The sequence below is a fragment of the Staurois parvus genome, unplaced genomic scaffold, assembly GCF_062004578.1.
Source record: "Staurois parvus isolate SC_StPar_1 unplaced genomic scaffold, SC_StPar_1.0 ptg000715l, whole genome shotgun sequence".
Lineage (NCBI taxonomy): Eukaryota > Metazoa > Chordata > Amphibia > Anura > Ranidae > Staurois > Staurois parvus.
The window spans coordinates 3898593-3970681 of NW_028318511.1; the positions used below are offsets into that span (position 1 = coordinate 3898593).

At 38.6% G+C, this 72089-nt stretch overlaps 1 protein-coding gene across 1 annotated transcript; it reads right to left on the minus strand.

The window, feature by feature from the left end:
- Positions 1-1553: 1553 nt before the first annotated feature.
- Positions 1554-59280, minus strand: MUC5AC (mucin 5AC, oligomeric mucus/gel-forming). Its single transcript, XM_089653540.1, has 57 exons — positions 59188-59280; positions 55889-56029; positions 55002-55052; positions 53652-53913; positions 53290-53404; positions 53112-53202; positions 52479-52585; positions 52170-52383; positions 51902-52027; positions 51678-51795; positions 48866-49004; positions 48516-48626; positions 48210-48279; positions 47967-48104; positions 47719-47883; positions 47317-47411; positions 46845-46971; positions 46410-46665; positions 46027-46073; positions 44821-44921; positions 44549-44700; positions 44321-44459; positions 42289-42399; positions 42007-42186; positions 40343-40582; positions 38650-38806; positions 38385-38513; positions 37272-37416; positions 36457-36500; positions 35889-36080; positions 28621-33285; positions 28224-28501; positions 26531-26705; positions 24661-24911; positions 23193-23376; positions 22879-23077; positions 22201-22379; positions 21982-22051; positions 21493-21593; positions 21286-21317; positions 20107-20284; positions 19906-20010; positions 18233-18273; positions 15674-15802; positions 15494-15592; positions 15048-15176; positions 14864-14962; positions 12691-12810; positions 10796-10894; positions 10250-10369; positions 9502-9600; positions 8961-9080; positions 7282-7380; positions 6954-7073; positions 5161-5206; positions 4468-4585; positions 1554-2656 (listed from the first exon to the last, which is right to left on the minus strand). The coding sequence occupies exons 1-57, from the start codon at positions 59246-59248 to the stop codon at positions 2404-2406; spliced, it is 12132 nt and encodes a 4043-aa protein (XP_089509666.1). The 5' UTR covers positions 59249-59280; the 3' UTR covers positions 1554-2403.
- Between the last annotated feature and the right edge of the window lie 12809 nt (positions 59281-72089).

Consider the following 72089-nt stretch of genomic DNA (forward strand, 5'->3'; position numbering starts at 1 on the left):
TCTACTCCATTGTGATAGAGAGAGTGCTACCTGTCTTTCATCCACTTTCATCCAGCAGACAGGAGGGTCCATCAGGGAACAGAGTACTGACCTGAGAACACTGAAATGACATCTAAGTTGTGAGAGCTGTTTACTGACACCAGCAGAGCTCTTCCCATCTGCATCACCATTTTTCATCTTCTGAATTTTTACAATACTTTGGGAGCAATTCTCAAACTCCATAATTTCAAATACCCTTGTTTGGAGTGTAAGTGCTGAAACACATACCAAAGGCCCCGCTTTGTGCAAACTTTGTACTTATTACCACACTGGTCAATGGTTAGACAGGGCCTAAAGCCTAGATCACACGATGAGAAAATCGGACGAAAAATACAACTTTCGGAGTGATCGTCTGATAATCTGATTGTTATTACACAGCATTCGAGAGCTGATCACAACAGTTCCTTCACTATTAAGTTTCCGTGTACGATAGCAGAACAAGCAATTTTTGTATAATCAGTACATTATTGTACTGTAAAAAATCACATGCTCGGAAACTAAAGAATACATTACAACACAATACAATACATTACATCATCGTGGGAGTTGTATTTTGTCTTACTAGAGTTTTCATAATTCTAGTAACCTATTTGTTTTCAATATGAGACTAGCATGCAAAAAAAAAACCTGACGATCATTCGTCCAATATTCCCATCCTGTGTATAAGGCTAGGCCACACTGTTAATTGCATTCTTTTATATTCACCTTAAAGGATATCTACTACTGTGGTTTTTCATTTGCTAGTGCATTCTGGCAAGGTCATTCACAGGGGATAAAATAAAAAAGCATTCCTTGTTGTTACTTTGTTTCTGTAGTAAAGGAGTATGTAGACTATCCTTATCATTGTTAAAACTGTTTAACCATTAGTTCTCTGGCAGGGCTTACTCCTGCTTTAATCAGTCTATTGTATCACTACTGGTATGTTTATGAGTTGTTATGGCTGTTTAAGGGCAGGTTTCTGCTGGGAATTGCGGACCAGACAATACAACAGTCTGTTTAAGGGCAGGTTTCTGCTGGAAATTGCGGACCAGACAATACAACAATGCCATTGCTACAGTATTATAAATAATTGTTCAATTGTGCTTAGCAATGTTTTTTTCGTCAATTTATTTATTTGTTTCTAAATGTGTTTAAAACAATACAGATAATCATGCTACAATCAGTGTGTGACTTTTTTCGTGTTTTTAGTAGGCTGTAATATTTTATAGCTTCATAATCAGAACCAATCTATGATTTTAAATGGTTCAAGTATCATTAATTTGTTAACTAATATTTTATACTGTATTTTGGTATGCAATTAACAAATCAGATTAAGCTCCAGTTTCCCTTGGTACTGTGGATATCTCTGCTCATCAGATTTTGTACTCTGTTCATTTACATTTGTAAATGCGAATATGTTTGAACACATTTCTTACTAAAAATGTTGTATCCAGTTATAAACACTAGAATGTATACATGTTTGGGGGTAGAAAAAGAATTTGGAGGAATAAAGGATATAAAGAAACCCAACAAGATTATAAAATGCTTAAAAGATTGTTTTATTGAAATCAAATTCTATACTCTGGAGACAAACGCATTTTCCAATGACCCACAAGAAAGATTATAGATACCTATCACAATTTTCCACTCAAACAAATAAATACAGCAAAGTTCCCATCCTTAGAAAATAAAAGTTTAAGAATGAAAATTTAAACAAAAAATAGAAAGTACAATCTTTATGTTCACCCATTAGTGAAATCCAGTTTAGCTAACTAGATTTATCTAAATATATTTACGTTGTAAACAGAATCTCATTTTCTAAAAGTGACAGTATAGTTGCCTTCATTTAACGAAATGCAAAAATGGACCTGAGGTTATGTTACCTAACTGTGTTTAGCAGGGCTTTAGACTACATAACATATTGTATATAAAATGCTTTGTATGCTAAATCTACAAATCTAAGTATTATTCTCTACATTTGCTTTAAGTTATGAAAATAATAATAATAATATTAAAAATATATTCTCTCTATAGAAGAGCTGCTCAACAACTTTTTATAATGGGAAAATAGACATTGAAATAATAATTTACCACAGACTCTGTATGCAAGGACGAAGGGATGCTTACTGTGTTATAGCTTATGATAGGAAGTAACATTAGGAAACACAATTTATATAAAGCAAAGTTTAGAGAAAAGCCCAGCAATAATTAGAAGTCCCATGTCATGGAAGCGCAGTTGGAAACTTCAATGAAGAGATGTTGGCAGTGAGGAAGCAAAGCAGGGCCCAGTGGTAGAGGGTATTCTCCAAAGTATGTAGACGTTGGTTAATATTTGGTTATAGTTCATAGTTCATTCATCAGTATATGTGTATCTCAGGTCATCGTTCAGTTGATTTTTTGCTGCTTTTGTTCATGGCTGCCATGTTCATGGCTGCCATGTTCCTGTTCTTGCTGTGATATGGAGGTTTGAGTGTCCTTATCACATTCTGTGGTGGCACAACCACACTCTTCAGCATAGAGGTAGGTGTAGACAGTACTGGTTCCATCCAGACATTTCAGATTCACTTTCTTCTTGCTTGTTTTTACTTCTTGACAACAGCTGCACTTGTGCTCCATTTTGTTAGCATCAACAGAGTACCTGAAAATACCACATTGTGAGATTGTGAGCACAAAAACAATGATCTTTCCAATGACCATGTTCAGATTAACACATTTCAAAGAGAACATATCGTAGCTTGTCATATTATGGGTAGAAAAATTAACAACTACTAGTAGGCATAAGGCTAAAGCCTTAAGTCTTAGAGGTCATGCCCTTTTCTCATCTTTTGGCAGCAGCATTGCAAGTCCAACTAAAAAGCCTGTCTACCATGGTCCTTCTGTGAAGTGCTATTGTGTCGAAATGTATTGCCATGCCATGTAACAGTTTATGCTGTTTATAGAGCCAGTTAATCATGACAGTGAAGATGAATGCATGATGTCAATGATTATTGATTATGGGAAGACAACAGACCCTGCATTGACTCCACCATTCAATTTTTATAAGTTATAGTGTATCTTAAACCAAGGGTAAAAGTGTAAAATTAAAAAGGAGAAGTACAGCCAAAGCTCTTTTGGCTGTACTTCTCCTATGGATCACAGGAGTACAGTTTGTTCTGCACTCCTGTGACTCATTTTCAGCTGGTAGCAGGCTTAAGCCCACTGTCAGCTGATGTCATAGAATTTGTGACTGCATTCGTTTTATTTGTTAAGCTTTTTGTCACCTGGTGATCCTGCCAGTAAAACTGTTTTTGACCTTTCCTTTGAAAACTCACTCACTTACTGTACTGTATCTATAATGGTCCAATGTTATCACCCTAGGGCAGTACTACAAAATACCCCCTACCCTTTTCTCTTCTCCATAACATTGAGGGTATTTTGAAGTCCACAGAGAAAGCTGCGGACAATGATAGCACAAACAGAGAGCACAGGGCATTATTAGCTCACAAGATTTCTTGCAGGGTCAATAGGTAATTTTTCAGTTACATAGTTAGTAAGGTTGAAAAAAGTCGCAAGTTCGTCTAATTCAACCAATAGTAAATGAAAAAATTAAAATCCTGCACGTGCAGTTGATCCAGAGGAAGGCAAAAAAATCCTTACAAAGAATGGTCCAATATGCTCCAATGCAGAATACATTCCTTCTTGATCTCCCAAGGTAATAGGATATTACCTGGAACAATAATCTGTAACAGTGTTTCTCAACTAGGGTTCCATGGAACTCTAAGGTCCCTTCAGAGATTGTTAAGGGTTCCTTAAGCAATGAGCAATTTCTGTCTCTCAAATAAGATCCTCCTGACACCACTGATCTTTTTCGCTATCTAAAAGGGAGTAATTCTTCCCAGTGATCACATGTGTAAGGAGCATTCTTCACACTGACCATCACACGAATGTATCATGAGTTGTAGATATAGTCATTTTTAGCAGGGGTTCCCTGGGACCAGAAAGTGTTTTCAAGGGTTCCTTTGTGTTGAGAAGGGTGAGAAAGGCTGATCTATCATGGTATTACTCATTATCTCTTTAGGGAAGCCTATCCTGCCTTCCGTTAATAACCAAATCTTCTATTTTGCTACCAGTTTATCCCCCATAGTTATTACCTTTTGTACCACCAGTCCCTCCCTCTTAGATTGTAAATTCCAAGGCGCAGGGCCCTCCTAACCCTCTTGTATTGAACTGTATCATTGCTGTATTGTCTCCATTTATATTTTAAAGTGCTCCTGTATAATAATAATAATTTTACCAGCCAAAGAAGTCCAGTTTTACTCTGAATGGAAGCATAATTACTATAAATGCAACAGTAACAGCACAGCCAATTGGTCTGGTTTATCCCGCTTGAGGAGTAGTTTTAGATCAATGTCCAACGAAGCTATTATACATTACTGATTGCAAATTAGTATCAAAACTACAATATCTTACATGGATGATGTCATACAGCCTCCTCCACAGTATGAAATTTCTACAACTTGATCTGATTCACAAGTTCCAGACTTGATTTGACGGGATTGTTTATGAACCTGGCATCCTTTCAGACCGTCTGCAAAGAAAATGACCAGGAATGTTACTTGTACTGAAATTATTGCAGCAGTCAAGAAATGTATCTTAGGATAAACAACACCTTGAACACAGCAAATCAATTAATATTAGCCATATGAATATCACATTTTTTTAAAAAAAAGAAAGTCATCTTTGATGGGAGGTAAAACATGGCTTATATGGCCTGTATCACAGCAATTGCCATTCATAAACATTGTTTGAACAAATTCTTAAGGTATCCATTGACATTATGCAACTTTTTTACTGCTAGAGATTTTGAAATGATCATCTGATAACTAAGTATATGTTGACTATAAAGCATCACAAAGGTTAAGTTACCAAAACTGAACAAAATTGTAATTGTACACACTATTGTACTATTACACAACAGATGGGCAAGAGTAAGCCTTGATTTCTGGTTCACAACCTACAGCTTAAAGGGAAGGCATGTATTGGGTGTAGTAATATTTCCATTGTCTGATTGGTTCCTGAACTACATCTGTCATCTTCTTACCGTTTACATTTAGAAGTTTCTAATCCCATCTCAACAAGTATTATTTAAAAAAAGATATTTACCTTCACAAGTCTTGCAGCAACCATCTTCTGTGCTCCTGATTGTACCCTGCAGGTTAAAAACATAGAGGAAAAATAACTATTGTGTCACTTAGAAAGTTTTGAATTTCATGTACAGCCCCAGATAAGCAATCTAGGCAAATCAAGTATTTGTAGACTGAAATGAGAAAAGAAAAGCTGTCCAAAAGATCAACTCTTCAGTAATTTTTTGTGTGGACAATAGCAAACTATACCCTACATAAAGTCTCTTAACATGATCAATACATGTTCATGTAGGAGGTGAATATGAGCCATTACCAATACCCAAGGACATGCAATGTGCAGAGTGGCATAAAACTACCTGTTTCATAATAGTACGTGATGCTTTTCTTTTTTATCTTGAGCAATACACTGCTTATAGTTCTATAGCAAAGTGGTCAGGTACTGTATAAGCAATGTCTTACAAAGAAATTTGTTTAAACCCACAGAAGGGTCCCTACCACAAATGTCATTAACTAAAAATACCTGATTACATGCTGGGAACTGAACATTGTTTATCTTTACAGGTGATTCTCTTGAATCTCACAGTTTAGATGTAGACTGTAGCCATTAAGAAAATGCAATGCCATGACATATACAATTCCTTTCCAAGAAATGACTGTAGACAAACTGTCCAGCCAATAATGGTAATACAGGCACTGATCTGGGAGTGGGCATACACTATGTCTATGCTCCACCCACTCAGTAACATATACTACGTGGGAAGGGAAGTGGGTGTGCCAGTGACTGTACTGTTCTATCTCACAGGGACTTCTGCACACAGTGGTCACAGACATCCCTTGCTTCCCTGCCTTGATTGTCCCTAGAGAAAACTGCAAAGTGATTTCAATACATACATTGACAGGTTTCCAAGGTATTTCACCACATAATTGTATTTCAGGAATATAAATACAATTTTACAATTTTACAGGCCAATTTTACAGATCAGCTCTAAAAAGTGAAATGTTGTATCCTTGGGGCGAATTTTATTATGGCTGAAATTCCAAAATAATTTGAGGTGTACTAGTTTAGACTGAAGTAACGTTAGTGCATTTCTTCAGAAATATTGGTTTCTTTTTCTTACAGGAAATGTAAGAACTCTTTGTTAAAACATCATATTGCACCTGCAAAGGCATGTATTTCAGCTTTTTAGAAAAACCAGGATCCGCCAGCCAAGTCTCATTGGCTGGCAAGAATAACGGAAATCCAAATAATGGAATATTTAACTATGGCTAAGAGAGAACAGAGTGAGCTATGCTGGAATATATAGTCCCCTTACCTTTTATGCAAAGAACAAACAGGTTTGGAAAATCAGTGAGGCATTCAGTGAGATAAAGACTCACCCAAGAGGTGGGAACTCACCACACGTGGGGGGGGGCTATGTAGGGGAGAGTTGGGGAGGTTTGAGTGCAGGGTTAGTGGAATTTTTTTTTTGTTTGCTTTGTTTTGTTATGGGTAGAAAGGGAAAAGAATAATGATCCTGTTAAAAGATAGAAGGTTCTTTGGATAGCACATGAATTGTTATATTTTTTTCATACACATGTAACTAGGTAAGAGGCCCACAAGTGGTAAAAGTCTATGGATATGGCACTGTAGTGGATCTGTTACAGTTGGTATTTGTGGGTTTCACTGGGATTAAATAAGATGTATGTTCATTAATTTAGCAGATATATAAATAAAGAATTTATTAAAAAAGAAATATTGGTTTCACATTGGTATACATATTTAGTGATAATATTATTATGGTAAATCGTTAAAAATTGTACGTAAATACTGACCTCCAAACAATTTGTAGGATTGAAAGCTGGGCAAGTTTTGGTCACTTCTTTCATTTCAAGGGAACTGGTACATTCATGTGAGACACATTTGTCTTCTGGCGAAACGTACACCTCTCCAGGCTAAAAAAAATACAAGTAACTACTGAAACATGTTCGCAAACATAATTCACAAGTTCATAATTCATAAGTTCACAAACATAGTATTTTATATATATATATCATATACCATAACACAGAAGAGTTGTAGAAGTCATTAACTTGACATTATTTTAATATACTGTGATTTTATGGCATAGGACTCATAAGGTGAGAATTGCAACACATTTACCTTCAGGATTTTAGTAGAGTCGTCTGGCAATGTCATAACACATGCAACTTTTACACAACTTCCACAGCACTTTTCTGGTGTTGTCTCATATTTGTAGCCCTGCAAAAGTAACAATACTTCAGCCTCATAGCCTCAGGTATATTGACAGAGATTTATTCAAAGTTTTTTTATGGGTACACAGCTTCATATGTTCATCCCTTATTCATGATATGTTTTCTAGGACAATGGATGTTCTGGTCAAAATATTTATCTCAAGGAGTAGATTCAATTGTCAGGCTCCTGCACAGACCTTAAGCACTTGAACTCCAGAAGGTTTTACCTCCTTTGTAAGCAGAGCATTTTTTGCTATGGAGTACTGTGCTACTTTAACTGGCAATTACGTGGTCATGCAACACTCCCCCCAAATTAAATTAATATAATTTTTTCCTCACAAATAAAACTTTCTTTTAGTGGTATTTGATAATCACTGTTTTTTTTTTATTTTTTAGTGATATAAACTTAAAAAAGACCAAACATTTAAAAAGAAAATAAACCAGTATCTTCTACTTTCTGTTTTAAAACGTATCTAATAAAAAAAAAAATCACAAAATCAAATTTGATTAGAAATTTAGGTAAAAAAAAATCTGAATAAATGTATATTAATTGGTTTGTGTGAAAGTTATAGCATCTGTGAACTGTGGTATATATACTGGAATTTACGTAGCTATGACGCTATACTGTAATGGCGGTGATCAGTGAGTTATTATGGACTGTGATTGACTGGCAGGCAATCTGTCACTAAGAGACACTATCTGGGAGGACCACTAACTGACACTGACATTGCTAGTGACACTAGTACAGTGATCAGTGATAATACTGTACACTGACATTGTACTAATGACATTGGCTGGGAATGGGTTAACATCTAGGGGCAATCAAGTTGTGTGCCTAACTATCTGTAATGTGTTCTGTTTTTACTTTACTATCTGTCTGTTTTTTCTCCCAAGAAACAGGCAGATCACTATTCCCTATACACAGAGCTCTGTGTTTTTGTAAACACAAAACTCTGTGTATGATTGGATACAACCAATCAGCTGACTTCAGCCAAAATCATTAATTTAAATGCTGCCAAACTTGTATGATGTCCAATCACAGCATGGGTCAGCAGGGGGCACACACCTGCATGCCCCAAACCAGAAGAAAGGTTGCAAAGTACCAGTAAGTCACCCAGTCTACAGCTGCCTCCCACTTGCAGTACAACTACTGTGGGCAGGCAGTAAGCGGTTAAAAATTCCTAATCTGTTATTGCTTTCCCTGTTTTCTTGGCCCCTAATTCCCTTCCATTGTAACAAACAGTAGAGAGAAATCTCATGCTGCTTTGAGTGTCGTTTGCCCTCACACAAACTTGTATGTAGAAGTAAAGCAACTTCAAACTTCCAATTGCCGCGTCTAGTGGCTTTTTTAGTAAAATCAATTTTACATCAGAATTTCTGTAGAAAGGCATCATGGAGGGTGCTCCAACATCACCAGTAGATGCTCTCCAGGATCCATGGATTACAGATAAAAGAAAGTGGCATGAACTAGCCTAGTACAGCAGTGTCTGTCTGAAATATTGAAATTACTCAGTAGAAGGGTTGTGCTACCTGTAAGAATTCAAGTTATAAATTAAAGTAGAAATTTTTTAATAGGAAAAAACCTACCAGTGGACAGTCTTCAATTGGACAAGTTCTTCTGATTTCTGTTGGGTGGAACTGGTCATCGATAATTTCACACTCATATTTGACACATGGTTGATCAGGTGGGCTCCATGTTTCACCAGGCTAGATTTTTTAAGAAAATAGCAATATGCATGTAAATAAAAAGTCGAAATCTCAGACACAAACATTACTTAAAAGTAAATGTTCAGAGTTGTAGTGCTACCAGATTGACTTATTTGGTCCCAAGGATAAAGAGTCCCACTTTAGTTTCTTTCCACACTTCAATTCACTGCAAACCACCACTAAATAGTTTAGTATTTTTGTGAATAGAATATTCACAATAAAATAACAAAATGTCACTAAATTTAAAATATATTTTGTAAGTCCACATTTGCAGGTGTTTGCACAGAACTTGAAGTCAAGGAAGGCAGAATTCCAGAACTGACATATGACATATAGCACCAGAATTGTCATTCTTGCTTAGGTGCAAGGCATGCCATGCTTATTATAATACTACTCATCAGCATTAATTCATCAGGCTTACCTGCAAAATCTTTGTAGTGTTGTCCTTCAGTTTCATCACACAAGACACCGGTACACATTTGCCACAGCATTCCCCATTAGCAGTCTCATACTTGGAACCCTGATAAAAAGGAAACATTAATTAGAATGAGCAATACACTGCATGCAAGAAAATGACATGTAATATAGCTCGGCTACCTGTTTTTCTGAAAAGCCGATCACATGTAAAATCTTTACATTTTACTGGCAGTAGTTTCTGCACAACAAAGGACCTCTAAAAAATTTTTTTTAAATGTTTGTTTCAAATATTACCAGCTTGTTATCACGTTCCCTGTTTTTTTTTGCCCCCAATGCCCTTCTATTTTTTTAAGCTTGAAAACTGATCATTAATACTAAGCTAATGAGATAAATATTAGAGAGCAATCTTGGGAAATAAGTAAAAGTCAAAAACTGCTTTGAGTTAGAGTTGAACTAGTATGGAGAAGAAAAGCAGTTCAAACTGCAAGTTAGAATCAGACTGGCAGCTGGGAAAAGCCTCTTATTCAATGCATTCATTTCACTTCAGGATTTCTGTGTGGTGAAGGGGGCATGGAAAGTACACGGTTTAATAGCACGTGCTCTCCAGGATCACCAGATTAAAGACTAACAAAAGCTGTATGGACTATTGTAGTATAGCAGAGATACAAATTGAATTACTCAGTAGCAGGTTTGTACTCAAGTGAAATGTATCAAATTAGACTAGAATTTTTACAATCGGTATATAAACCTACTGGTGGACAGTCTTCAATTGTGCAAGCTCTTCTGATTTCTGTTGGGTTGAACTGGTCGTCGATAATCTCACACTCATATTTCACACATGGTTGATCAGGTGGGCTCCATGTTTCACCAGGCTGTTTTTTGTTTTTAGAGAAAAGAAGAACATTTTTAATATAAACAAAATAAATGTAGAAACACAGATACAAAATACTAGGTTTAAAACCCAACGCTCAGAGCAAGGATACCAGTGTGGCACAGTTGGACATGAGAATAAAGAGTCCAGGTTTAGTTCCTGCTCATGTTTTATCCTACAGTATAACAAGCTTACATGCTAGATGCAGCTTAAGGCTTTTATGATTGCTATTATATCATTTGAAATACTTTTGCTTTATATTTTTAGATGTCTGCTAAGATAATGAAAATTAGGAAGTCTGCTGCATGGATGGAATCCCAGAAATGACATAAGACATATAGCAGCAGATTTGTTATCCCTGCTTAGATGCTAGAGATGCAAAGCCTATTATGATATAACTAATCTGCATTGATTAATTAAGATGTACCTGCAAAATCTTTGTAGTATTATCCTTTAGTTTCATTACGCAAGACACCTGTATACATTTGCCACAGCATTCCTCTTCAACCTTTTCATACTTGAATCCCTGACAGAAAGAAACAAAATTCAGTACAAATATATTTAAAACATCATTATTTCTGGAGTGTGACTTTCCTAATTACAAACCTGAAAAATCGTGTTATTACTTGCAGCAATTGCAGTGCTTCCCTCGGAACAATATGATCAGATTCGGCACTTTCAGGTAGTTTGGAAGCTTGCCCATCCTAGTCATCTCCCACACATAGCCATTGACTAGTGTCTAAGCTTTGCCTATTTAGAATGTCTTGACATACCCATAGCAGCAGCAGGGAAAACTCATATAGTCGTGTTCAGGCATATTTTGGTGTTTGTATTCTATAACTGCTTACAGCTTTTTGTGATGGGTTCACTTTAAAGAACCTATTTAGGCTCCATGCACATTAGCGATAAAAAATGCTGATAATAGCATTTTAGTAACGGTTTACCGTTTTATTAACAGTACATGTAGAGGAACATGTAGAGAGCTGTTAGGAGCATTTTAGTAACATTTACTAGCATTTAGGAGTATTTAGGAGCATTCGGTGTTTTTTTTCTCTGCTGCCAAATCACTCCCAAAAATGCAAAAACTGCGTTTGTTCTCTCCCTAGAAGATGAAGCTTGAAAAACGCTTCTAAATTACAATAGTGTGCATGGATAGGTAAGATAAAACTATTGCTTCTAGGGGCAGAGAAAAAAAAATGATGATTAGCTGCTAGGAGCATAAAAATAAGCTGGTGTGCATGGAGCCTTAAGCAACAAATAAAATAAATCAGTAAGCTACTAATGCTATACAGTAAATGTTGCATTAAGTCAGAAGGCACACACAGATCTATAGAGGATCAATAGGGCTGAACACTGAATATCAATACTCAGAAGCAGGTCAAATGTACTACCAGGTGCTTCTGAATTGCTTTGCTTTCCCTTTGAGCTCAAAGGGTCTTCCAATAGTTTATGGGGTGCTTCAAGTTGTCTTAAGTTGCTTTTGCATTTACAATGCTTTGTGTATTAAACAAAAGCAGCTGAGAAAACATCGAAAAAACCCTTTTCTAGTATTAATAAATTCAAATTTCCAGTGTGGACTGGTGGCTGTAAAAATGTATCTTAGTATTCTACATATTTTACATAGACATCCTGGTCAAACATTTTCCATGCTTTGTTATAAAGATTGTTATTACCTTCCCTATTTTCGTTGTTCCCTAATATCCTCCCTTAGTTACAAACCTGAAAATTGAACTTAAAGGAAAAAAAACAAAGAAACAAGCTGCTTTAAGTTGGTTGGGGTGGCTGTTGCATTCATATTGACTTGTATAAAGAAGAAAATCAGCTCCAAGTCAAAATCCTGTAGAGATGAACTCTAACTTCCATTTTCTGTTTCCTGCATTGCTAATTACATTACAACTTCCAGTGCAGGTCACAATCTGAGAGATGGCTATGAGAAACTTCTTAGTAGCAGAATGTATTTTACATCAGGCTTTTTGTGTGAGAGATGCAGCCTGGAGGGTGTTTCAGCATTACCAGCAGGTGTACTTCATGATAACCAGGTTCCAGACAAATGAAAGTATCATGGATTAGTGCAGTCCCAAAATGTTAGAATGAAAAACTACTCAGTAGGAGGGCTATTATCATTACTCTTAGATTGTAAGCTCCAAGAAGCAGGGCCCTCCTAACCCTCTTGTATTGTCTCCCATTATATTGTAAAGCGCTGAGCAAACTGTTGGCGCTATATAAATCCTAATATAATATATTAATAATAATAATATACATCCCATTGTTTATATTTTAATGCAGACTGGACTGTACCTTTCATATAAAGATAAAACTTACCACTTGGCATTCATTACTTGGACAAGATGTTGGGACTTCTGTAGGGATAAACTGGTCCTCAGTAATTTCGCACTTATATTTGGTACATGGTTCATTAGATGGGCTCCAAGTTTCACCAGGCTAATATGTTTCAAAGAAAAGAACATTATTTTAAAAACAAAAAGTAGGAACCTCAGATACAAACAACCAAATGTACAATATAACTTTCAAAGGCGTATAGTGATTAGCTTTGCAATCAGTGTGGCTCCTTTGGTCCTGAAGTTAGGCATGTAGTTGCCTACTACATTGTATTTCACTACAAGACTTCTCCCTACAGTGCATTTAGGGCTTTTATGAATTCCATGATTGATATAGAATTAAACATAAACTGGGGTTTCTTTTTACTAAAACCGGAGAGTCCTTTGCAGCTGTTGGCTTGTAGTTCTCAATAAACTACCACAACGCTGTTGAGCACTGTGTGATTCATTGATTTTACCTGTCAGTGTGAAACTGCCTTTCAGTATAATGTACAGGCACACAGATACTCTGACAGTCTGCAGGAGTCCTGCATGGCACCAGCAATCTGCTGATTACTGGTGCAATGCTTATCTGGGCTCCTAAGAAAGTTTTAAAAAATTTAAATGCAATTTTTTTACCTGCAAAAAAAATGTGCATTTGTTATTTTTTTTTTAAAGGTGAACTTCTTTAATTAAACAAGCTGTTGTTAGAAGCTACCATGCACAGCTGCACCAGATTTTGAGTGCAACAGTTTTAGTGAATCTCCTCTATTGTGTGCTGGATTATGTAAATTGATCAAGTGAAGTACATCAGTTTTATGCTATCTTACTCAACATGGGAAAACTGAGGCCTTCAGCAGGGGGACAACACAATAAAGTATTCCTTTCATGACAGGGACAGATTTGTATTGGCTATATAAATGTACCATGCAAAATGTGCTATGGTGGGTGGGCATAGTAAACAGTGGATGTTTCTAGAGGACATGTTTTATGGTGACACATCTTATCACACCTTTTCGTCACTTGGCATTCAGTCATATGATATCACAGAACCACAAAAGAAGTTGGTAGTGGGTGACTTCTTTTTCGCATCGTGATCATGGGTCTTAATGAAGATCAGGTTGTCATAAAGGGATATTTACTAATGCTGGAGAGTGCACAGTCAGGCTCACTTCTGCATAGAAACCAATCAGCTTCTAACCTCAGCTTGTTCAATTAAGCTTGGCAATAAAACCTGGAAGCTGATTGGTTTCTATGCAGAAGTGAGTCTGATTTTGCATGCTCCAGCTTTAGTAAATAAACCCCATAATATCCAACATGTGTCAATGACTTTGATTTTCACTCTGACTGATGTCTAAATGGTGATGTATCTTAAAACAGAACTTCACTCACTCATTAATGGACTGTTGTTAATCCTTACACAGCTAGCATTAGTAACTAGATAGGAAAACATATCATATTTACTTTTTTTAAAAGTTTTTTTGTACATTTCTTCAGTTACTTCCTGGTTTCCAGGACTAGCCAAATGATGGTATACAAACCCAGGAGTCTTCAGAAGGGGAGGGTTCTCAGCTCAGCCAGTGCCTGAGCTAAGGGCAGATGGATTCCAGGAAGTAAATGCTACATGAATTATCTGCCCTTACTCAAAATGGCCACTGACAGAAATGTCAGGGGTTTTTGTTATCAAAATGAATTCTGAGAAAAATAAAGCATGGAGACATGGATGGATAGGTGAATTTGCTTTGGATATTAACAATGAATTAAATAGCACTTTTGATTTTTGGTGCTCAGATGCTGTGCAGTTCCACTTTAACAAAGGTCACCAGTCCAACATATCTTTTATAATTGGTACTGAGGAAAAGCTTTCCCACCTGGTCCCATCCTGTTACTCAGTAAGGCAAAGAGCATTCACTGATCTGTCTTCTATAGGCTGAAATGTAACCGGTACCTATGGGATACTGCCATTATTTTATCCCTATTACACAATAAACTGCCTAGATATACCTGCTACTTTGTATTAAATTGTTTACCATTATCCAGTCTAAATCTTATTTATTAACACTCTCTTATGATTTACAATAGTGTTTCATGTTGTAGATGAAGTAGCACTGTAAAAGCTTCAGAATCCAAATGTGAATTTATATATCACTAATCATCATTGATTTATCAAGCTGTACCTGCACAATCTGTGTTGTACTGTCCTTCATTTTCATTACGCAAGCCACCTGCATACATTTGCCACAGCATTCCCCTTCAGCCTTCTCATATTTGTAGCCCTGGGAGAAATGAAATATTGTTTGATATTTGAACCACCAAAAATATTTTAATAAATATATTATTTTTGCGATAGGGTATTCTTACCAGAGGACAATCTTTTTCACTTGGTACAGCACATTCCTTGCTTGTGATATGAATGTCAAAATGGTCTCCATTTTGGACACATTGATGGTAAGTACAGTTGTCAGCAGAGGTGGTCCAGATCTCACCAGGCTAGAAAACAAAATGAAAACATTCTTAAAGCAATCAATATAATTCAGTTGATTAGTCTACTTGTGTTATATTTTAAATGTGCAAATAAGTACTGAATACCACACACACAGACACACACCAGCTTCGTTTAACATGTATGTGCAATTTCAATTCTACCTCTTCGTCTGAAAATGCTGGCAACATATGGTATTGCAGCATGTCCATTGTACACAATTCTAAATGACATGCAACCCAAACTCAAATTGAAGTAAGGGCCAAATACAGAAGGATAACACAATAGGGGCTTGTTCCACACCATAGAAAATAAAGGTATTTACTGGAATAGTCATGATTTCATCATTTTTCATCTTCATTATACATTCAACCTGTACACATTGACCGCAGCATTGACCCTGTACATCCATGTACCGGAAGCCCTAAAACAAAGAATTAACAGCAGTTAGAGACACTATGAGAACATTATACTGTTACAATTGTTGTTCAGGTTAAAGTCTAACCTTGTCACATTCCTTCTTGCAATAAATGGGTGTGCAATTCACTGCATGCAGTAAGGTCACGGCATCTATGTCATATGAGCACATACAATCATGACATGAATCTGGGGATTGAGGGATTTTATGTCCAGGCTACGAAAGGAAAAAAGAGGGGTTAATTTCCATATAATACTATCATTTATTTTACTTCATAAAATAAAGATTTAAGGTTGTGCTACATTAGACCCTTATTTGTATTATATACATTTGTAAGGAATTTTATAAAAACAAGACATTATGTATTAAAGTGTCTCAATGAGGACTTGTGTGTTTCAGATCTAATTGAATCACACTTAAACCCCTTAGTAACCCCTTATTAACCTTAATTAGCCTAAGTCAGCTTTATCCTCACTTTTTCCTTAGCTGTTTACTTTTTGTATGGGTGTAAGTATAAAAAATATATACTCCCATACTTGGGCCTGCTGGACTCACTTTAAAACCACTCCTACGTACCGGTCCTTTATGGACCATCCAACCAACACGCCTGATTGAATACTAACCTCCATTGTATGTTACTCCACACTTTAGAATATTCGGTAGGCGACTTCCTCACCTTCAGGGCTTTATCCCCACCTACCTGCTCCGGTTAATAGACTTATGCTCGAATCCACCCATAGAAGACCCTTGGTGTTGACGACAATACGAACCCAGTTCGCCCCCCCCCCTTCCCCCCCCCTTTTTTTTTTTTTTCTCTTCTATCTCTCTCTCTCTTTTCTTGTTCTCCTTTTCTTTCGTCTTATCTTCCTGTTACACGCCCAGTCAACCACTGGGTTCCTCTTTAGAGAACATTAGGCATGCCATTGTCATACTTATCCTATTTACATTAGCGACCCTCACGACGATCTAAGCTTACTTACAGGCACCTTCACTCTAGTAAAACAACTAGCTTCGTCCTCAACGGTTGTGCTGCATCTACACTGCCTCCTTCTGCGGCGCTCCAATGAGAATTACATACTAAGGAGGTCCGACGCGATAACATTCCCATGCACACTACTATACTGCCTGAGTATTACAGACTTCCCCGTCGTGGACTGGCACAACCATGTTCCATATGGGGTTCTTTGTAAGAATATTCCTACTTTTTCCCGGTATGCATTGCCAAATGTTGTATATGACTATCATTCGCATTTCTTTTGTATTATTATGCACTTTCTCAATAAACGTTTTTTTTTGGTAAAAAAAAAACAAAACATGAAATAAAAAAAATATATACTCACCTAGGTGGATGCAGCATTGATCTGATGCAGCATCTGTCCCCCACCAGCTCTAAGGCCAGAGCTGGGTGATCAAACACCACTGATTACTCAGCCTTTGGCTTCAGTGTGCAGAGAGCTGGTGACTGTCAATCATCGGCTCTCTGCTCTGCTCCTCAAGCACTCTCTGGAGCACTGGGCTGTGGAGGGGTTGGGAGCATCTGGAGCATTATTGAGAGGCTGAGTCAGCTGCCGGTTCAGGCATTTGGGTGGATCCCGACCATGTCGTTGGGATCTTTTCAAAATCTGGACCAGCTCTGTGATGTCAACTGACAGCAGGCTTTAGCCTGGAACTGGGTCACAGGAAAAACCAGGTTACAGAAATACAGAACGAACTGCAGTCCTGTGATCCAAGTACAGCAAAAAAAGCTTTGGCTATATGTCTCCTTTAAGTAATAATATTTAAACTTTGTATATATTTGTTTATTGGGTTCATTTATTTTTTTAGTGTTATATAAGCAAAAATATGCAAAACTGAAAAATAGATGTCACATTTATTTCACTGACAAATAATTTTGCCATGCATTGTACAAAATAAGGGGCAAATTATAGAAACAAATGTGCACTTGTATATCTACAGTAACACTTGTTGTTTTACAACTAATGGTAAAACTAGGAAAAGAGTATTGTTTTGCAGTGTTACATATTTTTCTATAGATTGAATAGAAAATATTGTTAAGACAGTATTGTCAAGATAAAATCATATTTGTAACTAGCAGTAAAAAAGCTTAAAAACAAACTATCCTTGACCTCTCTAGTTGCTTGTACTATGAAGTAATTCATTCTCAAATATCACAACAATTACATGAAAGTTAGCTTTAGTCCATTTCTAACAGCTTAGAAACATTTTCAAAAATTGATCAGGTCTATAAGGCAACTATAGATATGAGAAGTGGACCTGGTAAAGCAGATACCAGATCATCTTGTATAGTGTTATAATACATAATTAAGGTGTATCTAATGGCAAATGGTTTTGTATGGAGCGTGAAAGAATTAGAATTATCTCTCTCTGTCTCCTCACCAGAGATTTTCACCTTCCCTCTCTGTCTTGGTGACCACAGTTGTCACTGAAACATAACGTGAGGAGAAATCATTCCACAGCCCCAACTGTTTAAGTTGTAAATGTCAATACCCACGCTATCCAAAACCTCAAAAATAATTTTCCTCTATTAAAAACTTTATGTTTCCATATAAGCCATATCATTATATCACATTTTGAGCTTTGTTTCCACAGTAAAATGTAATGTTTTACTGTCCATAAGATTCTTACCTTAAAGGTTTCATCATGATAAACACAGACTGGCATTACAGCTGTGGAAAAATACAAGAACATGTTAGGATATTCTTATTGTGATGATACCATCAAATTTGTAATCTACAAAGCTATTGTGAATGTTGAATAATTACTAATTATGCACTGAAATTAAGTTTTATGTGGCAAAAAAGATTTAGAACCATGTTAATTGGTTCAGCTCAATAAAGTTATAATACTAATTGAATTTAAATGTAAGCTGTAGTGGCCTGGAGTCTATTTATTTATTGCTTTTGAACTGTAATTTTATATATGTGTTTCATATCTTTATTTTACATTAAAACAATGGATTCATGATGAAGCAATATTACAGGATTCCCATCACATGCTTTCTCTTGATATATAGAAGGCCAAACAGCATTGTGATGCAATAATAACCATAGTAGAAGTTACCAGCCAGAGGAAAGGAATCTAACTTCAGTAGTGTATAGTTTTGTCTTCATTTCTATCAAATTGTTTGGAATTTTGCAAGTCTGATCTTGATGTGCTTGGCCTTACCTAACTTGCTATGCATGTAATGTAACTAGGCAATATGGTGAAAGTAAGTTCTTATGGATTTAAAAGTTTCTTGAGGATCAAAGCTGTATAACCAATACAAAGCATGTAGGGGTGGATTTACTAAAACTGGAGAGTGCAAAATCTGGTGCAGCTCTGCAGAGAAACCAATCAGCTTCCAGTTTTTTTTTCAAAGCTTAAGGGCTCTTTCACAGGGACGTTCTGATTGGGTCTGCCTGCCCGTTTCAGGCAGACCCGATCGAAATCTCCATTCTCCTCTATGGAGCGGCGGGTGTAAACGGACATGTGTCCGTTTACACTCTCCGACATCCAATTCGCCGAAAAGGGACAGATGGGGATCCAATTTCCCTTCTGTCTGTCAGATCAGGTCGGATGAAAATGGACAGGTGGTCCGTTTTCATCCAACTGTCTATTGAGGAGAGTGAGCAGCTCTGTGTCTGCTCTTCAGCAGCGGGGCAGACACAGAGCTATCATCCTCTTCCTCAGCGGGGATCACCGGAGAGCTGAGCAAGCAAATCCACTAAACGGATCCACCCCAAGGACTCTAATTGAACAAGCTGAATGTAGAAGCTGATTGGCTTCCATGCACAACTGCACCAGATTAGACCAGGTTGAAGTCAGTACAAGTACACTTCATTCAATAAGCAAAGTGAAATTCATTTTTCAAACAGAAAATTCACTTAGCTTAGCAATTGAGGTGCAGTTTTTCTGACTTCATGCATCTAAATGAGCAAAAATCAATTTTTTTAAATATTTTGTTTGCACATGATTGGGTATTCTTTGTAAAGTGAATTTTCACATTGTTTCTTCTAAAAGGATAAGTAAAAATTCACTTTGCAAAGTGACTACTTAAAAAATGAACAGCTTTATTAAATGCAATGTGTTTCTGCTTGTGATGGTCAGATAAGTGCAATCACAAGCAGCTAAAAATTCTCTTCTCTTCTACAAGGTTATGTGCACTGGGAACTACTATCTTAAATAACTGAAACAGCTCTTAAATTATAAATTAATTATTTAAAAATTCCCAATAGAAACAACTGATGTTTCAAACAGTACCAAGTATTTTTTCAAGCATAGAGTACATCTAAGTGGAGAAATGTTAATTAGGTACTTACTGCACTCATATTTTGGACAGCAGTCATCCTCTAGAAGTACAGGAGTAATTTCAAATCCAGTTTCACACTTCTTTTCCTTGTGCAGACAGTAGGTACTGTTACATTCTATGGGCAGACAGATCAATGTCAGTAAGCCTACAGCAGTAGATGGCATGATCAGTGATTAGATTGTAAAAATATACAGATAAGATGTCCACTTACGGCATTCAGTTCGCATGCAGCATGGTTCCTCTGGGTTTGGCAGAGTCAATGGGATGAAGCCTTCCTTTTCACAGGTGATCGGTGTTAGTTTGGGGCAAGACAGTGGCTCGCACTGAACAGTAAGGGAATTTGCTTCACAGACACACTTCTTGCAGCCACTAGTCCAGGTCTCTGCAGGCTGTGAATATATAAAAGATAATTCAATTACATGTTGTTAAAAAAGACTAGAATTTACTAGAAAGCCTCAATTTTCTAATTTAGAAACTCTGTAGGAAAACGTTTTACTATTTATGCCGTAAATGTGGAAATTTTTTAAAGGGCCCTCCTAACCCTCTTGTATTGAACTGTATTGTTGCTGTATTGTCTCTCTTTATATTGTAAAACGCTGAGCAAACTGTTGCCACTATATAAATCCTGTATAATAATAATAATAATTTACCCTGTACTTGTGTAATACTAATATTTTTGTGATAACTATATAACTATACAGTATGCTTATCCAGTGGTATTATGAGCATGGGGTAAACAAAAACACAGTGAATGGATTTTATTTGGCTCAATGCACTTAAATATACTGTATATCTGGTATCAAAAGGCACAGGAAGGAGGCATGGGAAAGAGGAAATTACAACATAGTATTGAGAATCTGATGCACAGTGTGAAAAGTCTTCCAAAGGCAAAATTACTTTTGCCTCCAACTATCATTTTCAAACTTGTCATTACTTATTGCAATATATCAGATTCCAACTGTCATCTTTGAACTTTTTGTTGCTCATTGCAAGCTATCAGCTTACAACTGCCATTTTCAAACTGTTTGTTACTCATTGCAAGCTATCAGCTTACAACTGCCATTTTCAAACTTTTTGTTGCTCATTGCAAGCTATCAGCTTACAACTGCCATTTTCAGACTTGTAGCTGCTTATTGCAGTCAATCAGTTTACAACTGTTATTTTCCAGAATGACAACACTTCTTCCACAGGAGCATTGAGCATACACACAAGGGATTAGGTTTAGTTAAAGTGTTTTTAAAGTGAGCATATTTTATTTTTTAGGGACATACTAATACTCCTAATACTAAAAAATTTACAAATTAAACTATGGAAAAAAAATCCAGACTACATTGAAATGGTATTTAACAAGTATATTTAATGAGCAAAAGGTTAAATAAGTCTGACTTACAGCTTTTGGCATTCCATCAGGACCAACACAGGCTACAAGAAAGAAATAAGAAAACTCATTTTTATGACATAATTGACATTTAAGAATGAACTAGGAATTAAACAATTATAAGAATTACAGTAGATTTATACTATTTATAGTCCTCTCTGTCCTCTCAGTTGCTTATCACTAATTTCGGTGATTAGAATATAAATTTTGCATACTTACCACAGCTCTTGACACAAGTATCAGTGTAGGAATTGAAAAGGGTTGTTCCAGATGGGCAGAAGCAGCCTTCTGTTTTACCAGTGTTGACACTTTCCATGTGTCTATAACAAGAAAATGCAGTAATGTCATTTGAACTGTGGTGGAGCACAATTTGGAACTAATTATTGTGGCCCTTGTCTATACCAATATAGACACTGAGCTAATCAGCTTAAAATTCTATAGTTCAGTATATCAAGTTTAGATCAATACAGGATGGACCAGGAGAAGGTTTTACTGTAGTTATGAAAAATGTAAGCAGAGTAGGTCCCAATACAAAATAAGATTGAGTACTTTCCCCAAATTCTGTTTTTGTATAGTTACCATGTACTCCAATTAATTCAGGAGGTGCGGTTTATGAGAAGGAGAAGCTATAACCAATGAACGGGCAGGGTTTCAATAAGGAAGCGGTGTTGCAAAAAAGGAAGCTTTACATTTATTAATATATCTTACTTGTTTTCACAGGTCTTAGCATGCACTGGTCCACAGGGGTTGTACACCTTTCCAGCAGGACAGTTGTATGCTATATTTTAAAAGCAAAAAAAAAAATGTATCATGCAACACATAGATAGATAGATAGATAGATAGATAGATAGATAGATAGATAGATAGGAGTTAAAATCAACTATCCTAACATGGACATTTTAAACTAGAGTCAGCTATACTACTTACGACAATGGCCTCCTGTTTTTCCTCTCCAGTCTACACAGATTCCATTGGCATTGCACATGGAAGCATAAATCTCCAAGCTGGAACATTGCACTGAATCGTTGCTAATACGGCAGGCATCAAAGACGCAACCTTCATGGTAAGGTTTGTATGGTATAATCTTGTGGCACTCAGCGAAGATACTTTAAAGAGAAGGAGTTGAATTAAAGTGAACCTGTCATGCATCATCTGTGTAAAAACAATAGCATGCGTTATATCCGCCCTATGATTAAACCCAATCAGCGGGAAACATGTCAGAGGGGCGGACCAATGGGAGGGGAGTAAGCTGAAGCCAGAATTCTACTATTCTTTCTATGGTTGATTTTGCCAGTGTGCAGCCCCAGTCTGTTTGATTTAGGTAGGTTGGTGTAATGATGCAGCCCTATGGGGTGGCAACCTGGGCTCAGTGGAAGTGGGTTGACTGACGGTGGAGATCATCTAGTGGCCAGAAAACACTTCAGATTGAAGATGAGTATTGCAAAAAAATTTTTTTTTTTTTACTTTTCCTAGGCACTTTATTAGTAATAATTAAAAAAATGAGTTTTGCTTTAATCTTCAATTTGATCGGAACATGCTTGTAAAGTGATGAAAAAGGAACATTAATGCAAATTGCATTCATTATATAACTAGACTATAACTTACTCGCTTAAGATGATATCGCATAAACGTGAAGGTTTACAAGTTGGTGCTGGAGTTGGATTAGGTGGTGTTGGAGGAGGAGGTTTACTGCAGCCAGGTGCTGTGGTATTGACCCTCCAGTGAGGAGCCATGGAAGAACAATCTTTTACAATCTTGCCATTTGGCATTCGACAGTCTTCAGTGCTGTTGTTGGAGCAAGTGCCTTTGTGGGAAAAAGTAGCAAAATTATTTCACACAATCTTAACAGTATAATGTAGAACTTTACAGAAAACAATATCGCTAATAATTAATTCTAGTTTTAAGAGCTGTTTACATACCGCATTGTCCTTCTGTGTTGTAAGCAAATTTACTAAATGGCAGGTTAATGACAAAGATCATTCCGCTGAATGAGATGAAGGCATCTATTTCTGAAATTTCCACATTCATGTCGATACCAGCTGTAGTGATGGTAATGCCATCCTTGGTGAAACCAGGAGAGATCCAGTTATTGTTGAACCTAATCTGTAGAGTGAAGAGGATAGGATACAGTCAATCTTAAATTATGGCCATTGGAAGCAACCACTGATTCACTCTGGAATCCAATGCAAGTAATTAACTATAGCTGTGGTCCAGACCAAGACTTTTCTTTCAGGTTGGCACCTTGCCCTGAATCTTAGACTTGAATGTTCCTAACTAATGGTAACTTTTGTGGATTTCACACTGAATACCATGAACAAGGTCAATCCAGTGTCAACCTGATCCTATGTCCATCTCCAACACTTCTGAATGACCCCCAAACCAGGTCACACTATGCTTTACCACCCACCTCTTTTGAATCCCTATCCTTCTCCCACACATCATTTCCCATCTTATATCGAACATCTCCTTGCACTTGTTCCTAACACTCTCTGCAAAGGGCTTCAAAGTGGAGGAGTAGTAATTTATGAGTATCCTATCTTGCCAGGGTTCTATTAATGTTAATATTCAAGAGATGAATTGCAAGCTCAGATCCAGATGGTACTTGACCCAAGTAGTATTCTTGCCACATCTCAAAAGATCTTCCTGACACCAGCTGGAGATGTAACAATGGCACAGGCTTATACATAGTATGGCACTGCCCCAGATCCAACCATTTTGGTCTATAATCAACTGCCTAATCGCTGACATTGCTCTCCCTTTTTAACCGGATTTTACCTGCCCCATCACGTATGAACATGAAACATTACAAGCATTCCCCAGTACTTCACCTGCTGAAAGTTACAAAATCTTTAATACCACAACATTACAGATTCCCACATGCTCCTACAATTTAGGTATGGCTCCCTTGCATGGACTAGGTGTCCACTATGGAGAAAATAATTCATTTTAGCCAGGACAATGTGTCCCGACTTTTACTTACTCGGACCCATTGGCACCTTTTCAAATACAAATACAGTAAAACCTTCTGCCACCTAGTGCACCCACACACAGTTTCTACATACAGTCAAAATTAACCCACGATGATACTAGATCTTGTAACCCTCCTGAATTAGATTTGGTCCACAGTGTCAGAGAAAGGGCAGCAGGAAATCTATCCACATCTGTACCGCTCCCTGTAACCTGTTGTGGGGCATAATCTTGGTCCTTTCCTCCATGAAAACTCAACATGCCACCCCATTCCCAGAACTTTATCTCCCCCCTAGGACCCCCATTTTCCCTGCCTCCTCTCTAACACCTCTGGATATTGTTTAGTGCCATTCCAAGTCCTACTGGACTACAATACAATGGAAATACTGTTTTCATATGAAAGAAAAATGCATCTCTTACCCTGTTTTTCATCCGTCCTTGGTATAACATACGTGTTAAAACAATCTCATTGGATTTATAGTAGATCAAGATAGACTGTGGGCAGGACAAGCCATCCTCAGCATCGCAGAAATAGTTGTCAACAAGGACGCGGAAATTGTCATACTTGGGAGTGATCTGCTGAACAAGGACGTATGTGCAGTTGTCCAGGAAAGTGTAGTAGACTCCATCAAATGTTATGTAATGTGGATCACCCCATCCACTGCAGACACCTGTAAGAAGGCACACAATTTTTCTGCATTATTATCCACTTGCATCACGTAAAACAAAGGATGCTAAAGTGTATGTGTAGCTAAAACTTTATTTATTTATTTTTTTGGATGGAGTTTTTAATACTGACTATATTTAGTACATCACTGCAATACCATTGCACACTTCAATGTTTTTTTTATCTCTTTAAACATGCTGCAAGTACAGGAAAATTACAGTTTTTTTTGTTGTGCCTGAAATATACAGGGGAATTCATACAGGGTGGCATAGACACCCTTTAGAATTTCATCAGGGAGCAGTACTGAAAGTGTCTGTGCTTGATTCATGCACCTGTCACAGACAGGTACAGGAACCTGTCCATATGTACTGAAGAAGGAGTATCTGGTGTGGAAACTCTGCCCTCAGTGCAACCCCACCCTCCCTGACACTGCGCCCATCACACTGAATGGCGCATGGCCAGGGAGTTTTGTATTGGAGTGGACAGAGTCTGACAGGTAACTAAAAGACTAGTTTCCAATCAGGTTACCTTAACTTTTGATTGACAGTGCACAGCAGTGGGTGGATCCATAGACACTATTCATTCTAATAGCAGCTTTTGTATTGGTCCACTGCCATAGGCACAAATACATTCTTGAATTAGGTGCAGGTAGTTCTTAAGGGGACTATCACCAGGAATCTGCCATTAGGGATGTTTTGAATTAAATCTTGATAGTGAGACAGTGATACGACATCTACTTACTACAGTTGTCACCACTACAAGAAAAAGGTAAATCAACCAATAGAGAAATCTGTTTCATTGACAGCTATGAATGGAATACCCTTCACTTTGTAAATAATTCCTCTCGCTTCTTGTTGTGTTTCAAGGAGAGGAAGCGAACAAACTTTAAACTTAAAGCTGAGCCCTCCTATCTTTCACAGCCAAACAAGCTGCCATCTTAGCCTTAGTTCAATGTGCAGTTACCATGATGATGCACATATGATCCATTATAACACCGGCCATTTGATAGTTTAACAGTTTGGTTGAGAGTACAAGCAACTGTTGCAGTTATCATTCTTGGCATGCCTTGAATTCACCTACACATACAGTTTAAAGTGGAATTCTGGGATAGATCTAACTAATCTTAAAACTGCTCCCACCCCTTTTTTTAACACCTCTACTAACTACCTTGTGGAAGAAAGATGCATATACTTACATATTCTCAGGCCATTCCGGTCAGCTCACATAATCTCCCCTATATCAGCCAGTGGCGGCAACAGGGAAGAGGAGAGAGCGTACAAAAATGGCTGGAATGTCTGAGTGGTGATGTCACCCATGAGCATTCTATCATACTATGGGCCATTCACTTTCGGTGCTCCTTCCTCTTCCCTGAAACCACTGCGAGCTGGCACAGGGGATACAATCACTTGACTGGACTGTAGAGGCCTAAAAATAGATAAGTACAGAGATCTTTTTTTCTACAGGATGTTTAATAGATGTTAAGAGGGGGAAGGGAGTATTTCTAAGATTAGGTAAATCTACCCCAGAATTCCACTTTAAATCATATTTAATATCAAATCCAGAAATTACTAATCTAATACAAAAGCTTGCTTGGCAAGGATGTCCTTCATTTATTAAACTTACATTGGCATTCGTAGTGGTCACAGCAACCATCTGCGTTCTTTCTCTTAACTGGTGGGAATCCATTAGCACAAGTTATCTCTTTGACTTCTGGGCATGTCATTGGCTTGTGGGTAGTGATGTTGTTTCCATGGCATGTTACCTCTTCACAATGGTCATTTATCCATGTCTCATTGGTCTGTAAAATAAGAATATGTTTAATTTTATAATTATACAGCAAACACATACAGTGGAATACAGAAAGTTGTTATGAATTCTTTGGATGGGTATTACTTTTTTTTTGGTTTAAAGAGACACTGTCACCTTGCTGATGCAAAGGTAAAATGACAGTGTCTCTGGAATATGCATCCCCCGACCCCTTATATTTATTTTACCCTTACTTGCTTGTACCTCCTTACTTCTCTATAACCAGTAAGAATACCCTATACTTCTAAGAAATGGGGAGTATGTGCCCAGCTGCCCTGTGGGAGTGGATTCACACTATAGCGGTGCGGGAAATCGCATGTGATTCGGACAGGAATCACAACGCATTCCTGTTATTATTATTATTATACAGGACTTATATAGCGCCGACAGTTTGCTCAGCGCTTTACATTATGGAGGGAGACAGTACAGTAACAGTACAGTTCAATACCAGAGGGATTAGAGGGCCCTGCTCCTTGGAGCTTACAATCTAGGAGGGAGGGGATAGTGGTACAAGAGGTAATTAGCTTTGGGGATGGAGTGGTTGGGGGAGTAGGGGATTCCAGTAGTTAGCCGGGATCAGGGTAGGCTTCCCTGAAGAGATGAGTTTTCAGAGTGCGCCTAAAAGTGAGCAGGGAGGGCGATAGCCTGATAGCTTGAGGTAGGGAGTTCCAGAGGATGGGTGAAGCCCGTGAGAAATCCTGGAGATGAGCATGGGAGGAGGAGACAAGGGAGCTAGAAAGTAGGAGGTCTTGCGAGGAGCGGAGAGTACAATTTGGATGGTATTTAGAGACAAGATCGGTGATGTAATTTGGGGCTGTGTTATGAACGGCTTTGTACGTCAGTGTTAGTGTTTTTAATTTTATCCGCTGGACAATTGGAAGCCAGTGGAGGGATTGGCAGAGAGGGGTGGCAGATACAGAGCGGTTAGTAAGGTGAATGAGTCTGGCAACAGCATTCATGATGGACTGGAGTGGGGATAGCCTGCGATGAGGTAGGCCAGTGAGGAGGGAGTTACAGTAGTCAAGGCGTGATATAACAAGGGAGTGGATGAGTTGCTTAGTGGTTTCCGAGGTTACTCGTACTGCAACAAACATTTGAACAAAATGGCAAACTTGCCAAACAAGCAGTGCAATAAAGATTATTTAAATAAAAATTGCATAGTGATCAGATAATAAAGCAATGTTTTGAGAACATAAGCTCCCCTTAGGAAGATAACATTCTACCTTGAGAGATAATGAGTTTTCACTTTCAGAAAGTCCTCTTTCAAGACAATCACCCTGATTTACTAAAAGAATTGAGTGTATTTATATTGCGAAGGGAATTTTCCCTTTTCAAGGGAAATTTCACTTAGCTAACCGAATGTGGGGAAAATAAGTGAAAACTTCCATGCAAAGTGAAAACTCACCTTGCAAATTTAATATGCACAATTCCTTTAGAAAATCGGGGTCTGTAGCTTAAAAAACATATATTGATTAGGCGGTTAGTTATGTTGTATGTTTAGTTCAGTTACCTTTCTTGGTGGACAGCCTTCTACTGGTGTAGTTTTCACAACTGTGGTTATAGTAGTTGTAGTAGTAGTAGGAGTAGTTGTAGGGATAGTTGTAGACTTTTTAGATGTTGAACGCCTAGGGGTTGTTGGTGAAATTGTAGTCTCTGGTGTGGTTGTTGTGAGAGTAGTTTGGGTTGTTGTTGTACAAGGTCCTGTAAATCTTTCAGCCTCACACAAGTCACTGCAAACAGCATAGAAAGAGCACCCAGCTTCATCAGTCTTGTTGTAGATCATTTCTCCTGCAGAAGGAAATTCAATACACATATTTAGAGAAGAAAGAAAGAAAGAAAGAAAGAAAGAAAGAAAGAGAGAAAGAAAGAAAGAAAGAGAAAGAAAGAAAGAAAGAAAGAAAGCTTACCTGGCGAGAAAAATTTGTCCCCTACGCGGCAGAAGCAGCGCTTATTAGTTGTAGGTTTTGGAGTGGATGTTGCAGCTGTTGTGATCTTTGGTTTTGTTTGAGTTGTGGATGTAGTTGATTCTGTAGTTGTGGGAGCACTGGTTGTGGTAGATTCTGTAGTTGTGGTTACAGTGGTACTGGTTGTAGATTCTGTTGTTGTTGGTTTTGTAGTAGTTGTATCTACTTTGGTAGTGGTGGCAGTTGATGTAGTTGTTGTTGGCACAGGGGTAGTGCTGCAATGACTATAATCATCACAGCATAAAACTTTTATCTGGTAGTTGTAGCACTCTTTAACTTTCCCAATTTGGTCTCTATTATTACAAACCAGGCCAACAGTGATATCACATTTAACGATCTGCCCCACATCCTCAATGCTGATACCAGGGAACTCCTCAGCTCTGCACTCAATATCTTTTGGTGGGTGCTTACATATTTGTTTTCCTTTAGCCATTATATTCTCATATGTCTCCTTGTCTCCTCCATCTAAGCCAGAACTCGGAGTATCAACATCAATCCATGTTGTCCACCTACATTGTGGCTGACAGCCTGAAGAGGGAGTTGTTGTCACTACTGGAGTAGTAGTTGATTCTGTAGTTGTGGTTACAGTTGTTGGTTTTGGAGTAGTAGTTGATTCTGTGGTTGTGGTTACAGTTGTTGGTTTTGGAGTAGTAGTTGATTCTGTGGTTGTGGTTACAGTGGTAGTGGCTGTAGATTCTGTTGTTGTTGGTTTTGTAGTAGTTGGAATTACTTTGGGAGTGGTGGCAGTAGATGTTGTTGTTGTTGGCACAGGGGTAGTGCTGCAATGACTATAATCATCACAGCATAAAACTTTTATCTGGTAGTTGTAGCACTCTTTAACTTTTCCAATTTGGTCTCTATTATTGCAAACTAAGCCAACAGTGATATCACATTTAACGATCTGCCCTACATCTTCAATGCTGATACCAGGGAACTCCTCAGCTCTGCACTCAATATCTTTTGGTGGGTGCTTACATATTTGTTTGCCTCTGGCCATTATATTTTCATATGTCTCCTTGTCTCCGCCATCTAAGCCAGAACTCGGAGTATCAACATCAATCCATGTTGTCCACTTACATTGTGGCTGACAGCCCGAAGAAGGAGTTGTTGTCGGTTTTGGAGTAGTAGTTGACTCTGTAGTTGTAGTTACAGTTGTTGGTTTTGGAGTAGTAGTTGATTCTGTGGTTGTGGTTACAGTTGTTGGTTTTGGAGTAGTAGTTGATTCTGTGGTTGTGGTTACAGTGGTAGTAGCTGTAGATTCTGTTGTTGTTGGCTTTGTAGTAGTTGTATCTACTTTGGTAGTGGTTGCAGTTGATGTAGTTGTTGTTGGCACAGGGGTAGTGCTGCAATGACTATAATCATCACAGCATAAAACTTTTATCTGGTAGTTGTAGCACTCTTTACCTTTTCCAATTTGGTCTTTGTTATTACAGACCAAGCCAACAGTGATATCACATTTAACGATCTGCCCTACATCTTCAATGCTGATACCAGGGAACTCCTCAGCTCTGCACTCAATATCTTTTGGTGGGTGCTTACATATTTGTTTGCCTCTGGCCATTATATTTTCATATGTCTCCTTGTCTCCGCCATCTAATCCAGAACTCGGAGTATCAACATCAATCCATGTGGTCCACTTACATTGTGGCTGACAGCCCGAAGAAGGAGTTGTTGTCGGTTTTGGAGTAGTAGTTGATTCTGTAGTTGTAGTTACAGTTGTTGGTTTTGGAGTAGTAGTTGATTCTGTGGTTGTGGTTACAGTTGTTGGTTTTGGAGTAGTAGTTGATTTTGTAGTTGTGGTTACAGTGGTAGTGGCTGTAGATTCTGTTGTTGTTGGTTTTGTAGTAGTTGGAATTACTTTGGGAGTGGTTGCAGTTGATGTAGTTGTTGTTGGCACAGGGGTAGTGCTGCAATGACTAAAATCATCACAGCATAAAACTTTTATCTGGTAGTTGTAGCAATTTTTAACTTTTCCAATTTGGTCTTTGTTATTACAGACCAAGCCAACAGTGAGATCACATTTAACGATCTGCCCTACATCTTCAATGCTAATGCCAGGGAACTCCTCAGCTCTGCACTCAATGTTTTGAGGGTGTTTACATATTTGTTTTCCTCTGGCCATTATATTTTCATATGTCTCCTTGTCTCCTCCATCTATGCCAGAGCTTGGAGTATCAACATCAATCCATGTTGTCCACCTACATTGTGGCTGACAGCCCGAAGAGGGAGTTGTTGTCAGTTTTGGAGTAGTAGTTGATTCTGTGGTTGTGGTTACAGTTGTTGGTTTTGGAGTAGTAGTTGATTCTGTGGTTGTGGTTACAGTTGTTGGTTTTGGAGTAGTAGTTGATTCTGTGGTTGTGGTTACAGTTGTTGGTTTTGGAGTAGTAGTTGATTCTGTAGTTGTAGTTACAGTGGTAGTAGCTGTAGATTCTGTTGTTGTTGGCTTTGTAGTAGTTGTAATTACTTTGCGAGTGGTTGATGTAGTTGTTGTTGACACAGGGGTAGTGCTGCAATGGCTATAGTCATCACAGCATAAAACTTTTACCTCATAGTTGTAGCACTGTTTTACTCTTCCAGTTTGGTCTTTGTTATTACAAACCAAGCCAACAGTGATATCACATTTAACAATCTGCCCCACATTTTCAATGCTGATACCAGGGTAATCTTCAGCTCTGCACTCAATATTTTGTGGATATTTGCAGATGTGTTTGCCTTTAGCCATTATATTTTCAAATGTTTCCTTGTCTCCTCCATCTAATCCAGACGTTGGAGTAGAAACATCAATCCAAGTGGTCCATTTACACTGTGGCTGACATCCTGAACTGGGAGTTGTTGTTGGTTTCTCTTGGTGACTTGTTGAAGGTTTTGATGGTGTAGTTTTTGGAGTCGTAGGAGTTGTTTTTGGAGTTGTAGATGTTGTTGTCTCTGTTGTTGTGGGTGTTGTAGTTGTTTCTGTAGTTGTAGATGTCGTTGTCTCTGTTGTTGTGGGTGTTGTTGTTGTTTCAGTTGTTGTTGTATCAATAGCTGGTGTTGTTTCTGTTGTTGTGGGTGTTGTAGTCGTTTCAGTTGTTGTTGTAACTATAATTGGAGTTGTTGTTTGTGTAGTTGTAGATGTTGTTGTTTCTGTTGTTGTGGGTGTTGTAGTCGTTTCTGTAGTTGTAGATGTTGTCTCTGTTGTTGTGGGTGTTGTAGTTGTTTGAGTTGTTGTTTCTGTTGTTGTCTCTGTTGTTGTGGGTGTGGTAGTTGTTTCAGTTGTTGTCTCTGTTGTTGTGGGTATTGTAGTTGTTTCAGTTGTTGTAGATGTTGTTGTGGGTTTTGTAGTTGTTTCAGTTGTTGTAGATGTTGTTGTCTCTGTTGTTGTGGGTGTTGTAGTTGTTTCAGTTGTTGTAGATGTTGTTGTCTCTGTTGTTGTGGGTGTTGTAGTTGTTTCAGTTGTAGATGTTGTTGTGGGTTTTGTAGTTGTTTCAGTTGTTGTTGTAGATGTTGTTGTGGGTGTTGTAGTTGTTTCAGTTGTTGTAGATGTTGTTGTCTCTGTTGTTGTGGGTGTTGTAGTTGTTTCAGTTGTTGTAGATGTTGTTGTGGGTGTTGTAGTTGTTTCAGTTATTGTAGATGTTGTTGTCTCTGTTGTTGTTGTTGGTGTTGTAGTTGTTTCAGTTGTTGTCTCTGTTGTTGTGGGTGTGGTAGTTGTTTCTGTTGTTGTAGATGGTGTTGTCTCTGTTGTTGTGTGCACTGTAGTTGTTTCAGTTGTTGTAGAAGTTGTTGTCTGTATTGATGTTGTTGTATGTGGTTCACAATGGCTGTAATCATCACAACAAAGCACTTTAATTTGGTAATTCAAGCAAATTTCAAAATCTCCATCTTGCTCTTGATTGTGACAGACAAGACCAATAGTTACATTGCATTGAACAACTTGCCCAATTCTACCAATCGGCTTTTCTGGGAATTTTTCTGCTCTACACTGAATGCCATCTGGTTTTTTGCAAATGTTATGTCCTGCTGATTTGATGTTTTCATAAGTCTCAAAATCACCTTCATCTTTACCTACACCTGGTATATGAACATCAATCCATGGTGTCCATCTACATTTTGGCTGACAGCCTGTTGTAGATGGTACAATTGAAGTGGTTGGCTCTGTTGTTGTGGATGGAGTTGAAATGATCTCTGTGGTTGCAGATGATGTTGTTGCTGAATGCGTTGTTGTTTTTGTTGTTGGCTGTGGGGTAGAGGGTTTTGTGGTTGCAGGAGTTTCTGTAGATGTTATAGGTTGAGTTGTTTGTTCACATGGTACAAAACTACAACATTTTACTCTGATCTGATAATTGTAGCAAATAGGTGGTAGCTGTTCCTTATTCCAACAAATCAGTCCAAATGATACATTACATTGTACATTTTGCTCAAGCTCTGAAAGCGGTGTATTAGGAAACCTTTCAGCTCTGCATTCAATGTCTTGAGGATGGTTACAAATAGATAATCCTTTAGCTCTTATATTTTCATATGTGTCAAAATCGCCATTTTGCATTCCAAATTCAGGATAACTGGCATCGAACCATTTAGACCACTTGCACTCTTCTTTAACACAGATTGTGGTGCTGTGAGTTGTTGTTGTTCCTAAGTAAAAACATGATGAAAGTTGAATTATGTGGTCTGAAAAATCATAGACCATGTATACTAAAAGAGAGATCCAGCTAACAGAAAAAGCAGAAGGGCTACAGTCAAGGGTAAGAGTACAAATCTGACTTTCTGCAATTTGCCTACAGCAGTCTGTATATGGCTTGTGTTGCAGAACATTTTACATACCTATAAATGACAGACATAAACTTTGTATTAAATGTCAACATGCATCATGCATTGATTTCAATGGAAAATGCAACAAGCAAAAAACAGAAAGGTGCTCACTGTTATTGGAAATATTCAATAAAAAGTACTAGAAGCAAATGCAAACTGCAGGAAAACCATAGCAACCAAGCAGAATTCATGTTACTAATGTGTGATTAATATATAGCTGGGCACAGGGGTGTATTTACCACAATGCAAACAAGGCATTTGCCTAGGGCGGAGTTTTTCAGGGGGGGGGCAGCACTGCCCCTCAGAAGAAGGGATGGAAGAAAGGACACACGTGGCATGGGGACCTGGTGGGTTCTGAGAGAGGCTGTGAGTTTCATGATGGTGTGTGCACAGCCCAACTCTCATTTCCGGGGATGTCCGGAGCTGTGAAGATGAGTGTCTTTCTCTCTCTCGCCATAGGGGATGGTGGCTGGTGTATGGGGGGCAGTGGTAGTGGAAGGCTTGGGTGGGAGGCAGGGGTGTTGTTGGGCAATGTAAGCCTTTCCCTGTGGGGAGCGTCAATTTTTGTGTTGCCTAGGGCAGCACAAAACCTAAATACACCACTGGCTGGTCACATACAGAAGACTGTTAGCTGTGGAATTTTGAAAATTGCACATCCATACTATTTCATGTATTTGCAACAATAAATGATAAATGAATTAAAATGATTTCAACAAACAGTTTTTTGCAAAAAATATGTAAACACAATCTTGTTTCCTGCTATTGGGCAGGTTATAGTTCAGCACTCTTATTGGTATGGTTTCAGTATCTTGATGAAGGTTATACTGATGCTGAACAATATTTTCTATATTTTTAAAAGGATGCGTTTCCCAAACAGTGGCCTTTCAGTGCAGCTATGCCCAGGACTATGAACATTGAACTACTTATATATTCTTACCATATAGTATAATAGCTTTAAAACAAGCCAACCTTGACTTCTTTAGCTGCTTGGTCATGGGTCATCAACTAAAGGCTCTTTAACATACAGCCATTCTGCTCTGTTCAGCAGCAGATATATGAGTGGATCCTTTGCTGAATCAGGGCTGAACAGGAAGAATGTCAGAGTTTTGACATCCATTCCAGTTCAGTGTGTGTCTGCATTTTGACAAAGGACACAGACAGACCCATGATGGCTCTATGATTGGCCGGATGGAAATGGATTTGTGTCCATTTACATCAGGCTAACTCTGATCCATCACATTTAGGTCCAGACAAACGGAAGAATATGCAGTCCTTTCCGATTTTTATTTTCGAGACCTGAACAGACTCATAAGTACGTGCGTAAATGGACATAATCCGCTTCTCCATAGAGCTGCATGGACTGCCTGATTGGGTCAACCTGAAAAACTGACAGGTGGTCCTGATCAGAATGTCCATGTGAAAGGGCCCAAAGACCTTAAAGTGCCGTTTCAGCCATTTTTTTAGCAGCTTAGAAACACCTACTGTGTGTTTACATTAGAGGGCTAGCAGTCTGCTAAGACATGCTCCCGTACATTTTGCTACAACTATTAATTGATTCCTCCCATTGAAAGCAGCAATGATTGCTCACTGTTACTTGATTTGAAACATATTCTTATGTCACTTGATTAATTAAAGTGTTACTAAACCAATGACCCTGCATTCACTACTGTATATCTGTTCTCTCACAATACACAGAACATGGAAATGCAATTATTTTAGTAAATGTAAACTGCTAAATTCCTTTTCTCATCAGCAGTATCTAGTAGTCTTGTGACTTCTATTAGTGTCCAACAGAGCATTGGTTAAAGCTTGTAGGAGGAGTTTTCATTCTCCCGATTGTCCTATGAGGCTGCAGGATCCTTGACCCTCTGTCTGGACAGTGCTGATTGGCCCTGTGCTGATCACATGCATTCTCCCAAGAAAAAAAAACTCTTTAGCAAAATCGACCAAACTGAGCATGTGCAGCTTGCCCCCAAGGCTCTGTTCTATCAGTAGATGGATTGAGGACCCGTGGAAGAAGGGGAGGATCAGAAAAGACAGGATCAAACTTCCTTTTTACACAATGTGGAGGATTAACCCTTTCTGTTCCATAGTGAGTGTAACAAGCATGCTTTACTGCATATACAGACTGATTTTACTTTTGTGGGTTTAGTAATACTTTAACTAAAATTGCATCCATTGCCTGTCATGTGTTCCAGTGAAGGTATTTGATTGCTCCCGCAATCAATTACCTAAATTTCCCCCCTTTGGGCCCAGCCCATGACTGATTCTCAATGACTACAATTAATACTGCACCTCTCAGCTTTAATTTTTTCCTGCCCTTATTTATTGAATACGACTCTCTATGTTGGATTTTGCATTCACTTTTCATATACAGCAGTTAGTAGCTGGGGGTATGTATGCATTACCAACAGACTGTAACCTACCTGAAGTAGTAGTTGGATGTGTTGTGGTAAAGGTAAATGGAGTTGGTGTTGTACCACACCCAGCAATAATGTCTCTGTATATTGTGCCATTTTCTTTGCAGATAGCAGTGATGCAGCCTCCAATTCCATCCGTAGTGTTATAAATCACATCATTGTAATGGTACATTTTGCCCTGGTACTCACAGTGGCATGCTGTTTAGATATAAAACAATACAAAAAATATAGATATACACTTAAAACTAGCATTCATGCACCTGAGCATAGTGTGGTAACTGCTTTATAGATACATTACAAAATAAAATGAATTTGTTTGAGGGTCTATTCAAGCTTATGTACTAGCAATGGGCATGTGGCAGAGTGGTCCCAATGAATTTGAATAGCACCCAAAACACTAGTACAGTTGCAGGTAATGTACACAGACTGCATTTTTCATCAACACATATATCGTGTGTTTTGGGGTGCTGTGGTAAAATGTTATAATTTATGTGCTGCTTTAATGTAATGCATGTTAATGTGCAATATAGCGCGTTAGCATACAAAAAGTCCCCAAAAAATGTATTGTATTTACCTTCTTTCTGGTATTTACACTGCACTCCAGACAAGCTGCATACACTGAAAAAGTAAAATATAAGATTAAAGTACATCTATAGGTAGGGACCATGAAGTGCATATTTGAAATAGTAAGCCTATATTTTTATAAAGGCAATTGTTAACTAACACCAGCGATTTGCCTCTTGGAGTATTCTGAAAGACACTAACTCGCTAACGTGCGCAATTGTCTGAGCTATTCTGCAGGTTTAGATAACGCCTCAATGTTTGCTGCTGGTTGCTTACACAATATATGGACAAAAGTATGTGAATGTCCATCAATTTATTGAGTTCTGGTGTTTCCAGTGAAATGTACTGCTAATGCTACAGCATATAAATATGCATAATAATATACTGCAAATAAATATGCACTTTATACCTCATGGCAACAGTTTGGGGAAGGTCCTTTCTTGTTCTATCATGACTGAGGTCCTGTGATCAAAGCCAGCCACATAAAGTTTGTGTTTTGTTTGGTTTGTTGGTTTGTGGGGGAACTCTTTTGAGCTCAGCCCTACTGACCACCTTTGGGATGAATTGGAATATTGATTAGGAGTCTTGATGTTGTGTTCGACATCAGTATCAAACGGGGTGTGCAATTCCATGTTAATGTATTTAGTTTTGGAACGGGATGTCCAGCAATCTCATATAAGTTTGATGATCAGATATCCACAAATATTTGGCCATCAAATGTAGATATACATTGGTTTTTGACAAAGTTTACATTTTTTTAAAAATTACTACGCGCTAATTAGCAACAAGTATTGTTATGTCTGATGCACCTTGTTGAATGCTTACCATGTCTGGCAGTTTTCAGTAGAGGGTACAGTTTGCCCAACTCTGAAATGATTTCCTTCGTTATCATAGCAACCGCACTGAGCTACACATTCCATGTCATCTTCATCAAAGAATGGTTTAGCAGCTGGACAGCTAGGGTAACATCCTGATTGGGGTTAAAATAAAAAGTTATCTTTTGGCAGACATACAAATGTGATTATATTGTAACAAGACACTAAACTGAAAGCCATGGGCCTCAACCTTGATTTTCTATAAATGCTTTAAAAACAATAAACAATAAAATGGAGTAGGGTAGGAGGTAGTTCAACAGTAAAACGTCTGGCATGACCTCTTACCCCAGCCATCCCCCTGTATTAGTACCCTGTTATGCTATATAAATTGTAATTTACCCTCTACATTAAGCCTATATCACCCATTTTTTCCACAAAATGGTCTCTTGATATCACTTACTGGGAATCTTATTGTATTGCAACTTATTGTTGCCTTTATGTAGAAAGGATCTCATTAAGAGTGTAGACTTTAGTTGGACAACAATGCAAGCTTCCTACTCAACAAAACATTAATTCAAATATGGGGCACTTTATACTGATGAAATATGACTGCTTATTTTTATTTCCAAAGTGAACACACATGTCAAACATAAGGAATATGTGCTCTGTCCTTTTTTCTTAACATTTTTGTTGTTCGTGGACATTGTTTGAAATAATTTCTTTCTTGAAAATCACAACTAAGAATGCATAAATAATAAAATGGGATCTTATATGCAGTGGTCGTGATTTTAAAATAATTATCCTGTGCCTTTGAGTTTCTGGAGACCTATCACATCTATGGATAGTCACTGACACATATTAACTACTGCACTTTATGCAAAAACATTGCATGGCTAAACTGAAAATATCCGCTTTTGTACTGCTCTTCTAAGAGCTGGTATTCTTCTTATATGTCAACACAGGTATCCATTATTCTAAGTCTGATAACAAGCAATAAAAAAGCATTAATGAGATAAGTATATAAGAGTTCATGAAGTTCATTGTGTTAAATGATAAAACAAAAAAAATACGATAACAAGAGATGGTAACAATAACATGGAAATGAATGGCATGATGGCCTTACCTTCCAAGCCTGCAAGCTCATGTAAACACTTTCCACTGGGGTTCCTGCAGGTCTTTAAGCAAGGTACTCCACAGGGTTTGTAGTGCCACTCACATTCTCCTTCAGGGTTGTAGTAATCACAGAAGAGAGCTGGAAATAGAAAGGAAATTATTTCATTTAGAGAAATATAATACAGTTTTACTATGAAAAGTATTATTTACACAGTGAATGCAACATAAGATGGATAGGAGACCTCATAAAACTATGGGATTTATAGGATACTTACGGCAGATGCTGGGTGTTCTCCAAGAAACGCAGATTCCAGTTTCTCCACAGGCCTGAGCGTAAGCAGCAACGGCAGTACAGAAGCACTCACAGTCCCCACCAGAGTCACATGCACAAGCATCAGCCACACAAGCATCATAGTACTTGGCTGGATCCACCTGTCAAAATGAAGTATAGACATGTTTTCTAGTTATTATGCTTAGCTAACTTTAGGAACCTGTGCACACAGGCTTTTGCTCACATCACAACTGCTTCCCTCCCTTCTAAAGTCAATAGGAAAACAAAAGCAGCCTAAAACAGGTTGATGCAGTTAAGAAGCAGGTCAAACATAGGTAAGAAGGAAGTAAACTGCAGGTCAGATGCACTTGTGAAGGACCTCTCAATGATCTCAGATGCATCTCAAACTGATCTCAAATTCAAGCTGAATGCAACTGAATGTTTGCTGCTTTTGCCCATTAGTGCCAACCCCCAAAGCTGATTTGAATCACTCCATGCTTCTGAATAAGAACAACACCTTTGTGTATTGTCTCAAAAGACAATCCTTACATACCACAAAAATATCCCGTAGTTAATTTTCAGATGCATGTTTAATGTAGTCAAACCTTGAAACAGGTATTTCTGGTTGGTTGTTATGGACTGCTGTAGTATGGGTACCTTGAGTACCTCATTCTACTTTATCCTCTAACAATTATCTTGTTTCATTTGCATTGCCATTGAGATTGCACGTTTCAAGTTTGATAAATTTGATATGCCGTGCTTGAGTAATGTATGCTAACAGAAGTAAGCCTATTACAATCTTCCTTATACTGTTCAAATAACAATTTTATTTCCTTATTGCTAAGGAAATACTTTAACTATTGTGCTCCTTTTCTAAGCTTAACATGGCCATTAATAATTAAAGGGCCACCCCCTTTCCCCAGGACAATAGATAACAGGTGTAGGGAACTGCAAATAAAACCACAGTGCAGAAAGGGGCTCAGCATCCAACACACCTTTATGTGTGAGATACCAACTGAACCCATATATACTGAAAGGAGTGACAAATAGAGTCACTACCCTCTAAAGTAGTAGGTATTCCTCTTCTTTCTTCACATGGTGCTTTTTTCTTAGCAACAGAAAAGAATGACAGTTTTTTCATACAAATGTATGTACATAACACATAACATGCCATAAGGCTAGGTTCACATACTGTACCTGCGGGTGGGGAACCCTTCAAAAATCACACGCATTAGCAACCTGCAGAACCCTACTTGAGTAACGTGTTGCACTTTAGCAGATACCCAGGAGTTCCATCACTTCTTAATGACACCCCTACCCATTGGCAACCATGGCACATTTTCATATATTTCATGAGATTTGGTGTGCTACATTTTTAAAAAAGGTAAGATATTTCATTCCCTGAGTTTATGCGGGTAGAGCAGCCCATTGAAATGAATGGGCTGCCCTACATGCAGAACCAGCCAATGCAAGTGTGAACTAAGCTGTATATTGTTCTTTAAATTACTCACAGTGTTGCAGTGCTTGATGAACCATGCTGATACATTTAAACATTCTTCTAATCATACTATTACACAATTTGCTGAAAATCTTATTTTTATACTGTGATACAATTAGCAGAAATAAATTTAGCCATCTGTGACCTTATGTCATTGCAGCTAAAAAGAGTAAAAAAGTTATATGATTGTTATCCACACCTGAGCATGGCAAGCAGAGAAGATTTGACTGTTGATGATACTACATTGTTTCTGTGCCCAGGATTTCCTGTATGGGTTGGTAGTGCAGGAATCTTTGGGTACATTGGCATCCGGACATGACTGAGAGATTTTCCAACTGTTGCCAAACTCAGCAACATCTCCAACCACAGACTGGCTCCTTGTTGTAAAGTCGTTGTTTCCATTTCCATCATAATTACCACACAGACCGCAAACCTTGCCCTGTGAGCAATGGAAGCATCAGTATTCAGTTCATCATAATATTGAATTAAGAGATGAATGAAGATTATAACAATTAATTATTTTATACTTTTTAACATAGCAATAGGAATCTTTGTTTAGCCTAAATGAGCTGAAATTCACTTTGAAGATTATAGAAAAGAAATGAATCCTTCAAGTTGAAGCAGACAGATATAAAAGATGCAAAACATAATAAAGCGGAGTTCTGTTCATTTTTTTAATTATTATTTTAAATCATCCCCTTGATAGTGGCAGCTTATGCCATGTAATGTGATAGATTCATATTTTATTGTCTTTGTAATGCAAATTACAATGAAATTTGGCATAAATTGTACCTGTAATCGTTTATTTTCCATTTTGAAAAAAAATATTACTTACTGGACCCTCTAGATTCTGCAAGTTTCCATCTTCAGTTTGGGAATCTGAAGCCTGCATGGATATTCTTCTGGGAAATGGTGCTGCTGGCTAGCCAGCATGCACCTCCAAATCATGTGTCTGTGCAGTGTGAAGAAGGCGTGGTGCATTCCTTGAAGGTTGGCATAGCAATGGCAGCGCTGGTGGACGTTCCTGCCCCATTGCTATGACAACCTGTCAATCAATTCATCAAGCAGGAAGGAAGATAACTGCTTGTCTCAGCCTGGCATTGCGTCATTTCCAGTTTGGAAATATCGCAATGCTTGAAGCGGGGGATGCCTGTTCATTTCTGCGATTGATGACACATATCCCAGGAACCAACAGGCGGGCAGATATGACATACCTCGCTGCAATGAGGTACATTGAAAGTAATGTACTTCAGGCAAGATAAAGATATGAAAACTCTGAGATACAAAAAAAGAGTTGGCAAACATTAATGGGGCAGCAGGAAGAAAGACATGGGGACAAACTTGAAAAATTGGGTGGAACTCCGTTTTAAATTTATTTTTTATAATGCAAGTAATGCATCTTGACTTGGTATCAGTCCCTGTAGAGCAGAGCTCATACTGGGAAAAGGAGAGGCAGCATAATGAGCTAATCAGTTAAGCTGCATTGCTCATGTGCTTACAAGAAACCTGCTAATAGGAGGAGAGAGCAGAAATTACCTCGTCAGTCTGCTGCTTCTTCTTTTCACTGTCCACTTACAGGCTGGGGGAAGGACCAAGACCTGTAAATGTTACTGAACTGCAGCAGACTAAAGTACTAAGTTGTATATTCTGCCAGGCAGGGCTACGCTGTGTGGCAGAGCTGTGTAAACCTCAGGACTGGATGGACTGAAATATAACTCAATTTTCTTCCTGTTTCAGTTTGTCTGGAGTTCAGCTTTAATATGTATCAAATATTGAGTGGAATTATCCCCGTTTGCATCAAATTACTATTGGTCATTTTCACAAAACAATTTTGCAATATTACTGTAGAACTTGATGTTTTACCTCAAATTCTTTGCTGAGCTTGATAAACATGCTTGTCTTTCTATCCCACATCAGGATGAGTCCATTGTCAGCCTCAATGACAAGGTAGATACCCATGTGCCTGACCTTGTAGGGTACAACTCCTCCAATACCCCTTTCCACCACTTCAATGTGCTGCTCAGTAAGAACAAGTTCATAGTTCTGTGAATGGAAATATCATACAGTAAAACGACTGAATTTTAACAAATACCTTTATTACAACTGATATTTTGATATAGATGAATTATTATAAAATATGCTTACCCCCATGAAGACTTTAATACTCTTAGAGCATGTTGTTCCAGTGGTGCCACATGGGATGTTCTCAGTGATGACACGGAAGGTGCTGCTGTTTGAGGCCTGGCCACAGTGGTCCTAAAATGCAATAAGGGAGCATGAAATAATACAACAATAAACCTTCAGGTATCAGCATGCATAATGTTTTAAAGTGGAACTAAACTCTCTCAACCAACATTAACTATTTAGAATCCTTATGCTGCTACCATTAGTAAATAGATAGGAAAGTATATTATATTTACTTGTTTTAAACTTTTTTTTTTCAGTTGCTTCCTGGGTTCTGGTCTAGGCCAATATGATGTCATGCATCCTCGGTTATTTATTTTCAATTGCCCAGAGGGGTTTTCTTAGCTAAGCACACCCTCCTGCCTTAATGCCTGAGTTGAGGGCAAATGGATTCCAGGAAGAAAATGCTACATGAGTCATCTGCCCTTACTCAAGATGGCTGTGACTAGAAATGCTAGGGGGTGTTTTTCAAAGTGATTTCTCAACAAAATAAAGCATGGAGACATGGATGGATTGGTGAATTTCCTTTGCATATTACAGATTAATTAAGTAGCATTGTTGAGTCTCTTTTTAAGCAACCTTTGAGCCAGGTAAGTGCAGTCCAAGAATGTTTTTTGAATTGTGAGGGTCTCAGTATATTTCAGTAAATCATAGCTTAGGCAATCTTGGCCAGTGATAAAATTAATACTTTTTCTAAAGTAATGAGCAGCTGAAAAATTGAGTCCTTAGACCCAATTTGCTGGAAACTTTCCAGTTACATTAATTGTTGGAATGTCTACTGAAATTAGCTTGGACTTTGTTATTCAGTAGCAGCATATGAAGCAAGAGCCCTTTGATAACGTGCTCGTCCGCACAAAACGCGTCAGAGTGGAGCCTAGCCGGTGACGTCACACCGCCCCGCACCTCGTGGAGGCCGGTGGCCATCTTTGTTTCTGGGATACCATATGTGAGTTGTTTTCACTATGCTCCAATAAAAATGTATGAACCTACTACACTATCAGTGCATTTTTGGGGTGGGCTGTTTGGTCGAGCCCCCCCCCCCCTTTTTCAAGGTGGATATCTTGTTTGAGTGTCCTGGTCTGAGGAGTCTGGATTAGCTTTATGACAAGTATTGCTGGATGTCTGGTGTCCCCCTGCTGGTTAGAGGAAGGTGAATCCCTACCAGAGTGACAGCCTGCTAGATGACCCACATTGCTTCTGCCTTCTAGTACCAGGAGTGGTCTGACAACTCAAATGCGCACATTATGCGCTTTCTGGTGAGTGCATGATATTTACCCACCTTTGAGCACGGAGTCGACAACTTTTGCACCTTTTTACTGGGACAATTGAACCATTATCTGAGGACGTTGTTTTCATTTTAATCACTTTAAGCACTTTAGCCACCACTCATCTTATTTGATTTTATTCATATTCATATTTTATCAGATTTATGATTCATGAGTCATTTCTTTTTAGCGCTGCATATGTTATTATTATTAAGAGCAGGAAATGTCTGGAGTGAGCCTGCATAATTTGGCTTTAAAAGAATTTTACATCTAATATGCCCCCACATTGATGTTCTCTACTGCCCAAGTGCTTGGAATAGTGCCTGGTATTTGTTATGCTCAGAGGACTGTAATCATTTTTTTTCTATAGTGCCTTACTATTTGTGTAATATGTAAGCTTTTTTGACTTTGGATGCACATGCCCGTTGATGTCTGATCTGTACTTGGTGCAAGCTTCTTTTTTTGTCATTAAAGTGTTTATGAAAAAGATGCCCCCATATCCATAATTTCTTTATAAAATTTAATAAAACTGTATGTTTAGACAAAACGTTTTTTTTTTTTTTTTTTGTAGAGTGGGGTTTTGGTTTTTTCTTTCTCCGTGGTTCTTTCAGATTTTCTCTCTCTTTCTGTCAATGTGACAATTTTACCAGAGAGGAACAATAAATAAAAAAATTCATGTAATAACTAAAATAGTAATAATAATGTAAATGTCTTGGAGATCACTTTACCTGGGCAAGTATGTATTCACAGTCTCCACTAAAGCTGTAGCGTTTGCCGTCAAAGGTAATATAGTGTCCATCTCCATACACAGCACAGGTAGCCAGGCATGGGTTTTTGGTACACTGCCACATCCTATTCTTACAAGTGCTATGTAAAAAAAGAAAGAGAAATTAGATTTCTTTCACCAGCTAAATATTGAATGTATTACTTTGCATGCTAGCATTCATTTTTCATACCAGGTGTTGCATTTCATTTTAATTTGTTCCCCTGGCTGGTAAGTAGCATCATTGTGAACACATGGACAGTCATCTTCTTTAATGCAGCCTCCTTTTCCATCTCCAACCAGACCAGCAGGGCATACACAGCCAGAGACACATTTGGCACTGTACTGTATAAAAAATATCAAAGTTAAAAATTAGAATAAAGGAAATTCACAGTTTCAGATACATTCAGATTGCCATTACTTCTTTCTTCCCATATTTTCCTGTTCAGGGATCAGAAGACTTACACAAGCCATATCCAAGGTTTGACAGCTCTTTTGGCACTCTGAACCTTTGGTGCCAACTGTGGCATTCTTGCAGTCAAAGTAAACCATTGGAGATTTGCAGGCTGAGAAGACAGTACAAAAATTATATATTGCTATATTTTAAATTTTACAATATATTGTTATGTAATATATTATTTTATACTGTATTAGGCCCTTTCACACAAGGTGAACTCTGTTCTGACCAGCAGGGGAATCCACTTACAGATCCTCTGCTGATTGGATCAGAGCGGGCACATGACAGGTCCGTGTCCACTCAGTTTCTGCAGAGGAGATGCAGACTGAGCCCTCTCTGCTCTATGGGTGGCCGGGTTGTGGACTGACCTGTGCTCTGAACCACCTACATGGAAAAGGTTTTGTCCCGATCCATTTGTTTTTAGCTGACCAGATCGGAAGTAGGCCTTTACCTGCCAGTCCATAGGGGTTAATGGACCATCTGATTAGGTCTGCCTGAAAAACTGACTGGTGGACCTGATCAGAATGGTCATGTGAAAGGGGCCTTACAGAATAGAAAATAAAATGGTAAGTTAGGTATACAAGAAGTGCTTTATATGATTTAAGATTGGGCAACAAATGTTATTTTTACTTATTATAGTACACAATGGAATAAATAGTATATTTAGTGTATTACAAATGTAGACAATAATTATACAAAAAGACATGGGAGAACAAATTGCCCTTGTATGAACTAGCTTGCTGAATATATTGTAGTCTTGGTAGAGAAAGACAAGGTCTTTGAGTAATACCAAAACCTTATGAGGGCATAGGATAAATATCTGTTTGCTCCTTGAGTTTGGAAGGAAATAATATAGATGTTGTGCAGGTTATTACAAGCTGAAAGACTTTCCTGGATGTGAGTTCTGGGTCAAGAGTGACACCAGGTCAGTGCATTTGTGAAATAGGCATATTAAAAACACATTGCAAAAATGGAGGGGTATTTACAAAGTAGAGAAGGGTCATGAGAGGCAATGCTCTTTATGTGACTTATGACTGCATGTCTCAAAGCCTAATCTAGGCATTGCAGGGGGTGGAATACAGGAGTAAGGGAGCAGAGTAAAGAAGAGAAGACTTTTCAGAAGGCCTTAAAATAAAGTTCAAGCAAGCGGGGAAGGCTGTGAAGTATTGGTTTGGTGTCATTATTAATACTTTTTTTATGTATATGAACATTACCTGGTTCAACATTTCCAATACAGCTTAATTTTCCCTGGGTGCAAGTGCTATAAATAAAAACAAAACACAACAACAAAATCATTAATACAAAATTAATAGGGTATTATTTAATAATGGTAGTTACTGTGAATGCTTTTAATTCACTGAAAGTCATATATACCAGTAAGGAACAAGTGAGGGGATTCATCACAAAGATTTTAAAATATTAGTGAGTATTGTATGTTAGCATATCACTGTCATATAGATAAATATGATAAGTACTGTAGGGCAACTGAATAATGGGATGAAATAAATCTTGATGATAATCTTTTCAGCTGTTCTTCCCTGTTCCTGAAAGTTGTAAAGTAGTTAATATAGAATTTAAAATCAATGTGCACACTCACCACATAATGCCGTTATCATGGACAACTTCTCCAGAAGGCACAGCAGATCCCTTGTAGTAACATGGGCAGGCAGCAGCAGGGACACATTTGCCACTGTCCTCCATGTAAAATCCTTTGGAACAGGTACAGCCATCCACAGGTACGAATTTGATGCTGCAGGTGACATCAGGTTCACTGAGTGAACGGCAGGTTGGCTGGCAAGTATCGGTAGAGTAGGTGTAGTTCAGTGATTTGGGGCAATTGTGCATGTACTTAGCTGTGTAGACAAAAATAAAGTGTGGATTTAAAATAAGAATAATTTATAATATTTATTTAAAAGGACAAGCATTGGAAAGATGTGTAAAGAGCTCTAGAAGGGGGTGGGCCAATAAATTAAAAGAATAATTTGCGTTAAACATAGGACATTTTAGACAAATTACATTCAAAAGCACTTACTGCAAACATTTTCTCTCCATCCAGTTAGTATGATTCCTTTAATGGCACAAGCACGAACGTAGGAAGAGAGGGAGGCGCACATGCACTGCTCACTTTTTTCACAGTTGCAGGTGTCAAACATGCAGTTCTGGTAAGAAACACATATGTTTAAGTTCCAAATATTATTAGAAATAATTATATATTTCCCTACTATTGTTAATTTGTTTAAAGGAGCCCAAATACCACACTCCTAGATGGACAAAGGTTTGAAAAAGAAAGTGTAGATGGGGTGGGATAGGACACCCTCAGTTTTACAGTCTTGGGCAGTATACCTAGTATGTTTTATACACCTGTTGATGTTGCTTAGTGAATTTTTGTCAAAAGAGAACCTCTGAAGAAACTCTGATTTATGTTGCATTAAAGTGTCTTTGACTAGGTAGGTATAGTATAATACTTTAGGCAGAATTTTAATATGTCTACCCTTTTGGCTTACTTGTTTGTAAACAGCAGGATTAACAGCAACATGGCAGGAAGCAAATGGTCCAGTTGGGTCAGAAACAAGACCACACCAGTGTTGGGCATATTTCTCTGTAATGAAGAACATAAAACAATTAGATTTTTCTTTATTATTTGGTGACTATGTCTTTTTCAAGTCCGTATGTATATTATAGCTTGCACATTTACTAAGCAGAAGCAGATAGACATCAGTTTTTATGTAGAATATTTTTTTTAAACTGAAATTATATTTTGTAATGTCTAAATCCAGCCAAAACATTAAGCCTAAAGATAAGAAGATTGTTCTTACTGTCTCTAGAGGAGAATTGATGTTGCATCTATATCTATGTCCCAATGCGATCTTTTCAAATACAGTTACCATTAAGAAGAAAAATCTTACCATTTTCCAAACTGAGGGAACAAGGGTCTTCATAAACATTTTTAACATTTGAACAGGTTCCCTGGGTTTTCCAAGTGTTGGCAAAGGATGCTGCAGTGCCTTCAATTACACCACTGATTGTTTGGAAGTCATCTGACTGTTTGTCGTTGAAGTTTCCACAGAGACCTAAAATGATTTACCAGTTAAAAAAAGTTCAGGCATATGCATTGGTTTACAGAGCAGTAAAAACATCACAGTGCCAAACTTACCACATGTCAGGCCCTTATAAGCTGGGTCCAGGGCAACATAGACCTGCATAAATGGAGTGAGCTGAGCCACGATCTGTACTCCCAGATTGGTGTGAACAATGATGTAGAATGATGAAGGTTTGAAGATGGTGACATTAGCTACAAAATGAAATGTCACCGTTATATCATGTATAACAAATTTGCAAATCATTAACTAGCTTCAGAAATATGTTCCTAGCAAACAATATTCTCAGTGTTTCATACCTGCAGATACAGGCAGCTGAGTGTAGATGCTGTTGACAAAGACACTGCCGCATGGCTTGATGACAATAATCTGTTAGAATAAGGCAAAAAGCAGTGAAAAGTCAATAAAAATACAGCAATAATAGAACTTGACTGTATTCATATTAGGAGTGGCATGAAAAAAGAGATATAATTATAGTCACAAATAAAGTAATCTATTGCATGTGCATGAGGAAAAGCTCTATTTGATCACATTAGAACTTCGTTAGAGTTGCTTATAGAACAGTTTGGGATGTTTGTTTTGCATTTATAGAAATTGACACTTACTGTTTCTCCTCCATTAAGGATGATAGTTGTACTCTTAAGGCAAGTTTCACTTTCAGTCAAACCACATTTACGCATCTCTGCCAGTACGATGAAAGACTCACCATCACAAGCCTATAGAGATAGGAAGAGTTTAGGAATATAAACTGTACATTTTACACAATGTCCAGAATATTACATTTTTTAAACATATACAGATCCATGAATACTATTGTGATGTATACATTTTGTCAAGACTCAAGATAAATGATCGATATAATGGCCAATATTATATTCATAAAGAGGTATTAATTTATAATTTACAGATAAATGTAATAAAGTAGATAAATGTAATAAATAAAGTATGGACTTGCCTTTGATAGGACATAGTTGCAGTCACCATGAATGTTGTAATGAGTTTGATCATACGTGGTAATATGAGACCCCCCTTCGATGGAACAACTGGCTGGGCATGGCAGGGTCTTACATGTCCATTTTCCTCCTGAGCACATGCTATTAAAATTAACACATTTTTATTCAAGCTTGCAATTAAGCCACAATACTTTAGTTTTAGGAATTATCACACTCAAATGTAATGATATTTAGAAAAATAAAAATACATTCTACATATAGAAAATAGGAGTAAATTATATGAACAAGTCCAGAAATGAAAGTAGTATTTGACAGCTAACTTGTAAGTAAATAGATTTTTTTTTAAAGTGTGTTCCAGAAATTCATGTTTGAAAGTAAATATTACATGAAGGAGTGTTTGCTTTCCGCAGTAGGGAATTTACTACTAATAAAACACAAAGGTCAACAGAAGTCAACAAACTAAATCTCAGTTAATACCTTTGTGAGCTTCTGTAAAGAAACTAAATAGTATATTATTTAAACTAAATATAATCATTAATTTAAAAGCATATATATTATATATATATATATTCATAGAACAGTATTCTACTACTACAGTATGTATTCTATAACTGTAAATAACACTTTACATTTTGTTTTTTTAGGCAAGTGTTCATCCCTTTTTGAATAAATCTTTTGCTTGAGTAAGATTCTGTAAAGGGCCACATTACATTCTTACTGTTATTAAAGTAAAGAACCAGTTTGGCAGCAGGAAATTAAAGTAAACCAGTCAGCAGTGGAAGCAAACACAGACATTTCCAATTGATGGTCTTTCTTTTTTTTCACTTTATTTTGTTTCATCATTCATTTTTCTAGAGAACCTCATAATCCTTTGCTAAATAACACCTTTGATGGCTAAAGGTGGCCTCTATCCAAAATGGATAGACACAGCAAGACAGATTAACTCTAAGAGCCAGTTCTTATCTCTCCAAGCCAAAGTCAATATTCAAAAAAGATTAGAGCCAAGCTGAGAACAAAGCATATCAGGGTGGTGGTATGTTACAAACCCTTTATGCAAGATCACCTATCTATTAATCAAAGAGGGGAGTTTGCACTTAAACACCCAATGTTTAAATGTAGGGTGTTGTTACTAATAAACTGAGCCCAGGCTTATTATATTATTGGCTGAATACTCATTCTGTACACCACCCAGTCGGTGAGAGGGCTTCAGCAGGCCAAAGTTTCAGAAATACTTGAGATAAGAGTTCAATGTCTGGCAATGCACATATTTATGGAGTTAGGCGGGCCATATATTATGTTGTTTTCTTTCCTTCAACCACAGTGTTGAAGGAACGAAAATTGCTTGATTTCCCTATCAACACTGACTGTGGATCCCTCCTACAATGCTATTGTGTTCTATTGGTGGGAGTACAGGAAGCCTTCCCCACCTGAATAACACAATGATCACTGCTGGTGGCTACAGCTGCTGGCGGTGATTGGGAGAAAAAAAACTAACAAGCTAGTAGATGGATGCCAGGGGCGGACTGACCATTTGGAAACTCGGGCACTGCCTGAGGGCCCGGGGTCAGTAGTGGGCCCCATGAGATGCCCCTGGTACCTTTTTCATAGGCTTTTTTGAGTATGGGCAAGGACACAGGGGCCCAGGGGCAGACTGACCATTTGGAAACTCGGGCATTGCCTGAGGGTCCGGGGTCAGTAGGGGGCCCCATGAGATTCCCCTGGTACCTTTTTCAAAGGCTTTTTTGAGTTTGGGCAAGGACACAGGGGGCCCCATGAACCCCTATTGCCCGGGGGGCCCCATGAGTTGTCAGTCCACCCCTGCAGGGGCCCCATGATCCCCTATTGCTCGGGGGCCCCATGAGTTGTCAGTCCACCCCTGATCGATGCCAATCAACATCAGTATAACCAGCCTGTCCATGGATGAATTGAAATTCGGACGGTTCCTGACGAACCAGACAAATTTTGATCCATCTGTTGCCAGCTTTAGTTATGTGGTCTATACTCTCTTCAGGCAAGATAATTAGCTGCACTTTCTAGCAGCACAGTGTGCCGCAGAGCCCCTTAGTCAGTACATAGTAAACAAAATTGCAGCAAAATGTTCAACTATTCTTATGCAGGTGCTGCTATAAATTGTTTGACTCACACTTAGTCTACAAAAAATGTTTCCCAATACATTTCAATGTAAATGTTGAATTTCTGGTATTATATAAATCCCCCCAAAGAAAAGAAAAGATACTTCTGAAATGTGCAATGGAGTACAATAAAAACATGTATTTTAATACAGTCTATAACTCCAAAACCATTGTGAGCTGTCTAGGGTAAGAAACTCCCCTTTCTGGCCTTCTAACCTGCAGAAGTAATGGTGCCTCTCTTATACAGTATCCTATAAACTAGTAATTTCCCTTATTTCCAACATAAGTCATATCATACAAAAGCAATATTTAAATTTTGATGAACTTTTGTTTTGCAAGCAAAATAATAATCTTCTTTTACTGGAGACACTGTAAGCAGACGATACTCTTCTCTTGCTGCTCCCCAGATATTCCAGAGCCATTCAAAGTTCTGTGCACATTTTAACTTTCTGAGAATGGCCAACCCTTCATCCCCATATGGTATCACTCAGGCCTAAGGAAAGGCTGAACTGTGGGGGTGTACATAGTCTCCTATACTGGGGAGTACTGGTTACATAGGAATGTAATGAATGTTTGCAGTACAACCTAGAAAGCAAACTTTGTACTTTGTCTAGAATGGGAAATGTACCTGTTCGATGTATAAGTACCTTCACATTTTAAATGATAAAACTGATAAGCTTACCAAGCACTGCAAGGTGTTGAATAAGCTGTTCCGGCAGCATAGGCATTATTATTGAAAGTACAGGAGCATGTTTCAAGAGGGACACAGCCTGAGTAGTTGATGTCGTCAAACACCATCCCTGTAAGGTATATGGAAATAAAGTGATTTATGTTCATATACATTGGACTATTTAATTTTTGTTTCACTTTATTGGTCATCATGTTAGGTAACTATAAGTGGCATACCTGGAGGACAGAAGCAGCCTTCCATGCAGTGACTCTCACAAAGAACTGATCTTTCTGGGTTGCTACAAGTGTCAGGGCAAGGGGATCCACATTCCTGGTATACCATGTTGTAAGGACAAGTTTTGGCTGTGGGAAAATAATGGAAATTAAGCATTTAGTGCTCACGTACTTTGTTTCTTAATGGCATATATTTAAATGTGATACTGCAACTGGTCAGTGATTTAATTTCTTGTTTCACTAAAATGGTAAAATATATAAAGATACATACCACATAGATCTTTTGTCCTCCAGTTCTCTGGGTGTCCTCCAGCATGGGCACATTGTCTTGAGTATTCAGCAAAGGTATTACATAGACACTGAGTGGTATCTTTGCCCACACATCGGCACAGATCTTGCACACAAGTTTCAACATATTGTTCTATAGCCACCAAGGAATGGCAGCTTAAGAAGGATGCACTAAGAAGGGCAGATTCACAGATTTTCTCCTGGAAAGCACATGTACAATCATTAAGATAGCTGTTTGGCAGATGATGGTCAACAAATGTCATTATAAATTGCTGTAATATATGTGACTTACAAAGTCAGTGCAGTTGTTCTTTGGTGTAGGTGGCACATCATGACACTGTTCTGTGGGTCCATCCAATTTCTGCATGTTTCCAAACTGAGCTGCTGTCATCTGAATACCTGCAAAATAGCACGTTTTCAGTATTGAGGTCATGTTGGTTTCCTATTTTGTCTTTAAGATAGTATGTCAACATCTAGAAACAGTTTTGTTTAAGGCATTTTCTTTGCTGTGCTAAAGGTCTTCAAGGTAGGCATACCTGTCAAAAAGAGTATAACTACTGCTGCTCTATTTAATAGAAATCATCCTCCAAAGTCTAACCTGTAATGATGTAGAGATCAGCAGAAGGAACCAGTGAGAACTGCTAGGACTAAGGATATTGACACATCTGCAAGTGTTGGTCACCCGATGGACTTAGGGATGGGGGTTGAGGGGACAGAAAAGGCAAGCATTTACACTCCTATTTACAGATATGCCTATCTTAAAGATTTGTAGAATGGTGGCATGATGCATTTATACCCATCAAAGACGTAGTATGCATAGTATGCTTTGCAGATTTACCACAGTGTAGTTTGTTTAATGTATATTTTCTATGTTCTCATACTTTGTTTATTATAATTTAATTACAGAAAGTCATAAAAAACTTACCATTGGCAATGAACTCGTTGTGGATAGAAATGCCATTGAAATCTCCGCAAAGTCCACAGGTTGTGTTGGCATACTTAGAGTCCAGTTCCAGCTACAGAGGAGAAAATAAAAAAAAGTTATAGATTTAGCAGACAACACTTTGAATAAATAACATGAGAAACGTTTTCTGCTCTCTTACCAAGAGGCTGTCATCATCGTTCCACATGAAGACCAGGCCAAGTTTTGAGGTCACTGTAAGGTATACACCATGTTTTTCTATTTGAACTCCAGAACCACTGAAGGGCAGCTGGACTCTAAGGTAAAATTGAAAAGGAGAGAAGTCAATATCACATTACTTTAAATACAGAGCTACAAAGTTTACAGTATTTTGCATGGCTCATCAGAAAAGATCAGCTCCTACGTATAATCATATAAACTATTGCTAGCTGCAAATATTCAATGTATCAAGGCTGATAACTCTGGAACATCAGTGTAGATGCCCTTACAGTAATCACATGCTTTTTTGTGGCTCTAGTTAGACTCTTTGCCTTACGCACTTACCTATTGCCATTGACTGAAACTTCCTTGCGGTCTATTTGTACTATAAGCCCATCAAGTTTCATGCTGATCTTCTCAATGACAGGGACATTGTTCACAACAGTCCGCCGCATCTGTATGTTGAAGTCTTCATAGGTGCTTTTGCAGTGAGAGGCAAAGATATAATTGCAGGTACCGGGGAAGTGAAAGATATCCCCATCAAAGTTCTTGAAGTGGGAGTTTCCCCAGGTGCTGCATACCCTGTTGTTGTGAGCCACATTCAAAGCTGCAAAAATATATTAAAAATGTAATAACCATTGCGACATCAAGGCTTCGCAAAAACACTTGGTTATTCACTGCAGAAAATTATGGGAGCCCTTCATTACAGCTTTGCTATTGGACACTGCATGTATATGTTTTTTCCATCTAGTCCATTTACCGTGTCTCTATCTTATTTGTTTCCTAAAACCTATGTAATGTGTTTCCTAAGGATCTTTTATTTAATTCTATTATCAGAGCTAATATCTTTGATGTTGTTTTGTGGTTGGCTTTGTGAGCTGCCTTTCTTACATCTGAGATGTTTGTTAAAGTGAAATTGCCATTCACAACATAGTACGGTATGCAATTGTTTTAAATTACCAATTTTAAAATTGCAAAGTAACATTATTATTATACGGTATTTATATAGCGCCAAAAGGTTTGCTCAGCGCTGTACATTATAGTGGGGGACAGTACATGAGACAGTACAGTAACAAAACAAAACACGAGGGGTTCGAGGGCCCTGATCTTTCGAGCTTACAATTTAGGAGGGAGGGGATAGTGGCACAAGAGGAAGTGGCTGTGGGGGATGGAGTGGTAGGAGGAGTGGAGGAGATCGGCAGTTAGGTGAGGGTGGGGAAGGCTTTCCTGAAGAGATGGGTTTTCAGGGTGCACCTAAGGTGAGGAGGGTAGGTGACAGTCTGATGGATTGGGATAGTGAGTTCCAGAGGATGGGGGAAGTCCTGGAGAAGTCCTGCAGTCGGGCGTGGGAGGTGGAGACCAGGGAGCTAGAAAGTAGGAGGTCTTGTGAGGAGCGAAGAGTACGGGTTGGGTGGTATTTGGGTATCAGGTCGGTGAGGTAGTTTGGGGCAGCGTTATGAATGGCTTTGTATGTCAGTGTTAGTACGGTAGTTTGAACTTGATGCGTTGGGCAATCGTAACATAATTTCTGTTGACCTGGGGAAGTTAACTAAAAATAAATGAATGATGTCTTTAGAAAAACCTTAAATTAATGTGAAAATGTGTAAAGTAAAATATTTATGGAATATCCTTATTGAGTTATTACTGTCTACACACTATATAACATTCAGTCAAGTTGGAATCTTCATTACCTACCCTTCACTTGAAGGTTAGTAGACACTTGGATCACTGATATTCTCGGTGTTCCTTTTATCAAAACTGAAAAAAAATAAAAGATGTATACTGATGGTGCTCAATAATTACAGTAAATAAATACAGAACAATGCCTTTTAAAGATGAATTGCTATAGAATTATGCCGGATTGCCAGATTTGTCAATCATCACATAGTATGAAAGGTACTTCATCAGGTCGGAAGTACTGAATTTGTTTTACAAAAAGTTCCAAGAGACAATGGAGGTCCATTGCTTTATGTTTTTATATTAAACAAAAAACAAGAACAGAAATGAACCATAGCTCAAGTATATCCACCATGAAAAAATGATACAGCCTTGCTTGACACACATGAGTACAGAGAATACTTATTGAAAAGTTATTATTGATATTCAATATGTACTTTGGTTGTTACAGTTAATTCGCCCCTTATAATGGTATATTAATGAAAATTCCTAATTTTCTTGTCATTTGTTGACAATGGGGTTGATTTACTAAAACTGGAGTGCGCAAAATCTAGTGCAGCTCTGACAGTCTGAAGTTCAAAGGTGATTTGCTACCATGCACAGCTGCACCAGATTTTGCACTTTCCAGTTTTAGCAAATCAACCCCAATGTCTGATTAGTAGGGCATTGCACATGGTATTATTATTCACAATAGACAGATACTATAAAGCAATGTTTATTTGCAAACAGCATATTCAGTTGGACCTTTCCTTTGGTATAAGTAAGCTGTGTGTACCTATGTATCAGCTCAGCAATATATTTAGAATATCAAGTAGGGTGCTACATATGGCGTATCTATACAAACATCTTTTTTTTCTATTTACATAATGTAATATATATTTTTAATATAGCCAGTTAGGATTTACCATTCTGTTCTTGTTGCTGTTGTTGTATTACTTGCTGTTGTTGTTGTACTTGTTGCTGTTGCTGTACGGTCTCATCAACAGTGTAGTCAACAGTTTCTGTTTCAGTTTCTGCTACGCCATAATCTCCATACTGCATTTGAGCTACAACAAAAGAAGTAAAAAATCTTCTATGAATGCTGAAATTACAAACAATGCAGTAATTGTCCTTGGGATGCATAATAGATGGTCTCTGCTTAGGAATTAATAGTATTTTTTCCACTTATTGTATGCAGAAGAACATGGGGAATAGATGGGAGAGTAGTGGCAGCAGTGGTCCACACAGTATGAATCTGGCAAAAGCATATATGGGCAAGTCTAAGAATTTAGGGGATGATGGCATTTTGGAAGCAGTAACGTAAAGGATAATTATACAAAGCTCTAGCCATTCTTTAAAAATGTTAAATGTTCCAACAAAGTTCAACTTAGGCCCTGAGTTATTGAAATATTGTCAGTCTAATGTTGGTTTATATGCCCTGCTTAATTACCTTAAATATTTATCCTTTACTTAACATACAAGTCACAAGCCATTACATCTATACAGCAATTTTCTTAAGGGGGATATAAAATAACCAACTAACTTATAACTCATGAGTATACTGACAAAGTGCCCATCTACCCAATCAAGGTTCCATGCTGTCTTTAATTGCTGAAATATATGAATGACCCAAGTTATGTGGTTCAGTAAATGCAGCTAATTCTCTAAATGATCTGAGCTACAGAACATGTGTATTATCTGATGAGCACCTATAAGCTGTTTAAGCATGACCTTTATGTCTCTGCTCAAAAAGATGTATAGGAAGGTTTAATCCATGTAAGAGAGGGGGTTATTTACTACAACTGGAGTGTGCACAATCTGGTGCTGTTCTGCACAGAAACCAATCAGCTTCCAGGTTTTATTTTCAAAGTTTAATTAAACATACTGAAGTTAGAAGCTGATTGGCTACCATGCACAGCTGCACCAGATTCTGAGTGCACCAGTTTTCATAAATCTCCCATGCTGTTTTACTTAAAAAGTGGTAAAGACCTTTCCTGTTTATGGAAATCAAAATTATGTATAACCCTCTTTATATTTTCTTTACTGTGAAAGAAACATAGGTATTACCTGAACATCTCTATCTAAACCTCAATGATAAAACAAGGATATTATAACACATAAAAATAAACTATTTTCTTTTTGAACCTCCAGTAAAGCTGACCATAAAAACCCACATTTTTATTTTGTAAGGGAAAGGGGGCACTTAAAAATTTTTTATTATGTCTGTTTTGTGCTCAGGAAAGTGAAGAGTGATCTAATGATGAATGATGAATTAAATGCAAAAGCTATAAAAAAAAAACGCAATTCACCAAATTAACATTACTACTTTAAAATTCATAAAGAACATTAATTTTCCCCAAATGAAAGGGATACATTGACCACTCTGCCCTGACAGTTTATAGGTTTTAGCAGGAGGGGGTCAGCAATGGGAAGATTTATTTAATCAATATTATTAGTTCAGTATGCAAATTGTCTTCCTAAAGAGTGTTCATCCTTAGATTTATTCAACTGGGCAGAAATATATATAGTTCGGAGTAAAATGTATTTGATGAAAGGATGTCCAGACTTTGAAACTCCCAACTTAGGTTGGTGCTGATGGCCAGCACTGACAAGCTTAAAGAATCAGTTAACCCAAAAGAGATACTTTGGTTTTTGGTAGATGCTGGAGAACTCAGTTGCCCAGTGGTTTCTCTTAGTTCTCAGGAACTCTGGTTTAATATGTCTGCACTTTTTTAGATCTGTACACATGGCACTGATATGACAAGGGGGACTATAATCTTTCTGCTGGCTTATAACATACAAAAGAAGAAAAAGTGCTAATACCCCAATGGGAATATGATCACCCAAAACTCCAAAATATGAGGGAAAAGAAAAAAGACCTATGGCAGGGAGATCCTGCCACTACAGATACCCAGAGATAAAAGAAGCTAGAAAGTGGTTCAGCTCACCACAGTCCCTCTATATCTGAAATATTACTGTTAAGGCAGCACAAAGAACAGAGACAGGAAAAAATCCATGTCTGTGATTCAGGTTTTAGTTTACTAAAGTTAGATCTGTGAAAGAATATTTCTGATTATTTGCTATGGGTAATGACACCCTACTTATCATCAATGCTCTCTGCACAAGCTTACTGAAAAGTTTCATACATTTAAAAAGAGTGGGAATAGAATGTCATATTTTTTACTGCTTATTGGGTGCCTATCTTTTTATATATTTTATCCAAATGCATTGAAACCAGGATGGATTCCCCCTTTACTTTAAGGACAGAGAGATAAAATACCTCTTAAATGCCCTAAGATAAAATATGTTCTGTAATTGTTCTCAGCTGTGTGTAAATTGTGTACTCAGCAGCATCTCTGTATGAACAGTAACTATAAAAATGTCTTTTCAGTTGTTCTTTGGATCTTACATTTTTTAATGAGTACCGTAATTATACTGTACAGCAATGATTGCTATTATTAATAAAGTGATTACTATGACTGTACTACATAATCCATTACACACACTTGTCTACACTAAACCAATAAACCTACTATGACACCAGTAAATACAGAGAATTGCGCAAAGATAAATACAATCCTAAAGGTTTTATAACACTCAGGCTTACACACACACACAGATTCAGATATGGTTATACTAAAGTGTTATCATCCCTTTCCCTTCTCTACCAATTAAATGGATGACAGATAACATCTAGAACAATGATATACAACACAAAATTGTTTGTGATACACTGTGAAAGGTATAATCAGTACTGACAGGATCTAAAGTCTATAATAATTATTTTTAGTAGATATATTTTTTTTCTTTTTAATTTTAATGAAGAACCATTATATTTTAATGGTACATAAGTATAAAAAAACCCTAAAATGTATTCTCTACTTATCATGTGATAACTAACTTGTCAATCATCACTAATCAACCAATTGTCAATTATATACCTATTCATTATTTTTTAAAAATGTAGCAAAGGGAAAGTTTCTTTATTCTATCCAGTTAACAGTTTTTGCCTGTTTAGGGGCACTGGTCAATTTCCATAAGTATAATGGATTGAATAAGTCACATAAAGCAGGCACTACTTTCTCATATAACTATTTTAGTATAATACTAATAATTTAGTTTAAAAAAATGTGCATTTTATAAATAAAACTTCAACTAATTAAAATAAAATGTATATTACATTTCTCTGTGGAAAAGTCATAGTAGAGTGGGTGATGATACCTACCATGCAGTGGGGCCAAGATGACTAGTAGGATCCACAACGGGATCCTATTGGAGGTCCCCATCTTCTAAGTAGCAAAGACAGCAGAGAAGAGGGTTGGTAGGGAACAAGGCTGGACAGTCCTGTGGTGATCTTTATATACACTTCTCAAGGCACCTTGGAAAAATGCCAGGATTGCTCCACACAGGTAACCTGGGAGGAGTTGCTGGTCTTTCCTCTACTTGCAGGTGTAAGGGAGGATGCTGGAACAAGGTGTGGACTGTACACTCTGACAATACCTATGCATACTTCAACTTTAGTTGAAAATGTTTAGTCTGTAGCAACAGATAAATATTATAGATGCTTTCCAGTCAATTTATGCTCACTAGACTACTATGTTTTAAACTTTTAATACAACTTGTTTTATTTAAAAGACAAAAAAAAATGATGCATTTTTTTCTATTGTATGTTCACAAGGTTAAGTACTGAGGATCATTAGACAACTAAATCTTTTTTTGACATAAAAATGTTTACTGGATTAAGTGACAATTTCTAGTTTTTTAATTACCTTTACTTTCACGCTGTCTTTTGTATGGTTGTTTAATAACATTTTTTGGGGTTATTAATGCTTCTTTTCATTTCAGTGTCCTTAGTATAAAAAGTAATTTGTCTACTTGCTATCTTGGTTTGGCATCCTGAATGTCTGTGATTTCTCAGTTCTATCATTTTTATACATAATATCATGGGTTAAAATAAGTAATTAAAAGTAGCAAGCATCATGCATAGAATGTTGAAGATCAAATATATATTTTATGTATTTGTCATTTGTAATTGGCTTGCATTTGTATATGATGTTTGATTTTGTATTTGTGCATGCATGGTGTACTTTTCATGTCAGATGTGGGTAGATAGCATGGAGAGTTGGCTTGCTGGAGTACTGTGTGACAGCAGTAGCACCACTAACTACTATGCCCAGGGCAACTGCCTTCCCGGCCCCCCTTTTACCCCAGCCCTGGTACTAGCTATACATACAAAGAACATTTGCATACATGTTTAATTTTAGGATGCCAAGTAAACTGGCATGCACTAGTCTGGCTTGAATGAAATATATATACTGAATATATATATATATATATATATATATATATATATATTCGCAAATTTACAATATGTTTTTTGATCATGTAAAAATTATGGGCTGTAGAGATATGCAATGTGGAGCTACAGTACATGTAATGTAAAGAGTGTGAACAGGCATTCATGCTTCTAGTCAAATATTTGATATTATAAACCAAAATTAGGTCCATTAAACATATTACAATAAAGTCTGCACTGTCATTTTTTAAGGGTTTGCTTACTGTTGTAAATTTAGATTGGAACCATGATATTTGGTTTCTGGCAGCCTGTTGACTAGCCAAAATATATTATTCACTCTTGATGATTGTTCAAGCTGGGCACTTATCGTAATGTGTATTTGTTCTGTTTGTTGCTGTCATAAGGGTGTTATGATGAACTGCATGTTTTTTCATCTTTAGAACCATGAAATGTCTTCAGTTTTCTACTACACATGGCTAAGCCAATTTCTCACCTATTCACATGTATAGGTATCCAGGTGTGTTAAATGCCTGGTTACCCCTTGTGCTCTGTGGTTCCATCCTAAAGTCCCTATGTCACTGCAGGACAAAGAAGTGATGTAGGGGCTGGCAAAAGAAACAACTCCGGGCAGCAAGAAACCAGGCTTTTGAAACACCAGTTAGTTTTTTAGATGCTAAAGATTGTTCAGCAAGCTTAGCTCTTCAAGATAGTAAAAATTGGCAACACAACTGGTGGAAAAGGTAAGCATTAATTTCTTATTTGCAAGGAGTGCCTTTTGTAGTTTTGTAAAAAAAAACTCAGAAGCACTTTAAAGCATTAAAGCAGAACAAAAATTGTAAAAGCAAACATGCAGAGTTCCAACATATTGTGTGAAAATATACTTACTTTTTGAAGACAATTATAACAAATATTGGTTTGTTGGTATTTCCTGCTTAGAAGCAGCATAAGCAATTCCCTGCTTTCTTTCCACTAATTTGTCCTCATTAGTTTGACAGGAAATAGTCTTACACAAATTCTTTATTTTTTTCTGATGTTTAAACCCCTAAAATTTATGCACAATTAATCAGAAAGAAGTTTGATTGGTTTCAGTAATTATGAGTAATGCAAAGCTTAAAAATGATTGCCTCTTATTTGGTTCCTTTGGTCTATTAACAATACTGTCAAACGTGTTTTATAATACAGTATCTGTTTAATATGTGCAAAAAGTACCTGTTGATTAAGTCAGAAATCTAGTGATCTAGTAACTCCCCATACTATCTGCCTGTGGTGCATTCTTAGCTGTAAGAATGAGATTTAGGTTCAGATCAAAAGCAGGATTAGCCTAAATTCTAGCTATTCAAGGTTCACTAAATAGGTGAACTAAATGGACAGATATGGCATGTTCATCCTCACTGCTGCTGCATTAATTTTCATGGCAGTATCACTACAGCATTGACTTCACATATTAACCAAGCCATCAGGTAGCCTGGTTGACATAATTAACCAACTGTGGTCATCACCATTTACCGTGCAGTAGTCAGCCCAACAGCTGTCAGCTGTGGTGTGTCTAGCAGAAGTGGGATCATCTTGGGTGGGTTGTCATCTTTTTTGTCATTCGGTCATTGTTCAAGGTGATTTGTCACTGGGGAATTGCTCAATGTGATTGCATATAATTCTCCGTAATGGACAATGGATTTTCTCTATAAGACTTTTTTTGATTTTTAAAATATTTTAATAAAGGACTTAATGCATGGTGTGTGTGTTTATTTACTATTATAATTTTTTTCATGAATAAGCAACCAGGGATACTACACACTGCTTTCTCATTCAAGTAGGGGGCTTTCTCATTCAAGTAGGGGGCTTCTTATTTTAAAGGGGGCTTTCAGATATTTATACATCCCCCTCTGCAACCGTTCACATCCACTGGGCCAGGGATGTGGGGAAGAGGCCCATAGGGGGCCATAGGGGGCCCTCCTGGAAATATATCCTTCCCATGTAGAGGGCATGTAGCCTAGTATACACTCACCGGCCACTTTATTAGGTACACCTGTTCAATTGCTTGGTAACACAAATTGTTAATCAGCCAATCACATGGCAGCAACTTAATGCATTTAGGCACCTAGACGTGCTGAAGACAACTTGCTGAAATTCAAACCGAGCATCAGAATGGGGGAGAAAGGGGATTTTAGTGACTTTAAACATGGCATGGTTGTTGGTGCCAGACAGGCTGGTCTGAGTATATCAAAAATTGCTTATCTACAGGGATTTTCACACACAACCATCTTTAGGGTTTACAGAGAATGGTCTGAAAAAAAGAAAATATCCAGTGAGTGGCAGTTGTGTGGATGGAAATGCTTTGCTGAGGTCAGAGGAGAATGGTCAGACTGGTTTGAGATGTTAGAAAGGCAACAGTAACTCAAATAACCACTCATTACAACCAAGGTATGCAGAATACCCTCTCTGAATGCACACCATGTCAAACCTAGAAGCAGATGGGATACAGCAGCAGAAGACCACAGCGGATGCCACTCCTGTCAGCTACAAATTGGAAACGGAGACTTCAATCTACCTTAGATTGTACACCCCTTGAGGGTTAGGGACTGATGTAAGTGTATTATATATATATGTAAAGAGCTGCGTAAATTGACAGCGCTATATAAGTACCTGAAATAAATAAATAAATAAATCTGCACAGGCTCACCAAAATTGGACAATATAGTTTGGAAAATGCATTGCCTGGTCTGATGAGTCTCAATTTCAGCTGTGACATTCAGATGGTTGGGTCAGAATTTGGTGTAAACAACATGAAAGCATGGATCCATCCTGCCTTGTATCAACGGTTCAGGCTGGTGGTTTAATGGTGTGGGGGATATTTTCTTGGCACTAGCAAGGTATACCTAATAAAGTGACCGGTGAGTGTAGTTGGAGGGAAATCATGCATGATGCCCCTCCTTTTTTTGGCCAGCCAGGCTGTATGCTCACATAATGGTCTGGTATGAATTTTAGTGAGCCACACAACAATATTTTGTGTTGTTTTTTGCATGGGGTCCCCCTTAAAATCTATACCAGATCATTATCCTTGATAAGGGTCTGGTAAACATTTTGAGGGGAATACCCTTGCCTTTTTATTTACAAACTGAATTAGGCTGATCAGGAAATGTGATTTACTGTAACTGCAATCCTTTTTTTCCTTGAAATGTTAAAATGGTAAAATTAAAAGAAAAATCTTGAAAAAGAAAACAATGTAGCCACCACATCTGAGGACTGGTAAACTGCAGAATTTTTTGTTTTGGCTTTAGATACACTTTAACATCCGGTGATTTTTCTCAGAAAATAGTGAAAAATGCAGCCATTTTTGGTCACATTGGACATTTTACGTAAGCAGAAAGAACACATAGCACTTCCTTCAACCAAAAAAAGCAAAAACAAAAAAGCACATTCAGTAAATGCCAGCATCTCCTAGATAGCAAGGTGGTATTCAGTTATCAAAACAGAGGGTATCTGAGGGACAAAACCTCATAAAACTCCCTTAAATTAGCATGCTATATCTTATATTAAGACCCATGGTCCCATTAAGGTCTGTGTATACTTTGGCTTAAGAAGTTTAGTGTTTCACAGTAGATGTTTTTTGCATATCAACATAACCAACACATTAATAAATAACTCATTATGCTAAAAAATATAATCATACTAACATTTCTAAAACATATCTTGAAACTTTTACAGTTATACCAAAAAGGCCATTCGCCTCATGTAGTTTCAAATGAGTGGCTAAAAAACCAGAAAGAACCTCAAACATTGTGAATCAATGTTACTTCACCACCCTTAAAACATCATATTCACTATTCTAGTTCCAATAAGGAACTTCTGAACCTAGGGGGTGGGAAATACTCTGGGCCTAAAGCATGCCTTATCATTTGCTTGCTTTATCACAAAGCAAAGTATCACTAACACAAAATATATAACCGCATATCCCTGTTTATATATGCACACATATTAGGTAAATATGTACTCGTATCTTTATTTGAGAACATATTCTTTATGTGTCTTTATTATTTTGCAGACTTTCCAGCAGTGGAAATATTAATAGGCTAAATGTGTAATGTAGAGGTGTGGGCACATGGTGACAGAATACATTTTCCATTATTTTCAGGTTGTAAAAGCGTTCTAGGGTTCAGTGATGCTAGCTTTTGTGAAAAGCTGTCTGCATTGGTTTACTAAGGCTGAAAAACAGTCCTACCACATAAAGCAGACAGGGTTCCGTTTATTTATACCAAGATGCAGAGGTTAATGAATAGATATTTTTTTATTGGCACAGATTGGAAACAATGCATTTTTTAAAATGTATATATGAATGAGAAAGAACATCCCACCAGCCCAGGACATGCCTAGATATACAGTAAATATTTGTGGGAAATACCAGTTACTAGACTCCCAGTCTAGGATTTCTTGACTATGCAAATGTAGTAGTACTGATCATCTCCATAATATGAAATCAAAGGAATTGCACTTACCGACTTTTAAACAAACATGGGTGTATGGATGAATCCAAGAACACAGTTTAAAATTTGGTTTTAATAGGTGCTTTTTGGTGGAACCAGTTGCACATATAAGAAAACAAAATGACATATTACAGATCCAGCATTTGGCAGCAAATTAAGGTATATCTAAAGCCCAAACCATGCTTTTTATTTTGTTCAGTTTTGGATAGAGTGTTGGTGGGTTCGAAACCCTGTAAGGCCAATCATCGTCTTAGTTCCTGCTAGGGAGATACACCCTTTCTGTTTGTATTGGTTGTCAATAGAGATGAGCGAATCGAAGTATCCGAAGTGGAATTCGAGTCGAATATCGGAAAAATTTCGATTCGTGCCGAATCCGAAAAACAGCCTAATTCGGACGCGCGAATCGAAATTTTTCCGAAAATGGCGGCTGACATGTGCGGCGACGGAGCGGGGATGTCGGGGAAGGCGCGCAGACAAGGCGCGCTGCCCCATAATGCATTCCTCAACGACATGTGATCGCATCAGCCAATCAGCAGCCAGCCAGCCAGCACTGTGTAATGGTCGAGGTATATATAGCGGCCATTTTGGAAATCTTCATTTGCCTGCAGTCATTGAACAGAGGCAGACCGCTCTGTACTAGGGACAGGGACAGAGTTAGGGCCACAGAAACGAGAATTGGGGACAGAGAGAAGTTACTTAGGGACAGAGAACCATTACTCAGGGACACAGACTTGTTAATGAGGGCCACAGAATCGTTATTTAGGGACAAAGAAACGCTAGTTAGGGCCACAGAATTCATACTCAGGGACAGACAGAATTGTTACTCAGTGCCAGAGAATTGTTACTTAGGGCCACAGAAACGTTATTAGGGCCACAGAATTTTTACTCAGGGACAGACAGAATTGTTACTGAGTGCCAGAGAATTGTTACTCAGGGACAGACAGAATTGTTACTGAGTGCCAGAGAATTCTTACTCAGGGCCACAGAATTCATTCTCAGGGACAGACAGAATTGTTACTCAGGGACAGACAGAATTGTTACTGAGTGCCAGAGAATTGTTACTCAGGGACAGACAGAATTGTTACTGAGTGCCAGAGAATTGTTACTCAGGGACAGACAGAATTGTTACTGAGTGCCAGAGAATTGTTACTCAGGGACAGACAGAATTGTTACTGAGTGCCAGAGAATTGTTACTCTCACAGACACAAAATTGTTACTTGCACAGACACAGAATTGTTACTTGCACAGACACACAATTGTTACTCAGGGCCACAGAATTCATACTCAGGGACAGACAGAATTGTTACTGAGTGCCAGAGAATTCTTACTCAGGGCCACAGAATTCATACTCAGGGACAGACAGAATTGTTACTCAGGGACAGACAGAATTGTTACTGAGTGCCAGAGAATTGTTACTCAGGGACAGACAGAATTGTTACTGAGTGCCAGAGAATTCTTACTCAGGGACAGACAGAATTGTTACTGAGTGCCAGAGAATTGTTACTCTCACAGACACAAAATTGTTACTTGCACAGACACAGAATTGTTACTCGCACAGAGACAGAATTGTTACTCAGGGCCACAGAATTCATACTCAGGGACAGACAGAATTGTTACTGAGTGCCAGAGAATTGTTACTCAGGGACAGACAGAATTGTTACTGAGTGCCAGAGAATTGTTACTCTCACAGACACAAAATTGTTACTTGCACAGACACAGAATTGTTACTTGCACAGACACACAATTGTTACTCAGGGCCACAGAATTCATACTCAGGGACAGACAGAATTGTTACTGAGTGCCAGAGAATTCTTACTCAGGGCCACAGAATTCATACTCAGGGACAGACAGAATTGTTACTCAGGGACAGACAGAATTGTTACTGAGTGCCAGAGAATTGTTACTCAGGGACAGACAGAATTGTTACTGAGTGCCAGAGAATTGTTACTCTCACAGACACAAAATTGTTACTTGCACAGACACAGAATTGTTACTTGCACAGACACACAATTGTTACTCAGGGCCACAGAATTCATACTCAGGGACAGACAGAATTGTTACTGAGTGCCAGAGAATTGTTACTCAGGGACAGACAGAATTGTTACTGAGTGCCAGAGAATTCTTACTCAGGGCCACAGAATTCATTCTCAGGGACAGACAGAATTGTTACTCAGGGACAGACAGAATTGTTACTGAGTGCCAGAGAATTGTTACTCAGGGACAGACAGAATTGTTACTGAGTGCCAGAGAATTGTTACTCAGGGACAGACAGAATTGTTACTGAGTGCCAGAGAATTGTTACTCAGGGACAGACAGAATTGTTACTGAGTGCCAGAGAATTGTTACTCTCACAGACACAAAATTGTTACTTGCACAGACACAGAATTGTTACTTGCACAGACACACAATTGTTACTCAGGGCCACAGAATTCATACTCAGGGACAGACAGAATTGTTACTGAGTGCCAGAGAATTCTTACTCAGGGCCACAGAATTCATACTCAGGGACAGACAGAATTGTTACTCAGGGACAGACAGAATTGTTACTGAGTGCCAGAGAATTGTTACTCAGGGACAGACAGAATTGTTACTGAGTGCCAGAGAATTCTTACTCAGGGACAGACAGAATTGTTACTGAGTGCCAGAGAATTGTTACTCTCACAGACACAAAATTGTTACTTGCACAGACACAGAATTGTTACTCGCACAGAGACAGAATTGTTACTCAGGGCCACAGAATTCATACTCAGGGACAGACAGAATTGTTACTGAGTGCCAGAGAATTGTTACTCAGGGACAGACAGAATTGTTACTGAGTGCCAGAGAATTGTTACTCTCACAGACACAAAATTGTTACTTGCACAGACACAGAATTGTTACTTGCACAGACACACAATTGTTACTCAGGGCCACAGAATTCATACTCAGGGACAGACAGAATTGTTACTGAGTGCCAGAGAATTCTTACTCAGGGCCACAGAATTCATACTCAGGGACAGACAGAATTGTTACTCAGGGACAGACAGAATTGTTACTGAGTGCCAGAGAATTGTTACTCAGGGACAGACAGAATTGTTACTGAGTGCCAGAGAATTGTTACTCTCACAGACACAAAATTGTTACTTGCACAGACACAGAATTGTTACTTGCACAGACACACAATTGTTACTCAGGGCCACAGAATTCATACTCAGGGACAGACAGAATTGTTACTGAGTGCCAGAGAATTGTTACTCAGGGACAGACAGAATTGTTACTGAGTGCCAGAGAATTCTTACTCAGGGCCACAGAATTCATTCTCAGGGACAGACAGAATTGTTACTCAGGGACAGACAGAATTGTTACTGAGTGCCAGAGAATTGTTACTCAGGGACAGACAGAATTGTTACTGAGTGCCAGAGAATTGTTACTCAGGGACAGACAGAATTGTTACTGAGTGCCAGAGAATTGTTACTCAGGGACAGACAGAATTGTTACTGAGTGCCAGAGAATTGTTACTCTCACAGACACAAAATTGTTACTTGCACAGACACAGAATTGTTACTTGCACAGACACACAATTGTTACTCAGGGCCACAGAATTCATACTCAGGGACAGACAGAATTGTTACTGAGTGCCAGAGAATTCTTACTCAGGGCCACAGAATTCATACTCAGGGACAGACAGAATTGTTACTCAGGGACAGACAGAATTGTTACTGAGTGCCAGAGAATTGTTACTCAGGGACAGACAGAATTGTTACTGAGTGCCAGAGAATTCTTACTCAGGGACAGACAGAATTGTTACTGAGTGCCAGAGAATTGTTACTCTCACAGACACAAAATTGTTACTTGCACAGACACAGAATTGTTACTCGCACAGAGACAGAATTGTTACTCGCACAGAGACAGAATTGTTACTCAGGGCCACAGAATTCATACTCAGGGACAGACAGAATTGTTACTGAGTGCCAGAGAATTGTTACTCAGGGACAGACAGAATTGTTACTGAGTGCCAGAGAATTGTTACTCTCACAGACACAAAATTGTTACTTGCACAGACACAGAATTGTTACTTGCACAGACACACAATTGTTACTCAGGGCCACAGAATTCATACTCAGGGACAGACAGAATTGTTACTGAGTGCCAGAGAATTCTTACTCAGGGCCACAGAATTCATACTCAGGGACAGACAGAATTGTTACTCAGGGACAGACAGAATTGTTACTGAGTGCCAGAGAATTGTTACTCAGGGACAGACAGAATTGTTACTGAGTGCCAGAGAATTGTTACTCTCACAGACACAAAATTGTTACTTGCACAGACACAGAATTGTTACTTGCACAGACACACAATTGTTACTCAGGGCCACAGAATTCATACTCAGGGACAGACAGAATTGTTACTGAGTGCCAGAGAATTGTTACTCAGGGACAGACAGAATTGTTACTGAGTGCCAGAGAATTGTTACTCTCACAGACACAAAATTGTTACTTGCACAGACACAGAATTGTTACTCGCACAGAGACAGAATTGTTACTCAGGGCCACAGAATTCATACTCAGGGACAGACAGAATTGTTACTGAGTGCCAGAGAATTGTTACTCAGGGACAGACAGAATTGTTACTGAGTGCCAGAGAATTGTTACTCTCACAGACACAAAATTGTTACTTGCACAGACACAGAATTGTTACTTGCACAGACACACAATTGTTACTGAGTGCCAGAGAATTGTTACTCAGGGACAGACAGAATTGTTACTGAGTGCCAGAGAATTGTTACTCAGGGACAGTCAGAATTGTTACTGAGTGCCAGAGAATTGTTACTCAGGGACAGACAGAATTGTTACTGAGTGCCAGAGAATTGTTACTCGCACAGACACAAAATTGTTACTTGCACAGACACAAAATTGTTACTTGCACAGACACAGAATTGTTACTCGCGCAGACACAGAATTGTTACTCAGGGCCACAGAATTCATACTCAGGGACAGACAGAATTGTTACTGAGTGCCAGAGAATTGTTACTCAGGGACAGACAGAATTGTTACTGAGTGCCAGAGAATTGTTACTCAGGGACAGACAGAATTGTTACTGAGTGCCAGAGAATTGTTACTCAGGGACAGACAGAATTGTTACTGAGTGCCAGAGAATTGTTACTCGCACAGACACAAAATTGTTACTTGCACAGACACAGAATTGTTACTCGCACAGACACAGAATTGTTACTCGCACAGACACAGAATTGTTACTCAGGGCCACAGAATTCATACTCAGGGACAGACAGAATTGTTACTGAGTGCCAGAGAATTGTTACTCAGGGACACCTAATCGTTGAATTAAATAGTATGTCAGACAACATGCAGAGGAGTGGCAGAGGAGGCAATGTTTTAGGAGCGAGCAGACGTGGCAGCAGAGGAAGGGGTCGAGGCAGCAGTATTCGCAGCCAGAGGCCAGTGCTCCCGGTGTCATCCAGCGGTCGTGTCTCCACCGACAACCCTGCCGTCATTGATTGGTTGGCTCGGTCGTCTTCCTCTTCCCAGGTCACCTCTGACACCTACAGCCAACGGTCGGTGGGTACGTCAGACACAACCGTTAGTTGGCATGGCCCGGGACCAAGCCCACTGAAATCACGTGTCCTCTACCTGCCCCTGTCCTTTGCTGTTCCCTCACCAAGCGAAGTATCGCATGCTGTGGGCTCAGCCCCACTGTACAGTGAGGAAGAGCTAACAGAGGGCGGTCAGGAACGGGGGGAGACATCGGCCTTTTCAGCAGCCAAGCGAACAAGTACTGGCGAGGAGAGTGGCTCGGTAGCCGGTCTAGAGACAGGTCTGTCTCCTGACCCAGACGCAGCCGAGGGGGCTAGTAGTGAGGCGGAGACCCTACTTGATGATGAGGAGGTTGATCGCACTTGGCAGCCTCGTCGTCATCAGGCAATTTCTTCCGCATCATCAGGAGAAGAGGGTGGCAGCTTGGCAGCGAGCAAAACAGTCGGTGGGTTGCCCAGGAGACAGCAGCAGGGTCGCATCAGTGTCAGTGGAGCCAAACGTCCACGGAGTAGAGCACCAGCTCCACTGCAGCCTACCACCACGGCCAGTAGTGGTGCCGGTGCGCACGGAGGAAGTAGCAGTCAGCCAGTGAAGAGTAGCGGGGGCAAAGTTTCCTACTCGGTGGTGTGGCAATTTTTCCTCAAGCCGCCCGAGGAAGTAAACGTAGCCGTATGTCGACTATGTGGCCAGAAATGCAAGCGTGGCCAGGGGGCCCATGTTGGGACTACAGCGTTGCGTCAGCATATGCAGCGTCACCATTCGGTGGCCTGGGAAAACCGTGATAAACATACGGCGGTTCTGCCTGCCCCAGCCCCCGCTCCATCACCCGCTCCGTTACTTGCTCCGTCACCCGACGTCGTCAATCGCCCTCTATCAGCCAGTCAAGGCTCCAACACCTCTGCTGAGGGGAGTTGTCGCTCGTTGGCATCTTCCGCTCGTTCAGATGCTCCTTCTCCTGCTACTCCTCTTCTCGGATTCCGTCAACAGTCTTTCTTGGAATCCGTATCCAAGAGACAACAGTTTGCGAGCACGCACCCGACGGTGCAAAAGCTGAACGTCCTCCTGTCCAAGTTGCTGGTGCTGCAGTCCCTCCCTTTCCAACTGGTGGACTCAGCACCTTTCCGAGAAATGATGGCTTGTGCCGCGCCGCGGTGGAGAGTGCCAAGCCGTCATTTCTTTGCCCAAAAGGCAGTGCCAGCCCTGCATTCACATGTAGAAGAGATGGTGGGCCAGTCTTTGAGCATGTCGGTCTCTGCCAAAGTGCACGGCAGCGCCGACGTGTGGAGCTGTAACTACGGTCAGGGACAGTACATGTCATTTACGGCCCACTGGGTGAACGTGGTGCCGGCACAGCCGCACCAGCAACTTGGACAGGTCACGACGCTTTTGCCTCCACGTTTGCACGTCCTTGGTCCAGCAAGCATGTCCGCCTCTACCACCTCTTTTTCCGCCGTGTCCTCAGCCGCCACCCCCGTGCCAAGTCCCATTACCCGACCGGCATATCACATGTGCAGGGCGCAACGGTGTCACGCTGTGCTGCACCTGGTATGCCTTGGCGAACGTAGTCACACAGGGGAGGAACTGCTGAGTGTAATGAACAGAGAAATCGACAGATGGCTGTCTCCGCGCAAACTAAAAATCGGAACCATGTTGACTGACAACGGAAAGAACATGGTGTCTGCTCTGCGTCAAGGAAGGTTGTGCCATGCGCCATGCATGGCTCACGTGTTCAATCTGGTTGTCAAGCGGTTCCTAAAATCCACCATCCCACTGCAAGACATCCTTAAAATGTCACGTAAACTGTGCATGCATTTCAGCC

What these genes read in the sequence shown, in the direction of transcription:
- MUC5AC (XM_089653540.1), bottom strand. Translation starts at nt 59,248, where the DNA reads ATGGGGACCTCCAATAGGATCCCGTTGTGGATCCTACTAGTCATCTTG. An exon ending in CATGATAACGGCATTATGTG is followed by an intron (nt 46,074 to 46,409) that starts GTGAGTGTGCAC and finishes TTTTATTTATAG; the next exon opens with CACTTGCACCCAGGGAAAAT. An exon ending in CAACACAGAAGGACAATGCG is followed by an intron (nt 23,078 to 23,192) that starts GTATGTAAACAG and finishes TTTCCCACAAAG; the next exon opens with GCACTTGCTCCAACAACAGC.